General features: G+C 30.6%; 6 protein-coding genes across 8 annotated transcripts; 3 read left to right on the top strand and 3 right to left on the bottom strand.

The window, feature by feature from the left end:
- The first annotated feature begins 290 nt into the window (after positions 1 to 290).
- Positions 291 to 2,089, top strand: LOC116770327 (SUMO-conjugating enzyme UBC9-A). The gene is made up of 5 exons (XM_032661749.2): positions 291 to 372; positions 444 to 512; positions 582 to 665; positions 966 to 1,228; positions 1,307 to 2,089. Exons 2-5 carry the CDS (start codon positions 447 to 449, stop codon positions 1,371 to 1,373), a joined length of 480 nt encoding a protein of 159 aa, XP_032517640.1. The 5' UTR covers positions 291 to 372; positions 444 to 446; the 3' UTR covers positions 1,374 to 2,089.
- Positions 2,090 to 2,690: 601 nt separating this feature from the next.
- On the top strand, positions 2,691 to 6,700 carry LOC116770376 (general transcription factor IIH subunit 2). Its single transcript, XM_032661827.2, has 9 exons — positions 2,691 to 2,754; positions 2,831 to 3,032; positions 3,146 to 3,285; positions 3,545 to 3,707; positions 3,829 to 3,927; positions 4,591 to 4,757; positions 5,333 to 5,464; positions 5,853 to 5,961; positions 6,348 to 6,700. Exons 1-9 carry the CDS (start codon positions 2,693 to 2,695, stop codon positions 6,486 to 6,488), a joined length of 1,215 nt encoding a protein of 404 aa, XP_032517718.2. The 5' UTR covers positions 2,691 to 2,692; the 3' UTR covers positions 6,489 to 6,700.
- Positions 6,701 to 8,544: 1,844 nt separating this feature from the next.
- LOC116770070 (facilitated trehalose transporter Tret1-like) lies at positions 8,545 to 28,060 on the bottom strand. Of its 2 annotated transcripts, none has more exons than XM_061527656.1 (7): positions 27,784 to 28,060; positions 18,465 to 18,648; positions 15,787 to 15,922; positions 13,306 to 13,514; positions 12,591 to 12,857; positions 11,060 to 11,281; positions 8,545 to 9,971 (listed from the first exon to the last, which is right to left on the bottom strand). In XM_061527656.1, the coding sequence occupies exons 1-7, from the start codon at positions 27,801 to 27,803 to the stop codon at positions 9,438 to 9,440; spliced, it is 1,572 nt and encodes a 523-aa protein (XP_061383640.1). In that variant the 5' UTR covers positions 27,804 to 28,060; the 3' UTR covers positions 8,545 to 9,437. The 2 variants fall into 2 exon arrangements, with proteins under 2 accessions (XP_061383640.1, XP_061383639.1); XM_061527655.1 differs by lacking the exon at positions 27,784 to 28,060 and adding an exon at positions 20,377 to 20,459.
- Positions 28,061 to 33,020: 4,960 nt separating this feature from the next.
- Positions 33,021 to 34,404, top strand: LOC116770441 (uncharacterized). The gene is made up of 2 exons (XM_032661917.2): positions 33,021 to 33,428; positions 33,705 to 34,404. The coding sequence occupies exons 1-2, from the start codon at positions 33,416 to 33,418 to the stop codon at positions 34,301 to 34,303; spliced, it is 612 nt and encodes a 203-aa protein (XP_032517808.2). The 5' UTR covers positions 33,021 to 33,415; the 3' UTR covers positions 34,304 to 34,404.
- LOC116770041 (mediator of RNA polymerase II transcription subunit 1) lies at positions 34,395 to 43,211 on the bottom strand. The gene is made up of 13 exons (XM_061527660.1): positions 42,820 to 43,211; positions 42,085 to 42,218; positions 41,708 to 41,831; positions 41,470 to 41,586; positions 40,988 to 41,126; positions 40,617 to 40,863; positions 40,420 to 40,549; positions 40,221 to 40,343; positions 39,799 to 39,979; positions 39,157 to 39,391; positions 38,605 to 38,792; positions 37,863 to 38,265; positions 34,395 to 37,791 (listed from the first exon to the last, which is right to left on the bottom strand). The coding sequence occupies exons 1-13, from the start codon at positions 42,976 to 42,978 to the stop codon at positions 35,220 to 35,222; spliced, it is 4,752 nt and encodes a 1,583-aa protein (XP_061383644.1). The 5' UTR covers positions 42,979 to 43,211; the 3' UTR covers positions 34,395 to 35,219.
- An 8,314-nt stretch (positions 43,212 to 51,525) lies between these two features.
- LOC116770396 (orcokinin peptides-like) lies at positions 51,526 to 59,117 on the bottom strand. 2 transcript variants are annotated; one of them, XM_061527879.1, is made up of 7 exons: positions 58,845 to 59,117; positions 56,492 to 56,571; positions 56,078 to 56,129; positions 54,644 to 54,752; positions 53,633 to 53,731; positions 52,158 to 52,277; positions 51,526 to 52,001 (listed from the first exon to the last, which is right to left on the bottom strand). In XM_061527879.1, exons 2-7 carry the CDS (start codon positions 56,564 to 56,566, stop codon positions 51,884 to 51,886), a joined length of 573 nt encoding a protein of 190 aa, XP_061383863.1. In that variant the 5' UTR covers positions 56,567 to 56,571; positions 58,845 to 59,117; the 3' UTR covers positions 51,526 to 51,883. The 2 variants fall into 2 exon arrangements, with proteins under 2 accessions (XP_061383863.1, XP_061383862.1); XM_061527878.1 differs by lacking the exons at positions 51,526 to 52,001; positions 52,158 to 52,277; positions 53,633 to 53,731; positions 54,644 to 54,752 and adding an exon at positions 54,978 to 55,645 and having other exon boundaries at positions 58,845 to 58,952.
- Positions 59,118 to 59,545: the final 428 nt, after the last annotated feature.

The raw sequence follows: 59,545 nt of genomic DNA, 5'->3' as shown, positions 1-59,545 counted from the left end.
ATATTACTGTATAACTTTTCCACATAATTATAAATATTTTGTATCTCTGAGTTCATTTACAAATTGAAATTTCTCGCATCTCAAGATTTTTGTTTAATTCTCTCCAAATGACCATTAAAATAAAAAAAGTCCTTCTACTTTGTGGAAAATATTAAAGAGATAGGTACTATTGAATAGAGATAGGTTCTAAACTGTAATAAATAAAAGCGATTTCTGTTATAACATAAATAAACAGATAATAAAATGGTTACTAAAATTCTTATTTTTTATCTATATTCTGTATCACTTGCAGTTCGACTTGACGCATCGTGGGACGCTTTGCTTGGCGCTGTTAAATTTATTTTTCGATTTGTTTCCTTATAATACATTCAAGTAAGATTGTGCATTATTTGTGAAGGTTTTGTAAATATAATTTTGCTTTAGTTGCACTTTTATTCTTTCAGACGATGTCGGGTATTGCTAGCGCACGTCTAGCCGAAGAGAGAAAAGCTTGGCGCAAGGACCATCCATTTGTAAGTCGTTTGTCTGGCGCAATTTGTGCAATTATGAATTTTCACTTCTAATGAAAATATATGTTTTAGGGTTTTGTGGCCAGACCAATGAAGAATCCTGATGGTTCATTAAATCTAATGACATGGGAGTGTGCGATACCCGGAAAAAAGGGGGTTAGTATTGATATTAACTTAATTTCTAGAATGCTTTTCCATCCAGACATAACATCATAAACTATACCATAGAAATTATAAACCACAAAAAAAATTTCAAGATCATCAATTGTTTCTTTTATTGATAATATGAATCAGAAGGACATAAAAAATATATACAAATGAAAACAATAACTGCAAGTGGCAAATATGAAATAATTAATAAAATTCGTCAACATTGTTGTTGATTAACATCGAGTTGTAGGAGATTTGCATCAAAACAAATATTAACTTGGGTACCAATTTTTTATGTAATTTTAGACACCCTGGGAAGGAGGGCTGTACAAGTTACGTATGATTTTTAAAGATGATTACCCATCAAGTCCACCTAAATGCAAATTTGAGCCTCCATTGTTCCACCCCAATGTATATCCATCTGGTACTGTATGTTTATCATTGCTGGATGAAGAAAAAGACTGGCGTCCAGCAATCACAATCAAACAAATCCTCCTTGGAATTCAAGATCTACTTAATGAACCAAATGTTAAAGATCCTGCACAGGCTGAAGCATACACAATCTATTGGTATAAATCAATTTTCATTTCATATTTTTGCTTCTTAACATATTAAGATAAAAAATCTGATGTTTTTATATTTTTCAGCCAAAATCGACTAGAATATGACAAGAGAGTCAGAGCACAGGCCCGTGCTATGGCTGCTACAGAGTAATGGCATTCATACATTCCTTGATTTATTAGGAATGAAGGGAGACCATTGTTGTGTCGGTGGGACGGTGAAATATATCATTTGTCTTTATAAACTTGCAAGCTGGTATCAAATGAATTTTTCCCGTTCAACTGCTACAGCTTTGGATCGGAGGAGATTAATTTTAAGTAGTGTTAAATTATTTACTTAAATATGCTGTTTGGTAAATATTTTAACAAATTAATATTATGAAACAAAACATTCATAAAAAATAAATACTTGAATACCATTTGTAAGTACTCTAATGTTAAAAATGTAGCCATTATGGTTAATTTTTAAGACATAATTTATTTGAGACATTATGCATTTCACTTTTAAAGAGGAGTTCATTTCTCTTTCATATCTTATTAAGGGAATGTAGATTTTTTTTTCTCGGTCCAGTATTTTCTGATCCTGTTAGCTCTTAAACATGTTTCAATAAGATAATTGTAAAGTCTTGCATAAAATAATCATTATTATTAGCTGTCGGCTTATAGAATATGTAATAAAGCTTATACAGTCTGACAACTGGGTGAAGATACTACAAAAGAATTGATTTGTCTCCGACACTGCTCTTAGTATTGACAAAATAAATATTAATTTCAGTATAAATCATCTCTTAAAGGAATCTACAATATTGTTTGAAACTATTTTTGTATTTTTATGTTAGTTAACAAAACAATAAACAAAATTTAATAATTGATGCGAGTTTTTTTTTAATAGAACAAAATTTAATTCTTTGTTCCTATTCAAAATCATCAAAAATTTTATATACAATATGCATATTATTTATACTGTTTTTATTAGATTATTACTATTTATATTAGTTTGTGTACTATGATTAAGTTCATTATTGATGCCAAATATAAAATTTGTTATTTTTATTGATAGTATCGACTTAAAATGACCAAGCCAAGACATGGTTTATACAGACAATACAAAGCTAAAGATACAAAAGACTGGATGTTTCTTATATCAAAAAATAAATAATTATGAAATGGTGTGTTTTCTTGTTTCTATTTTATATATCTATCATTAGTGTGATTAAAATTGATATATTGCTTTAAATTATAAAAATGTGTAATAAAGTTCTCGATATTATGCAGTATACAGTTATCGCTTATCTATTTATTGGAGTGCGAAGTGTCAAAAACCAAACGTCAATTAAATGTTGTCAACACAACACATTTGACATTTGCTAATACAAATTACAATTATTTGAAACTAATAAGTTTTATAACAAGAAAAGTATTTTTTTAGTATAGATATTTATTGTAACAACATAAGCAACAATTGTAAGCAACATGGCAGATGATGAGCAGGATCCTAAAGAATATAGATGGGAGACGGGTTATGAGAAAACTTGGTAACTTTTCTATCTCGTGTTTTATCATAATAGTAAAAGTATCTTGTTTATAAATAGTTTTAAATGCTGTTTACAGGGAAGCTATCAAGGAAGATGAAGATGGTTTGGTGGAAGGCCTTGTCGCCGAATTCGCACAAAAAGCAGCTCGAAAAGCTATTGCTCCCAAACGTGGGCCGGTTCGTCTTGGTATGATGAGACATTTGCTGGTGGCAATAGACTGTTCCGAAGCCATGACATCTCAGGACTTAAAGCCTACGAGATTTCTTTGCACTTTAAAGGTCAATACAATATTATTATATTTATAATTTAACTTTATTTAGAAATTTAATATATGGGACTTTTCTAATTCCTTACGAGATATGGAGGATTATTTAAAATATATTATTCACAGCTTCTCGAAAAATTTGTGGAAGAATTTTTTGATCAAAATCCTTTGAGTCAACTTGGTATAGTTACAATGAAAAATAAAAGGGCTGAAAAAATTACAGAATTATCAGGAAATGTGAGAAAGCATATCAAAGCTGTTCAGAGGTAAGTTTAGTAATTTAAATTTTAAAATTAATGTGATGCATATATTACAGTTTATAAATATTTGAAAGTAATTAAAATGTAACATTGGATAATAAAAACTTTAAATGTTGCCACATACAAACATAAACATATACATAAATGTAAACACATCTTTATTTAAACCATTGACAATGAAATGGATGTTATAAATTTTCATTTAAATTATATTTTGTTACAAAATCAATATTATAAACTAAATATTTTATTATATCTGTTTTAGTCTGTCAAATCTTGCATTAACGGGAGAGCCCTCTCTGCAGAACACTCTGGAGTTAGCGGGAAGAACATTGAGGCCGCTACCGGGACATGCATCAAGGGAGCTCCTGGTTTTATTTGGTTCACTTACAACATGTGACCCAGGAGACATAACTACCACCATACAGGTATGTTATTATATAAGAAAAAATTATAATTGTTTTTACTATTTAGTCTTTCCAAAACCGATAGATTCATGTTACCAATACTTTGACCTGTAATAAATATTAAAATTCTATACAATTTCAGACTTTAAAAACGGATGGCATTAGATGTTCTATAATTGGTCTTGCAGCGGAAGTCAGGATATGTAAGAAATTGTGCCAAGATACTGGTGGTGAATACGGGGTATATGACAACATTATTAATTATCATGTTAATCAAATTATAAATAACTTATTACTGTTAGCTTTAACATCACTTTCAAGGAATAGTAATAATGTTCCTGTTTACTTTAATATGAATATTTATCAATCTTGCAACCAAGGAGTTTGATAATGTAAACTTCTTATTAATTTTGTCACTTTAAGTAATACATCTATCTATCTATGATAAAAGGTTTAAACAAGACCCTATTACTAAGGCTTTACTCAATGTCCGTTAGCATGCCCTATCTCTTTAACTGAGATGGTTAAGCTATCTAAGGTTTTAAACATTAATGCATTTCTGTTGCTGCTACAATTATATATATATGTTTACTAAAAAAATTTTTTAAAGATGCTCTTCTACATAAAAATAGGCTAGTTTTTATAGTTAAAGCACAAAACTCATCTAACTATAACTCACACTTGGTTGGTTTTGTCTAGTAATGTTTTTATTTATGTTGCTAATTTCTTCACATAAGTTCTAAAAATTTAAATTATTCAGCCGATATCAGCCTGAATTGCGACAATTTTTTTTAAAGTTTCGACTTGATTGTAGCTAAAAGCCCCAATGGCTTTGACAGCGTCACCGGGAGGGTGTTATGACAGTGTGTTTCCAGCTTTATATTAAGTATATCTTGTATTGCAGGTGGTATTAGATGATGTGCATTATCGCTCGTTGCTGTTAGAACAGACCTCCCCTCCAGCCAGAGCGCGCGCTCTTGACGCAGGTCTTGTTAAAATGGGCTTTCCTCATACACCTCAACCCTCATCTGACCAGCCCGAGTCAGATCCACCGATAACATTATGCATGTGGTGAGATAATACATAAGAATTTAAAACCTATACAACCTATTTGCTTATTCATTTCAGATATCGTCGTTCTGGTATATACAATAAAATTTGGTTTAGTACTCAGAATTTATGGTCGTATATTTATAATGTATTAAATCAAAGTATTGTTTTAATCAATTCATTCGAATTTAATTCAATTCCAAACATCCAGCTAATTTTTTTAGAAGATGTTAACTTTCCTTCACCAACATTTATCCAATGAATAGATAATAAAATAAAATTTATTCTAAGGCTAATACAATTTTTAAGAAGGTCATATTTATCTACAATTTGGTAGTTCTTTTCAATCTGTTCAGACTTCTAAACAAAGATATTATCATATTTTATTCTTGGATTTACTTTTAGCTATGTTGCTCAAATTATTTATAATTTACATATTATATTAAAATAATTTAAAAAATAAATAAATCCCCTGATTGAACATTGTTATAATAAAATAAAATATTTCATAGAGAAATTTAATAGCTTCTTAAAGGATGCTCATTAAATTTATATGCAAATTATAATTACATATATATTTTATTGTTTTATATTAGTCACCTTGAGGAGGGCGAGGGTGTGGTTGGCGAGGGTCATCTTTGTCCTCAATGTCGCAGCAAGTACTGTTCACTGCCAGCACAGTGTCGAACATGTGGACTGACGCTCGCGTCAGCACCACATCTAGCCAGGTAATAATTAATTAATATATAACCTCTTTAGATTAGTATATAACCTCTTTCAATTAGTATATGACCATGTATTATATAAATTTGAAATTAGAACGCAATATGGTAGAATGTGAAAATTAACTTTTTAAGGTTTTAATTTTATTATTTTTTTTAAATAGCATATAAGTTTTATGTGATAGTTAGGTTCTTGTTATTATAAAATACTCACATTAGAAATACATGGGAGCCAAATATCATACAATTTTAAAGTAATTACATACATACTTTTTAATAATATAAATTTATTCATAAAAATATATCATTTTTCATAACAAAAAAAAATTATCTTAATTTCTCTGTTGCTATAACATACATAGAATTGATTATTTTTTTGTATGTCCCAAATCAGGTCATACCACCATCTATTCCCTGTGGAGCCTTTCGAGGAGTTGCCAAATGAGGGTCAAGCTCAATTCTGTTTTGGCTGCCTGAGATCATTCACTGATAATGATAAACAGGTTATATATTGTTACATCAGAACATTGGTAACTATGTAGGATAAGTATAGCAATGACCCTCAGAAGCATAAGTAAATTCAATACTGTTAATAGCCAATATTAAGACCATTTAAATAATAATAAATTTTATGTTTTTAAAAATTCGATAAAGATATTACTAAAAAAAATAAATATCAAATTCAAAACAATATCTGTCACTGAAAATAATGATTTATAAATAGTTTTTCTCTTAAACTGGTATTTTAAGAAATAAAACTCGCTTCAAATTGTAAATTTTCAATATGTACGTAATAAATAACTATATTTAGGTAGATGTAAAGGTTAAAATCAGTACCTGCTCCTTTGATGTCGGTTAAGTACATAATACTTTCTTATCTTTAATACAGATATATCGTTGTCGTCGTTGTACCGAATTCTATTGCTGGGAGTGTGAAGGTGTGGTGTCAAGTACACTTCACGTTTGTGGTTCCTGTGCCTCCAGACCGCAGCTCTACCAGAGACTACCAACGGCTGAAGGGAGAGACTGACATTTTATCACATATACATATATCATGTATTGTGGAAGCCTTTTCACTAATTATACATATACATTAAGTGAAAAATATGTTCTTCATATAAGTGCTATAATAATTGAAGGTAGTAGAAAATAAATATTAACCAGGGAAAGAGAGTATGAATATAGCTACGTTTTTTTTTTATTAACAATGTTTCTGTTCTGTAAATAAATTATTATAAACAATCTGTGTTAATTATTACATCGCCTTATTATTTTTGGTCCATCTATGACATGTTGCATTACAGCCAGCCGAGGAGTAGGTGTAAAGGCGGTGAGGGGTAACTTTGTTCTGCGCTATTTCTGTTTTGGTCTTGTGATCTCAATCCTACAATCATCTAAATATTTGTATTATTTGTGTATCTATTCCTTATTCTAATACGGAGATTTAAATTGTAGCAGATATAGCGGACCCCCCTTAATATGATATGGTCTTTAATTTTTTATTGAATACATATTTTGTTAAACTTCTCTAATGTATGGTTGAACAAGAGTTATAACTTGTACGCACCACCATTATAGAGCTCGACGCTTAAGCCATTGTCTTGGCTCTGATTGCCCAATTTGAAGTCAAACTACATGTAATTAAGGTAGCGTATTTCTCCTTCAGAATACATATACATAACATCATAATATATCTGCATTGTTACAGAATATTATCATTTATCTGTACTTTTTCGAAAATCGAGGGGCATTTTGTAAAAAATCCTGACTTAGTAGTCTATAATTCGACAGATTCGATAGTCCAAAAGCGCCCTGCAAAATGTTTGTCGGGTTCCCGGAGTCCACTGTAGTTTTATTATTTTGTCTGTTGTTAATTTGTCATTTTTAAGAGACTTCCAAAAACGAGGGTATATAATAAAAAGGTTTATATTAAATGCAATAATTTTCCTAAAATTTTCAGTTGATCCTATAATTCCAAAACGAGTTTTACTTTCGCAGCGGTTTCTTGGAACCAAGCTATTGTTATTACTCCTTTAGTGTGAGTAAACACTATTTCACACTTCAAACTGAATAGTTTGATGTAGCTAAATAAAAAGATTTTGTACGCATTTTACTATTTTTCTTGTAGGTACAATTGTTTAAAATTTCGCGTATTAAAGTTTTTTTAAGTAAAAAAAGAATTTAATCACGAGTATCTGCTTGGTTAGGTTTTTAAAATAATGTAATTCCACACGATGCAGTGGCTTTGTTAAGCACGTTTGGTCAATCCGTTATGATTAGTAAATTGATCTAGGCGTTTTTAATTGTTTGTTTTAGTTTAATAACTTCTAATGACCAAAATTTATTAACTTGATACACTCGATTCAATGTTTTCTACGTTATGTTCTTCTGAAGATAAATTAATAGAGATTTCCCTTTGTTTCTTTTATATTATAAATAATATCAGTTTGTTATGAATTATAATTCGTTCACTGGAACTATTGGACTATTACAGTTAAAAGATTTTTTCCTGGCCTTGTATCATACTTAGTATTGAGTTGACTATTATGTTATTACGTTATTATATTGAGATTTAAGAAAACAGCTATTTGAGGTAATTACGTACACTGTTCAAAAGTAAAACAGACAATAATCATATATAAATATTTCGTAGTTTGACCGGGTTCCGAATATTATATGTATATACATATATATATATATCTTATTTGTACATTAAATATATCCATTAATATACATTAAATATATCCATTAATTTACTTATTTTTTTGAATGTGTAGCATGAATCTATTTTTAGATTATTTTTTTTGTAACATCAGTAACAGTCGGATGAATAACCAACTAATTCTATAATTTATTAGATACATCCAAAGAATATACCTATCTAAAGTAAAGCTTTGTTTTTGCTTGAGTATTTGTGTATAAGAACCTTTTTTTTTCTTATAACATATAATTCAAAAATAATTATATCACCACATCAGTAGGTGTTATTTGTTTGTAGTAGCAAAAACGCATGACGTCATTTGGCAACACTTCATAGGAAACGTCACGTAATTGACATTAAGTAATGTTGAAAAAAAAAACGACAAAACAGTTTAGCTTTTATTTATATCACATTGTATATTTGTATGTTTGAAGACATCCTATTGTATAGGAAATTAACGGTCCTATAAATATATTTTGTGTATTCACCTAAATTGTAATATGGTCTTTGTAAAAATCACAGATAAAAATCTCATATCACAAATATGGTGTTGGTACCTACTTGTTTTTTAATGTCTTTATGTGTATGAGCGTTATTATTTCAGTTCACATACTATGTTTATGTAAATGTCTATAAATTTGGCTACGGCACAATCAGCAGATTTTTTGGCATATTTATATTGAAAAAATTATGTGTATTATCTTATCAATTGCAACGCTCATATACATAAAATATCTCTCTGACATCAAATCATTTATCTCTTTACTAAACGCGACACCTTTACCAACTTCTATCGGATTTATAGATACTTATAGACACAGTTTAAATGCTTTTATCAAAAAGTTTTACTATGCGGAGGGAACATTGAACGTAGGTTAGGTTATGTTAAGTATAATGTTTGTAAACCTAACTACATATAAATTGTTATATGTTTACACAATAAACGGACAACATTCAATATAATATAGACATCAATATGTTCCTAGCTTAAATTTATGACAAACATGCAATAAGGCAAAACTTTACGTATTTTATAAGCATATATAATATCTCGACGATATAAAATAGAAGGCCACATTAAATTTAACACATAAAATTTCATAAAGGGCCTAAGTTAAGCTTAACACTATTAAATAGGTGCTCGTGATATTTGAGTACCAAGCTGTTTAGACGATACGTCAGATTCCGTGTGCCTAAGACCTTGAATTGTGACATGACGCCTACATTTAAGTTCAATCTACGTAACATAAGGAATAATTAATACTTTATATATTTTCCTCAAACATTTTGAGAGTCAGCTGCCTTTTTCCGCGTCATCCATAATATGTTCGGCTTTTGATAATACTGTTCTATTTGAATGAGAGATTTTCCCTTCGTCTCGGGAAGTAGGAGGAATAGAACCGCAGTAGCCAGAGAGGCCGAAGCTCCAAAGAGTCCGAATACGCCGGACATACCGATGTTATTCTTCATGACGGGATATAATTTTGTGAAACCAAACAGGACGCTATTAAAGAGGCAGAATATATAACCTCCGCAGAGTCCTCGAACTCTGGTAGGTAAAAGTTCCCCTATCATGAGCCCTGGGAGTAAAAAGAAGCCGAGGGTGTTGAAGGCAACGTATCCTAGTATGAGGATTGGTGGAAGGACTCCGGTCCCTGGTCCATAGTAAAGCAAGCCCGAGAGCGCGAGTGTGAACAACGCGGTTCCTATACCAGAGACGAGTACTAGCGCGCGACGTGTTACCCTCAGCAGTGCAACACAAGCCACTACTGTTACCAACAAACGGACCAAAGCACTGGCGTTTGCTGCCATCTGCAACAAATAATATACAATTAGAATGAAATTTAAATTCAATGACAGGATTCATAATGAAGTCTACGTGTATAGCGTAAAACATTGTCTCAATAAACTAATTTAGTAGCGATTACCGGTAAATTAAAGGATATGTTAAAGTGTGAAGATGATAAAGTTGTATAGCAGTTTCCTTGTTTAATGACTGACATTGAACATAGGATTAATCAGAGGCGTTTGTAATAATTATATAGATATACCATAGATACACAGTACGACCTTGAATACTTTGATTTTAATCCACACTATTTTCAAGGCAGAATATTGATTGAACTAATAAAACTTCCTTAACATTTTCCAATGATTCCGAACAGCGTGAATATAGTTTTATCTATTTATTTAGGTACATGAGATAGAGTTCGGTCAGGAAACTGATTGTGATTGATAGGTTTTATCTAAAAATTGAACAATTTAATCTTCAGATGCCTTACACTGTTATGTCAATACTATTCAGGATATATGAACAAGGTTAAAGATAATAATGTGTTAATATAAATATCAGTAATGAATTACTTATTCTAAGCTCACATTTTTTTTCATTGACTATGTAAGAAACTATAGTTTAAATCCGGTTTTGGATGAGGAAAATTTAATACGGCTATGATTTTTTAAACCCTGGCAGGTTTGTACACCCGGCAACTCATTGTGAAGATGTTAAGTATTTACTCATATGTTTTTTGCTAACAACAAACAACTAGTTAAACGAATGAGGATAATATGCTCAACAAGGTTATAAAATTAAAATGTATATAGGTTGAATGACTTTGTTCAAATAAATGAAGGTTAGATATACAAAGAAAGTCTATTCAAGAGTACTAAATATTTATTAGTATAGTGTACCTATCACTGGAACCTACTGATCATTTAAACGATGAGGTTTCTAAGGTGCTCTAACATAAGATTTAAGAGAGACCATCTAATATGAAACAAACGTGTAAGGTCGGAAAAATAATACATTAAATGTTTAGTGAGACTATTCAACATATATTACTGCTGAATGTCCTTGAACTTCGATTTTAAAAACATGTTTAACAAAACAAATTACTCACAGTGGGGCTTAAGGATCCTCCCGCGTCTTTGACAATGTCGACGGCGTAAAAGATAACTACGTAGCTGCCGGAGAGTATTTGCAGCATGTTGAAGGCATTGATGAGGATCAACGGTTTCAGTACAGGAGCCCGCAACACTGTTGCCAAGAAGCGAATGGTTTCTTCACCGCGTGCCTTTTCTTTCTCCCGTGCTGATATTAGTTCGTGGAGCTCACGTTGCGCCTGGTTCGATCGAATTTATTAACGAAAAATACTTGGATCATTGATTGAAAATCTATTCAAAAGGAACGTAATATATCTGCATGAATACTTTCATTTATGATACAATCGTTTTTAATTGAACACTATACTTGAGAGTAGGTGATATAGAACGTAAGTATCAGCATTAGGTAATACCGATAGCGTACATTAATATAAATTCATTCAATCAAAATCGATGTATGCATATCAATCAATTATTAACGACACGTTCCAACAGGTCTATATTTAGATAATACGATAAAACATGACCGCTGTTTCTATTATGATTTATATAAATATCTAATTAAGGGCTTATCGCAAAATTCATTTCAACTACATTTCAAAGTGGCCTCTGATGTGTCAGCTTTAAAATGTCCATAGTGACAATAAATATAATAATCATAAGTCAAAACTATTTCAGTTTTTGAGCATATGCCGATTCTTTTTACGGCGTTATATTTTTAGTTAGATACATCTGGTCGCTTCAATGTCACTGTACGTTCTGAAAAAGTATCGATCAAACAGAATACCGTCATCATATACAAAAGTGGTACCTATATATTATGGTATTAGAAGATATATTACTGGCAACAAAAAATTCAAAGCATATGGTCTGTGCTGTTCGATTAACCAACACAATGGCACAGGTCGCTGAACGCGTGTCAAGTTTTTGTACGGATAATATATTCAAACATACACAATGATCGAAAATCGTTGCAAATATAACGTACAATACATTCAAATAAAGTTTTAACGTAGTATTCAATATTAAGTCCAGTCTAGTGCCTAAGCTTCGTTGGTTAGTGTCATGTATTGTATACCGCAGTAATTTTTAATTTAATCGCCGATCGCATTATATCATCTTAGTCGGAATGTCAGGAAAAGGTATAGGAGTTCTCAGTTCTATGAATCGTTTAAAAATATGTCGCTTCAATTTCCGCGTTTAAACTATTCGCTCGGGTAATTACACTAATTATAACAATAACTCTAATAAATGAAATCGCGTCAACTGTGCGGAAATTAATTTTAAGAATAAAGGGAGCGGGTTTACAGCCCATTGAATCGTCAGTGTTGTGAACATTCGAGCAACATGACATCAATTGTCAAGTGCGTTCTTGTTGAGCTCATTAACAGCGATTGGTGGAATAAATACGAATGTTCAAGTGGTGATTGCGATGAAAACAAAATACTTTGCTGGACATCGATTGTGTAATTGAAACGCATGACAAATTGAATGCAAGAAAGTATTTCAATTTCTATTTGATGGTACATTAAGATTATTTTAACTTACCGTATCAGGATCTCCTCGGAGTCTGGCCATGGCGGCCATAGCGTCGTGGAATCTTCCTCGTCGTGCTAGCCAGGTGGGGCTCTCGGGTGAGAAGCATAAGGCTATGAATGCTAGTGTGGGTAGTACGATAGAGAGTAGGGCTACAGCCCGCCATGACAGCGCTCCACCCAATGCGTACACATATAGCACTCCTAAGGAATAAGCCACGAACGGGGTGCCTATCAACAACCCTCGCAGTCGGGGTTCTGATATCTCTCCTAAGTACACCTGAGAAGTTATTGAATAAATCCCATTGAATCTCTATTTGATTTGTAGGTATTACTTTTTTTTTGTTTACAATAGAATGGAAGAAACACATTCAGACAAATCCGATTTTTGGAGTATACAGATACTTATTAGATATTAATAATATAATTATGAGTTTAGTGACAGATAAATTTGAAATATCAAAGATTAGAGCTATCTAATGAGGACGTTTTCATATCCTATGTTATCCGATCACATAAGAGGTTACACAATATCTACGATTGCAATATAGATAAATTATATTTTTATAACCAGTTCAGAAAAACAAATCGTAAACTTATGTGCAATGTGTTCAGTAATATTGTTTAATGTTGTCACGTTGTTTAAGCAACACTTTGTAAATCACGTTTAACGTTTTAAAATATTACAATTATATACATTGTTTAGTTGTCATAAAAATTATGCGTACTTGTGAAGGCGCTGCTAGAATACCGACGGCGAAGCCGCAAACAATCCTTCCTAGTAAAAGCAATGCATGGTGTGTTGATGTTCCAATGAGGATCCAACCTATAACTAGTGGGAGAGTCGATGCTTGAAGGGTTCTTTTCCGACCTATCGCCTCCATAATGGGCCCCGACAACATGGAGCCAAGCGGAGTCGCCGCCGAGTGAATACTCGCTATGGAAAAGTTTGTTAATAAAATACTGTTAATTTATTGACACAGATTTAAAAAAAATAAAATAAGCTGTAGTGTCAAGTCGTTTCTTGACCGGTCTAATGATTATTTTAGACCTCCTAAACGACTCAAGCGTGGAGTGCAACTTTTAGGTACATATTATTTATATTTAAAAAAAGTCTTAATTATATAAATATATACGCGATTTATTTCATTACTGCGGGACATCAAATTAAACAAAACGTGTAAAACTATTCTATTTATCCACTTCATATAGTATCTTAACCTATTTGCAACTCACTTTGGTTCACATAATCTATGATTTTCGCACGCACACATGCATACGAAACTAAGTATTTCGGATACTACGCTATTGTATATTTTATATCTACACGCTTCCAACGTTTCGGTTCCTTTACACGTTAGAGTAACTGTGATGACGGGCAGACGAAACCGTATCTGAGTAATTAAAACGAAACATCATTTTAATAACTTAGATACGGCTGTATAGAAAAAGTAAATTATTCTTTATTATAGAAACAAAATTATAGTTAAACGTATTTAGTACACAAAACAAACAATTAGTATTAATGAACCCGTACGTGTTTTGTCACTCAGTTTTTTTTTCTAGTGAATTAGTTCCTGTTTGTTTCTCATTAATCTTTATAACAACGAAGTTTATTATTCTTTTAATTAAACGCTTTATATTAATAAGGCTTCTTGGTTGATCAAATTGTATCCATACGTATCTATTTCACAGTATATTGCATACATAACAATAAAAAAAACCACTAGCTTTAAGTCAAGTACAATATAATGGACCGTACTATCAATCGAGTATATAATGGTTTGTCTGCTCGAATAATGTTATATACAGTAAACATTGAATTTTGGTTAAAATTAAGGAAAACATTACAAAAGGATAGTCGCTCTTTGTCATTGTAACAAATACATTCTTACTTGAGACCTGAACGGCAATAGAAGCAATATTTACCTTGGATTACAAATTCAACTTGCTCTATTTAAATGTATAACAAGACGAACTGAGACAAAGGTTATTTATAGATTTTCTTATATTTTGCTGATATCGATTACATATCGATATTAAATCTATTTCGGATCTATTTCGGATTTGTACTATTGCTAAAGGTTTGCATAGTCACACTACATAGAGCGAACCCAGTTTTCAATTTTAAACCTACGGTAATAGTGTTATATGCAAAGATAATGCCTCCTATATGATAATAATTATATTTCAACAATTCCTTTACTCGGATTATTAATTTTTTAGTATAGATTTATTTACATTTCCACTTTTGGACGTTTTGTTCTAACTTATTGTATGAGATTTTAAATAGTTAGTTATGTCAGTAATAGTAAGTTATGGGATTGGGGATTTAGGATTCCTTATTGTCATAACGGAACCTTAAATTTTTTTGGGTAAACATGTTGGAGTGTATTTTGCTCAAAAAAATTTACTACAACCTGTCAAATTTCTACTAAAATCACACAAAAGAAAATAAAACCAAAAGAGAGAACGGCAAATATCTTAAAACTTATGATACGGAAATAAATGACGGTATAATTAATTCGTAGACACAAACAAAACACATAAAACATAATTTATTTATTTACAATCGTCCAGTCATATTAAAAACTATGTTTTTTTTTTAAACTATCGCGAGATGAAGTGAAAGAAGGTGGATGTGAAACTCGAATAATAATAAGTTGATGCTGCGGTCGGTGACACGTCACAAACTGGTGTGGTAAAAGGGATTTTTTTTTTGTTTTTTATGTTAAATTCCTCTTGTTTATGAAACGAAAGCGTCTAGAGTTCAAAATCCTTTATAATCGCTCAACTAATGTAAATTAAGAGTGCATTAAACTAACGTTTCTTTGTTATAAACTAGACATCTGTACGCTGTCAATTTTCTCTATACATTTTTAAAGAGTTTACTTGATGGTTTTAAAATACGTATAGTCTGTACCATAACGTTTACCAATTAATTATAAGTAATAAAAAATGTGATCCTTCATTCTTGTTACTCTTATCGCCGTAACATGGGTAAAAAATTACGCAATGTCATCATGGCTAATGAGATTAAAACCTATAAAACACCTTAGGTACAATACTTTAAAAATCGCGGAATTATATTGTACTTGTCTTAAACAAGAAATTGATAGAAATGTTTTATTATTATAAAAACCCTGTAAACATAATGTTCCATAAATAAATATTTTAGAGTAAAATTTTTAATATCCATTTTTAATTACCTATCCAAGAGCCCATGTCATCGTTGATTCTCATAGTCGAGTTCTCCGTCCTTAGTTGTGGGAGCGCAACCGCCGAGAAGCCTATAGGGTGACCGGCACCAGCAGCTAGTATTAACACCGCGCATGTTATTAAACACTGAAACAAAACATTATTAAATTCAATGAATACGATTATTTCAATAACCAATTAATTTTTATATTGAAGTTATTTTAGTATATCAGCCATTAGGCTGTAGTATTAAGTATTAACTTTCCTTCGTCTGTCGTATGTCGCATTACAGTCGGCTACGAAACGGGGATAGTGTTTTGGATATCCGCGGTGTTGGCATGTTGTGATTATTGAATAAATAAAAAATTATCATGCGTTCATCATATGAAGTTTTATATTTATTATTAAATAAATACAAAGTCTAAAATGCGCTATTCATATCCTAATTCCGATAATTGTTTAAATTGAAATGTTTCACTTACATCGTAGTTTTATAAAACAACACCAGATATTATTGTGCAACTATGCAGCTTACTCAAACCAGTGTTTGTTGTTTGTTCCTATTTGTTTGGATTAAAGTAGCGTAAACATAAATAACAAATAATAACATTAAATGCACGTTAGGTTTGCTTACCTTCAAAGAAATAACAAACTCATAAATTTGTCTTCAATTGCAATCATTACAACATGCACAGATTGATACATTTATTCATTAAAGCAATTCTGGATGGAACGTTAAACAACATGATCTCTGTGTTGAAGTAATGGCTGAGTTCGCTTTCATATATTGGAGATTATCATTCTATTAAATTTATCTTTCCACATATCTAGTAATTTGGGTTAACGATAAAGTTAATAGGGTTCAATTAATGTTTGCACTTTTAGTTTAATCGATTATCGATAGTAATTTATTAGAAAGTCTCCGGAAAAGTTTTGCTAGTTTTCCTTCTAGTGGAGCTTTACGTCATGTCGATAGCTATATGTTTGATGTCGAGCCAGTTAGTGCTTTTATTAATAAAGTGTCAACTTGACACCTGTCATCTTCTTTTTTTTTTAACGTGGGTGGATTCTTTCACACTTTATGTACATGTTATGGCGTATATGTAGATATAGGGTAAGGTTTTTTCATTTAAGGAAAGGATTTTATTGCACTTTTAAATGTATTGTGACATGGGTCAAGGGTTCAGATTTTATTACATTTACGGATTACCTTATAAATATATATATATATATTTATAATTTCAAAACAAAAACGGTGTCAAAGTCATGCCGAGGTAAAATATGTATAATCTGTCATAAATGTAACTCTTTCATGTTTGTTTAAATTCCGTTTTTATTGTTAAATAATTTTATAAAAAAAATAACCTTAAACTATGTGTGCAAAAGTTTATAATAAATAAATATTTAATTAATTCCTATAGACCGGAATACATTTATCCTTTACCACTGTTATTTAAATATTACTGAAAACAACAGAAATCAAGTAATTTATGCAGTGAAACAGTTATAATAATATATTATACGAAAATGACCTTTTCATTCGTGACTTTGATTCCTTATAAAAATAATTTTGGTTGAGAATGAGTCAATTTAAAACCGGTAAAAATCAAGTTTCACCGGAGTCTTTATATTCCTGTAAGTCTGTCACTATTTACGGGATATTATTTTTTCTTTCCTTCAACCAACCTTGAAGAAAACTAGAATAACTACGTTGTCTTTCTGGAATTTCATAAATATATTTGAGGATTATATTTAAATATTTACTGGTTTTGTAATAAATAATAATTATTAAAATAGCGCTTATACTACTTATACGTTTTTTTATTACTTTTTCTGCAATTTCATCCGAGTTTAGGATAATAACGATTTAAAAAATATTACAAATGAAAGAATCGTTGGAAAAGTTCGTGTATGATTTAAATACCACAACTAGATGCTTAGAAGAAGACGGCATTGTGATATAATGTATGAAGAATTTCCAATATCTCATTCAATAACATACGTTAATATTTTACAAAGTTGTGGCGCGTATGTTGTGGCGCGATGTAATCTTGGGGTGTTTACGTATGATTATGCGGTTGTGGCGTGTTCTCAGGAGAATTATGGAAACTTCTGGATAAATTATAGTCTATACGTTATCCATCTGTCAAAATATGTCAAAAATACATAGTGTTTTTTTGACATATTTAGATAGATATATTTCTAAATTGTACATTTCTCACCTCATTAGTTTGAACTTTGAACGTACTGGTTTCTAGAATTGAAATTATAAGCGAGCATATTTTTGAAGCGGTTTGTCCCAAAATAAATTGATTACTTCGTTGTATTTACCTACTTGGTTTTCGCAAAACATGATCACATGTAGGTAGTTCAAAAAATATTATTTACCATTTCAGAGTTATAGAATTCTTTTCTAATTATGTGCAAAATATATGTACAGTCGAGTACAACTTAGTTGTATTTGTATTTACTAGGATATTGAAATCTTCGAAATAATCGATCCTTAACGTGAGAGTACCCGAGATATTGTATTTAAAACGACATTTATTTCTAAGTTTTAAATCAAACATTGACGCATGCTGGTTATTAGTTTTTAACATATATCTTGCCATTCCAATAAATGTTTATTGGGATGGAAATAATTGTTTATTGGATTGGAAAGATATATGTTTTTTCTACTTTTTCATACCTGATTGAATACGCCACGGACAGACGAGTAAGTCTCTCCTTTAACATACGGAGGCAGTGTTGCTGTTGAACTGATGCTGCGCAGGAAACTTTGGAGTGCTTCGTATTCTTCTTGACTTTGCACCTTCTTGCTGGTGACCTGGGGTTTTTTGGCCTTTCCCAACATGCTTTCGTGAGCGCCATCGCTGTAAAAATAAAAATAGTATAAGCCAAATTATTTTAAAAATTAAAATGTGATAAAAATGGTATATTCATATATTATTAAATATATATTTTATATTTTTCCATTTTTCATACGAAAAAACTAATAACATATTCCATCGTAAAGCCCAGAAATATAATATGAAATAGATTCATATATTAATTGATGTTTGATTTTGATCGGTAGTAAAGTATTACGAACAAAAAAAAGAACTGGATATTTTTACACTTAATTTATAAATAGTATAAAATCTTACAACATATTCCTATAAGTATGACTAAAACATCCAAATATAACGTGACCAGTTAGAATCATCTATGTAAATTAAATTTATAATATTCAGATTACTAGTTTATATTTTTTTTTCTGTACCGAAAAAAGACTGGAGATAATATAATTTATATAGATAAGAAATTAAACCTTGACTCACAAAATTTGTGTTACATTAATAGTTAATCATTGAACGTAAAGAATTCATTAATTTGTATGACATATTTAAACATATCTTGTTTAAAGACCCAATTCCGTAATACGTTCGCATGTACGTAGGTACATACATATATATGAAAAATTTCTTTATCACAAATAAAACTAACAATTTCATGAATGAAAAAAAGAATTATTAGGCTTTGCCACATAGGTACTGATAATTTTTAACACTCCTTGAATAGTGGATTTCAAAAAGAAAGAGGTCTTTTAATTAAATATAGATTATAATATTCAGATACCATAAAAACAAACTCCACAGATTAGTAATATTTCTATCGGTTTAAATTATTCTGTATACAAATAATATACAAAGGTTGTCTCGGTAATAGATAATTTTTATTAGTGTGTTTACAGTTCTCTAACACTGGCTCTTCATTTATTTTTTACTTTCAATATAAACAGTGTGTCAATGGTTTTTTTCAGAAGAACTCCTTTCTGTGTTGTTCTGGCGTTTGTCTCTATCACGAATAGAAAAGTTTTTACGTGCGTTAATTCATTTTTACCGAATCAATTTGAATGAAGTTTTAAATGTAAAGGTCAGTTGTTTTTTTTTTCAGTAAGTATAAATATTATATGGTGCTATACTCTTAAAAACATTTAACAAAATTTTTGAGTAAATTATGTAGTATATTGATATATGTTGGCAATGCGATATTCATGCGTAGTTGCGTATTTCGACTGCCGCGTCCATCACCTTCAATTTTTTAAAGAGCATATAAGAATAAAAAAAATATATCATATAAGTTTACAATAAGGGACTATATTTAAGTACTCACATATACAACATCAAATATATGATTCACGTATATGTGCCTGTGTGTGTTAGTATAAATAGACTTGGGTAATTATAGCATTGAAGATAAAACCGGCGAATGTCAAGATCGAAAGGAAATTGGACGTGGAAAAGAACTCTTTTCCTATCATTTTATGTTTATGTTTCACAGTTTGCTTCTTTGTATCATTTAAATATCTATAAGTATGTTTACATTAACAGAGCTATTTATATGAAAGGCTCCATATGAATCGATCCTCATTCATAAGTAGATTATAGTATTAATATATAATGAAAAGGGTCTTTGTTCTACAGCGATTTCTTTGATACGTTTTCTAGAAGTCTGTTAAACGTTAAATAAATTAACTAGTACGCAACAATTATTAATTTTTATCTATCTGGTTCAATATCATGCATCACTAATAGAACTCCTTAGAATATATTATGTACCTTTGCACTTTTACTATACGAATTCTTCTACCATAATAAATTTGATATCCGAATACACTGACAACCATTTTGGTTTTAATATAGGATAATTAACTTTGACGTCCTTATGGTCAAGACGTTACATTGAACTGAATTAAAATCGTTCTTATCGAAGTAACCCGTACCCTAGAGTTGACAGCTATTATAATATTAATTAAATAACCTTCATGTGTTCAATGCATTTAATGCAACGATTCGTTCATTATTGTAAAACTTATTTAATTAATAAAAAAATATTTCTGGATAAATATATATTAATTTGTTATATCTCAGTGTCCTGAACCTAAGTTTGTACCGTCATACTACACACAGAGCGTTACCTGTTTTTCATTGATTAATTAAATTTTATTATAGTATTAATTTAAATTATCGAATGCGAAACGGGTAAGGTTTAGTCACTATACAAACTTGTGTTAAGGGTTAAGTTTATTCTTAGACAGGACCTTAAGTGCGGTCTTGAGCTGGGATTTGTTTATAAATAGTGCCAAAAAAATTTATATAGAAATTTATTATAAGTGACATTACCTACCCCTTATATATTTAATTATTAAACTCATACCAATCAAGGTTAGATTTTATTCTATGCCATTAATTTAATTAATATACTTAATTAACGTGTTACATGTCATTATAATAATCAATATAATTTTATCTATCAGCATTATAAGACATATGAATAAAGTTATATTTTACTATATAAAATATAAAAAATTATAAAAACAACTTACAACTGGGACGCAATGTTCCGAAAGTTGCATTGTAAATCCGTATTTTCTATTTAAATTTTAATTCAAGTGTTAGCTCAACATTATTTATATATATATCATTATATTTCTTTTTATTTTTTTAAAATTCGTAACTGAAAAGCCGTCAGACTGTGATGTTTGCAAAACGGAGCGGTCAACGACCCAGTTACACGTCCCAACCTAGTCAACAGCTGTTATTATTTTGCAAAATTTTTATCATCACACTTATAACCTTGTATTATAAAAGTAAGCTAATAAATTATTAAATATATTTTTAACTCTTTATCAAGTAATTTTAAATCAGCATTTAATTTGTTAGGTGTTTATATTAATAATGGTTTGTGGATTATAACGTCGTGATTAATTCGTATATAGCTGTATAATTTGTTATTTATTCGTCCGACAAACCTTGGGCTCACGTTGTCAGAATTTTGATTTACATATATTTCGCTAGACAAGGTCCAACCATAACTGGTTCTTGATTCTTGGGTAACAATGAATTCTATTCATTATTTTATTCATAAACTTCGTATTTACTGTTTTAGGAAAACATGTTAGATAAATATTTTTTATCAAACGCAATATGTTTCCAAAATAAAGTAGAAAATAAGATTAAACGAGGATGTCTTAAAATAGCTTTTTTATTGACATTGATTAACTCGGTTAAATAAATTTAGATTTAGAGTACTTGAATTCGTTGAAAGTAAATTGTGTGAAATAAACAATAACGAATAGCAAAACATTTTGGTCGTACTTATTTTTTTGTATTCAAAGTTCGCCCTGAATTTAATTATAGGAATATGGGAAATCAATAATTGACAAAATGTCTAACAATTAATCTACGTTTTAGAATACGGAAAATTTAGATTCAAAGGACAGAAAAACTAAGTACCGTATTTGTTTAAATGTCTGACGCATATACAAAACAAATATTGTGCTTTCAACGTGAGAATATAAATGATATACAATTTGATGATGCAACTCTTTGCTGTCCAGTATTTTCTTACCTGATTTGATGAGCGCTTCTCGCTTACTTTTATTTCGTACCTATTTGTAATGCGACATGCGATAAATGGATGAAAATTTTTGCTTGTAAGATGTAAAATCCATGACTCCATAAACTTGAAATAAAATAAACTCTTTTTTGCAGTTCTTGCATTATTTGAAATATTAATACGAATTTCTGCTGTTAAGAATAAAGTTTTTATTGAAAGAAATAAGTGTGTTTATACATATTTGTAAGCGTGACTAAAACTTTTCTTTATTCTTTTGTTTTCTGGTTCTTTGTTGATTAATTTTGGAAGATAATATAACATATGCTTTTGTTAAGTATACCATATGTTAAAGTAGCTCTTTAATTTCTTGGTCATCAGTTGATGCCAGGCATTGTTTTATTTCGCGGCTATAGGAAACCTTCGTGTTATTATAATTTTACTTTACGGTATTGTTTCTCAATTAGCTTGACAGGTATATAAAAAGTATTGTAAGCCAATTGTTGTGACCGCCAACAGTCAAAAAAAAATTCATGAAATATTTGTCATGTTTCTTAACATGATGGCATAAGATGTGTACACAATACTCTATTTCTATTATATTTTAAAGATATTTACTTATATATCTTTATGTTTCAAAAAAATTGTTGCATAAAAAATATTTATTTTAATAATAAAAACAAAGACACGTAAACTATAAAACATGTATATCGAAATGAATGAAGAAAATGAAATTCAGGTTTAACCTTAATAGTTATTCTAGTTTATTAAGTCTTGAATAGAGAGTCATCATAATTAATACGTTTGATCTCAATGTATAATTATAACACGAAATTTTCAGTGCCCCGGTATGTGTCGAGAACAATAAGTCGATTACCATACGGTGTCAATTGTGTCGTTGGTGTGTTTCAAGCAACACAAACACAAATTTATTACACGACACTAATGATTCATAATTGTATTTGCGATGAAATTCAATAATGGAGATTAGTGCTTTATAAATTTATGAATAAGATTTCAATAGATTTTCAAAATCTCAGTAGATTTTGTCTAACATTTAACAGGATTTTTTATTTCTATAAACACCCATGTTAATTCTTTATGTATGGATGCATGGAAATTGGTTGCTTTTTCATACAAAAAATACTTAATTAATTTTGATTAAACTTTACAGTAATGTAGTTGAGACATTGGAATCATTTATTTTCGGATATTAGTATAGTTCCCGCGGGTCACGGCTTGACTTTTGTATTGTGTATGAAGTCAAGTAACACCGATTACCTGATGTTGTTAGCACACTAATTTCTCTAAATACAATTCTGATGTTTATCCGAACAAAGTCGCCGGCGACCAGAGCAGATTATAAAATTAATTTTGAACACTATGTTATAAAATTCAAATATCTCTGTATGAAAAGTTTGATATACTGATAAGGTTTATGTCCGTTTTTGCATTAAAAATTTAATGATCTATGATAAAAGAATAATAGCCTTACCAATCCGACTAAGACATAAACGAAAAGACTTGAATAATACATGTGACGGTTAAATCATTGTTAAAGACTCATAAAGTGCTAAAAATATTGATTTTGTTATAAATTATATATGAATGATAACAAAATAAATTATAACAAATATATTAAAAATATATGACAACTATTATTTGAAATTTTCTTTTTTTTAATAACAAATAATAACCTCTATGTGTTATGCGGTTTTGTTTTGTTTTATTACATATAACTCATATGTTTCATTATTAAGGCGAGCAATATCATATATGTTTGATCATTTTCATAGGCACAACAATCGAAGGAAACAAATGTTACTGTTGTATAAAAAAGACTAGGTATGCTTATTAGTACTGTAGGAGTGAACTTTGATTTGGTAAGTAACTTTTTATTTGACTTAATTGTATCTGTATCTCAAATTATTCCATGAGTACTAATGAAGCATGTGTAAGTCGTAAACGTAATATGATGTACATATGTACAAATTACGTGACATATTGAGGAAACATCATTTGTCTTAATAATAAGGCAATTCGCTTTGGAATTTCAATATACATAATCGTTTCATTTTATAAATTGGATTTTGTGTTTGTCTCTTGTTTTGTGATGATTTGTACGGCTTAACTATTTTCTAGACCTTTAGAAGATATTCTCGTACTTTGTAGGAAAAAGTATATGTGATAATTTGTATCAGAAATATTTAAGAAACTTACGAAAATCACTTATAATAATTTAAAAATCCAGTTTTTTAGCATAATTATTAGCTATGTCCAACATTAATGTTTCAAAACATAGCATTAAAATTATCACTAATTTATACAGTGTACGATTCGAGAACTAGTAGTTATAAGAATGCAAAATGCATCTGTATGCATACAAGTTTTGCGTCGTCCCACTAAATACAGCGTGTACCGTTCCCCATTCAATAACCTCGGTATTGACTCTGTGTGAAAATGTATGTATGAAAAACTATTAAAACGTAGTATGTAGTGTGAGAACGCAGACTCGTAGTAAACGTACTGAACGTAACACTTACGCGAATACAGCCGATAGCAAAAGATATAATCAGAGTTACCGTAAAAATAAGTTAATCTGGACGAGAAGTTCAAGGTTTGACTTTGGTCAGCTTGCCTGTGCTGTTTGATAACGTTTTTCGATAAGTCGCTCAGGAAGTGTCAGACCAAAGATAACAATATGTTTAGTAGTGAACCTATATTTTTGTGTAAATTAGAACGCTGAAAAGATTAACTTTGGCATAAATAAACTTTGTATCGGTCAGTTATTTCAAGATTTAAAATTAAATAAAAATATTACCATCCGTTTGATTAAAATCACTGTACGTTTTTTCTTGGATTATTGGTAACTTTAATTTTATAAAATTGAAAAAAGTATACGCCTGTAATATTATAAATAATAACAATACCTGTTCTAACAAATTGTATCCACCTATTCTAAAAATTAATAAAAACGATAAAATTATTTATATCGATATCGATAAAAGCAAAAGCAATACAATAAATGCAAAACTTTTTTTTTTATCTACACGAATTTTACAGTCCTCTTGAGATCTTAATATATCATTCGTTTATCAAAGAAATCTTGCACAACGATTTTGGTACATCAGCAATCAATAATTCAAGTTTCCAAGATTCAGTGTATGTGATGCATACATCAGAATCTTGGAAAACCAGCCTTAACATATAATATGAAGTTAAGGAAGGAAGGAATACGGATTTATCTGACATTTTAAACGACATATATATATATATATATTCCATTTCGCTTTTCGCAATAACCGAAGTTTGATCAACAACGAAAAGCTTTAAACACCAGATATTAGTATGATTCATACTAATATTAGATTAGATAAAACTATTATCTAACTTCATAAAGTACTAGTTAGCCAAATTTTTAATATTTACCACTGAAGAATCGCTATATACACTAATGTGACGTATATTACGTTTTAAGATTGGAACTAGGTACTATAAGATTTTGCACAGGTAAGCGTGAGCGAGTAAGGGATAAGTTATTCTTATTTCATAGTTTCTTCTATTAATTTAAGTTTCTTCTTAATAATAAAAATAACGTTGTTATATACAATTTCACAGAGAACTGGAAGCTCATATCTCAAAGTACCAAAGTGGTGAAACCTTTTTAATATTTCCTCTTTAATGAATAAACCAAGATTTATGAGCGAGCGAGACTGATATATATTTTATAACTAAATATCTGAAATAAAATAATATTGAGTATATGAACCTGACATTTGAGATTTATCAAAAGCATTTGATTTCATTTCCATTGCAGATAAGATGAGTTTTTATGCACGGGGTCTTTATCAAGGTTCTGTTGATAAAGAACCCTTCTACAGATAATTTATTATATTTAATTAAAAATCAGGTCTTAAAGGATAATTATTAGGAAATAAAAGATGCTTAAATCTCCAATAAATTATACGGTACAATTAAATATTTTTACATATAAAATTTTATTTTACGTGTGTATGTCGCCGAACTCCTTTTATAAGGCTGGTCCGATTGGAATGTTTTTTTTGTTACGCATTTGGGTGGCGCCTCAAATGTTTTAGATTTTAAAAATCAGCCCGCCAGATGCCGCTGCATTCGTTATCTGGGTTATTTAAAAAAATGGCTGCAATGTAGGCTACTATATGTATTATTTTAATACATTTTACACATTTTTATCTGAGCGCAACTAATACTAATTTAATGCATAAAATTTATTGGACACAACAAAATACTGCTTTGTTTAATATTTTGTTTAGTCTTATATTAATAGTTTTTTCAAGGTCGCTTCAAAAATGAAGTCCAAAATGGAGAGACCGACTAGACTTTGGTTCGGTTTTCGTTGTTTTAAAACAGAAACGCAAAAATAAAACGACGCAAGTCAAGGAAAATAAAAAGAAGCAAATCGATGTTTGCTTCCACGAAAAGGAATTATGTAGTAATCATTCCGTTATTACGAGGGTAATGAGAGTAACGAATAGTCCTTTAAGAAATATTTAGCTTGTAATACATTTGCCGTAAAAAAAATATTATATCCATATACCGAAAAATGACGTTAATATTTTTATCAAGAACAAATATGTATAAATTTATAAAAAGTTTATCAATTATTTTGTGATGTAAAAACCTACGCTTTTCCAATATTTTCCTCTATTTTTCACACAGAAATATTTCTTCATAAATTTTATGATTCTAGGTCAAGGGGCGATTTCCCACAAGTTTTGATTTTGTAACGGGCAACAGAATAAATTATCATATTTTATATAAATATTACATATTTGTTTTACAATTTATTTTATATAAACAGTCTCGAAAAAAAGATGAACGGATGAATCGACTCATAACAACAAAGTCACCTTATAAGGCTTTTGAATTTGTAGGTCCATTTTTTGCAGACTCAGGTACGGAACCTTATACTCTAAACTTGTATGCATCGTTATAAGTTTAAAGAAGAATGTATTTGTTACAAAAAAGCGGCCTTTATACCGTGGATGAACAAAGGAAAACGGTAAAAAAATATCATGTGATTATATATAAGGATCTTGTAAAGATTTTGTTATGCCTGTTGACTGTATAAGTAAGTCATTGTCTTGTCTTCAAACAATAATTCTAGGTAAAAATCTATAACATATAATTTTTACTTTAATAGACTTAGGGCCAAAACGTTTCGGCCTTGTTTAAATTATTCGTTTGGTATAGGGAATTAGATTTTCAAGTTATTTATTTTTTAAATCATGAAAATAAATGTACCTAAGTAATTTTGGTTAAAAAACCCGATGTTTTTTTTACATAAATTCCATAATTAAAAAAGGTATTTTAATACGTTTTTATAAAAAGCGTTCCAATATTTTTTATTAATTTTGAATATATTTTTTATTTCTTGGAAAATAAGAAGACAAATATTGTTAAATTAACATTTGAACTTTAATAACCTTTATATAAAAGGCAATTGTTGTGTCACTTCGAATGTCAAACGGCTATTAAAAGTGTTATGATAAATTCTTAAAAATAATTAAACAGATTAAAAAAAAAAACTTTATTATTATGAGAAAAAAATATGAGTTTTAAAATTAGAAAGTTTTAAAGAATCAACTCACCGCGTACTGTTGTCTCTCATTTCGATTTAATATAGATCTAATAAGAATAACGCTAACAGTGTAAATTGAACTAAAACGAAGTAACTTTCACTATGAGCCGGGTACAGTACTGGAGTTGTACTTTTATTTATGTTTCACACTGGAACGTCAAAACATTGTGAATGGATGCGATCAATAGTGTAGTTCAGCGAAGAGCGGCGACTGTCGGCGGTTGAATCGCCAAGAGACTGCGAAGTACAAACGTCTATGGCGGCCCGCTCCACCAGCTGACTGTTGAATGTTACGACGAAACGAACTAAGCACGCATTACGTCACCATTACTAGCGTGCTTGAATTTTTGAATGACAGAACAACTGCCCATGGCCGTTTGATAACAGGTTTGTAATGATATATCAAAAAATCTGTTACAAATGCTATAAATAACGTAGAACTAGAATTGATATAGCTTTTTCGTGATTTGTCTCAATATTTAATTGTAAACCTAAAGTGGTTAACTATTATAGTGCCCAAAAAAATAAAGTTGAAATAAAGGTTAGAAAATAAATAACTAAACCTCGTCATAGATTTTTCTAGCTTGAAAAAAATAAACTAAATTCCGAATGATTCCCATTTATCATCATTGGCCAAATAGGTAATCAGTCGAAGACACATATTGTGTCCGTGGCTGAAAACATCATTACTGTGGTCTAGACGTATATCTGGATAAAAAAAAATATTAATATGTATGTAATATTAAATCATGTTCAATTAATTACTCTATATGATATAAATGTGATACATACATAGATATAGGATAATATTTACTTCAGATATGCGATTATTAGATATAGGTTAATTTTCAAGAGTCATTGTTTGGTATATATAAATTATTTAAAATATTGGATAAATGTATGACAGGATACTTAAATCATGATTAGTAGTTTTGAAACGACGCTATAATATGTTGAGGTGAAAACGTATTATTTTCGTCTGTAACAAGTATTTATTTAACTTGAAATGTATGAATATATGTTTATCTGGTTGGAATCTTGTAGCTTAATTTTCAACCCAATTATTTTTAACATATGTAGCTGAAATTTTGTATACACGCTTATTTTCGATGACATTGCATGTTTAGCTATCTGATGTCATTCTAAGTCCAATATGGCGGATTATACAATATGGCAGACTCGTTATGTATTCTACACTAACAAAATATGGATATCAAATTAAAGGGTTTGGCTAAGTAGAACGAAAAAATAGTACGACCTCACATTGAATTTAATAAAGCGGGATATGCAAACTAGTTGTTTCTTGGGCTCTACCACAATATGCATAAAAAATGAAAGATCTTGGCGACAAGAACACGAGAAATACAACCACGCCACTTCAAATTCAACGTGGTGAACAACTTAAGATGATAGGCATTATTTTGTGCATAACTACGATATACCAAACGAAAGGGCTTGTGTTGCACAGGAGAATACGAAGAACATTGAGAAGAATAGAGGAAATAAGAAGACTAACTGGAAAACGACCATGTTGCAATGATGCATCAAATTAAATGAAGAATAACTAAAAAATAAATTAACTGTAAAAAAAAACTTTTTAAAACAAGCCTTTATTTAATTGATCTGAAATATAAAAATAACCTTTTAATTAAAACAAACTTATCAATTAAGTACTATGTACCTATTGCACAATTCAAATTTTATGAAAGCTTGTCGCAGTATTTGCCTGTATCTAACTAGTTATGACACAATATTAAGTGACTTGACGTAATAAGAAATAAAATGTCTCTTAGAAAATATGCAAATAAATATAAATTTTAATTAATATACATATTCAATAACTTGCTTGTTACAAACATATCGTTTTAATATTTTATCCATTATCATATTAGCATAATATTGCGTGATGTTTTGCTAGGATTGAAACAAAAGACGTATATTTTTTTAATTTGGACCATTTGAATGTAGGTTCAGTAAGTTTACCATGAGTTTTGCACACAATATATGCGGATTTTTTTTACTTTCACTTTCATAAATCTGCTCCCTTTATAGTATTGAATATTGATGTAGATAATGGAATGAGAAAAGGCAAATCCTCCGTATGTAGTGTGCTCATATAAAGAGTACCTAACAGAGTGACAAATATTCATTTAAATTAAAAACTTTCTTATTTTTGAAGTCTGTCAAAAATTAACTTGAAATTTTCCTTGTGAGTTATGATATTACCTAAATATTACTGACATTTCCTTCAAAATCGATCAAGTCGTTGTAGAGATGAGCCGGAACAAACAGGCAGACAGAAATTTAAAAAATTGCATTTTCGTTGTTTGTATCATATATACTTTATTACTTTTAATGTAAACTTTTACAACGAAATTACACTTCTTCCCTACAAATAAATTTATGTTGTATGATTTTTTTCATTAGCTATCTTACAAGTCATTGACAGTATTGAGCGAAATGACCACATTTATTTTCGGAAGAATTCAGTGTTATATTCTATGATATAACGACACTATCTCCAACATTTTAAGTTGTCCAAGGGTCAGACATTGAGAGAAATGACTGGTTCAAGTGTATTTAAGACTTTGATTAATAAAACCATAGCCTTGTGATAACAAGATTAAGGCGATAACATGAAAAGGTCTCGTTAAAATGTTTTATATATAAGGGCCGTTTAAATGTACCGTTCGAGATACTATTTGACAGTTTTCTTAATCAGATATAAAGGCAGATAAATAAATTCAATAGAGTGACCTTATATGAGCTATTGATAATGGCATTAAAAATAATTAATTCTAAGGCTTTAAAACTGAAATAATACCATTGAATCTTTTCAATTTTATTTAACTATATCTTGTAATAAATGCACTAATAATAAGTCCCTATATGAATATTCCATTGTGAAAATTTTGATTTAAAAAAAGATTAAAATTCCCAGCCATTATACATGATAACATGAAATCATTGGCGCATTTAAAATAAGAACAATATTACATCAGTTTTGAAACACTTGAAACGATATTTAAGGGCAAATTTGTAACGTTATATTTTTAAAAGGAAAACGTATATTTCTTACCAAAATTCTATTTATTGAGTCGCGATGATTTTTGATTTTAAATTTAATTAACGTACACATTTTACTACTTTGACGTATTAAATTTTATTCAGTAGAATATGTTGCGTAATATTTTGCGGAGATGCCAATTCGTTTATTTATAAAACGTGAAACACATTTGGATAGAAAAATAAAGAATTGTGTCTAATCTACACAAGGAGGAAAATTATTTTGTATTTTTTGAAAGAAAAACCGTTTTCTCGTTAAGAATATTAAGATAAAAGTTACATTATTGAAACTATATACATACTTACTATCAAACAAAGTATTATTTTTTCTAGATTTTTTTTTAAATAAGAGTAGGTAAGGTTATATATTATCTTTACATATAATATGTTTAAGTCAGTTAAAATCACTATTGTTTAAGTCAGTTAAATCGAATTTCAAATTAGAAATTTTAGGTCAAAAAATAAATAATTCACGATGGTTTTTTTTTTAGTAATTTAAATTGTTTGAAATCGTTTGAAACTAAATAATTTGATAAACAAAAATTATCATTACATATTTGGACTTGGTCATGGAATTTAGTGTGTATTGACTAGATTTATGAAACATGGACCCCTATTTGGCAATAAATAATGATGTTTAGTAAGAGAAAATTATTTGCAGTTGTTGAATTGAAATTGTCATATGAAGATTTAAGGGCAAGTTTTCATAAGACTTTAAAAAGTTTGGCTTTGATTTTTTTTACATTTTCGTTGGATGAATGTTTGTTAATAATTGGTTACTTTATATTGTAACCACCGTAATAATACAATTAACTTTACCAATTACTCTAAGTGTATTTTTCGGTACGAGAACCGCTGATTGTTCTCTTAACCATACTTCTATTGTTCCGGTTTTTTAATTTTAACTCTTTTTTTATACTATGGCTTCATTCGCACTGGAATTCTGGAACGTTTTAACTTTATTGTATCTTAAAAATGTTATAATACTTGCTAGTTGACGTATTGTAAGTCGTCACACAGACTTTTGTAAGGTGAAACTATTCTACGTCTAATAGTGTATAGGTTTAGCATTTCTTTGCTTTCTACAGAATTTAATCTATTAAGTTCTTACTGACGTCACGAGCAAAGGTTATCAATTAATTAAATGTTTTACCGAAGAAGTTTCCATTAGACCGATATTTATTTTCCGCCTAGTCAAAACTTATTCCGATTTATTAATCTGAAAAATAAAAAATATATATTTTTTTATTTTTTTTACTTTTCTCAATAAATGTTATATGTTAAATTCGAGCATAGGTATATTATTTAAATTTTGTTCTGATTAAAGTGTACCTATTAAACATGTGCCTTAATAAGACGTAGTTTGTTGTTAAAAAAAGGCATTTTTATTTTTAATATCATTTACTGACCAGATGACGTTTATTCTTTTATTCTTAAAATAGACTTTATATAATTAAGTGATATATTTTACCAAACGCTTTACTTATGTCGTTATAAAACCCGTTTGTAAATCAGAGTTGATTTAGTCTCGTTTTATTTATTATACATAATGATTGATTGTAAACTACTTATCATTTAAGGATCCTCGATACACTTGATTTGAAGCGATGTTATCAGAATATTATCCAGTCATTCTATATTCTTCGATTTTTCAAGTCATTCTTGATTTTTAAATTCACGGTGGATTATGTCATAAAACCGAATGACCATAGCGTTTATTTTCGTTAACATTTCAAAGAAAACTCGATTTAATGTTTTAATTCAGAGAAACTGTTTATTTGGCTTAATAAAGGATACATGGCTAATGGCATGCTTATCAACGTTTATTTATGACTCAATATGCTGTTACAGTTAGTTACTGTAACACCCAATATAATTTCAATTCATAGTTAAGTTTTAAATTGATCTGTAAGTTTGTTCACACACAAAATATGTCATAAGTATTGTCTATTTGTACTTAATTTTCGAAGTACCGAAACATTTATTTTATATAACAAACGAAAAAAGTACTTAAAAGACTCAAATATTAATGTTATACCTTCGAAAAATATGAATTTATCTACTGTGAATCATTTTACCGTTTCTAAATTTCAGGATCGCACTATAAATACGAACCGGGACGCGATAATTGGAAGTCTTCATGATCCGTTACGTTTCCTAAAACACATTCATATTGTAAACAAATACATGTGTGTCACCAGTGTCATGATTTATCCTATAAAACGCGACACCGAGACCTCTCAGTTTAAACACGGATTAAACTTCGCAGTTTCCGTACTCGTATCACTGGATTAGAATATCCTTACATATTGTACAATGGCTTTAAGTCGTAAACTATTTAGCGTATTCATATTGATCTCTCTTATGTTTTTCGTTAACGTTCGATCGAGGCCCGCGGAGAATGATTCGCTGTCAAAAATATCAGAGGGGGAGATGATGGAGACGGCCGAATCTCAGAACCCATTTTTGCCGCGTTTCGCTATGAAGAAGTTAAGAGAAAGGAATGACAGATTTAGAGCACAGAGACGAGGCAATCCAGCGCAAAGAGGATATCAACCGAATAGAAGATATGTGAAATGCAATCATTAAGTAAGTATTTTTATGTCTGATTTGAAATAAGGAAAATTTTACTTAATTTATTTATGTATATTTATATCACAATATATAACAATTTGGCTCAAATAAAATTGACACCACAAGGTCAAACAGTAGACCAAACCGAACACCACCTCTAATTAGGAATTTAAATATTTATCTTTTAAATAACGCTATACTTTCTTTGGCCTACTTGAATGTAATATAAAGGTCTATCCTCTCCAAATTCTACATTACAGTTCTAACTTCAATCAATACGTTTCCTTGCAGAAGAAATGAAAAATCATATAATTTTATTGCTTGCATTGGGTCTCGGTAGCGTTGCAGCGGAATCTGTCTTGATACAAGATGGCGATAAGAAATTACTATTGTCAGAAAGTAATGACTCAGGAACCAATCACAAAGAAGGACCTGCAAACAATAATGAAACAGAAAAGAATGTGAATAATATAAGCGTTGAATCATTACAGAAACAGCAACAAAATAACGACGATTTCGTGAATATTGTTATTGAAGAAAGTGTTGAGACAACAAACACTGAGGCACCTTGTGATCTACAGGAATCATTGTTGTTTGATATTCAGGGAAATAATGTCATGAATTTTGATGACCAATACGTCCCTATGCAGGAAGAAGACTATTTCTTCAGTGATATTGTAAACAAAGATCCAAACGAATTAATGGACACAGCCTCCGGATTCGTGCCCATTCCGATTTTTAGGCGTCATAAGAACAATCGCAAAAAATATCCCAACATGCAAGCAAAAAGACGGTATTATAGAAGACCGTATACCTACAATCCTTATAGACGATTTTACTTTTATCCCTACTACCAATATTATCGTCCAAGCTCTCTACGATTTTACTAACTTAAATCACTAAGAATTATAACATATTAATATTGTATAGGATAACAGGAAAAAATAAATTTTAATAAAACACAAACACATTTTCACGTTTTTTTAATACATTTATTGATATTTTTAATCTATTCGCATATGAATGCCTCATCGACCGATTCCTTAAAAATAATTTTAAGTATACAATTTATTTACATAGAAAGTAATAACTTATTTGTGTATAATTATTCGCTTACCAATTAATAATAAAATATAGAACACAATACGTAGGTACTTTTTAATAACAATTTCAATGGCATTTAGAAAAACATTATACTTTTTTTTTTACAATTAAGTATCACACCTAGCGCATAATGTGACAATTTTAAATACAATAGAGAAAACTTAATTTTAATAATAATTATCGTAACAATAAATTCATAATATCTTATACAAAGAGATTTGAGAACTACGTCGGTTTTAAAATTAATAAGTATTCCAAATTCAAATTGAATGTATTTTGGCTGGTCCTTACAGATAACGTTTGAAGAACATGAAATTTGTGGCAACTTTTTACACAATTTGAATGCAATATCCGTTTTTCAAGATATTTAGTGCAGTATGAGTTCAAATAGTAAAAGATTATGGCGTTTATGTAAAATGCCTCGGGTGATCAACACTAGAGACATCTTGGTTAGCTAAGGCACCGATAGGTGAAGACGTGAAGAGGAAAAGAATATTTTTTGTTGCGTTTAGATTTAATTGAACGTACCTAAACATTATTTATGGTAATATTTAATATTAAGTCAATAATTTCTTACAATTGAAATATCAACATACAAATACATATATGTATATAAAAATACAATATTTAAGAGACTCATGGATATATAGCGTACGTTATGAATATTTAAGTAACAATTATAAATTAAGGTATACGCGATGTTTACTTCCCGGGGCCCACCAGGGCTTCGTCCATGAGTTCGTCGTCGGTGATGCAAGGAGAGTTGGAATGGGGGGAAGGAGCTACGAGGGGTGACGAGGCGGGACTCTTCGCTAATTGCAATAAGGCTGGCGAGGCCGGGTACACTGGACGGACTGAGACCACACCCGATACTTTACTACCAGATGATGATGAGAAGTCTAGTAACATTTCTGCAGCTTCCTGCGGTGTCGTAGCGCCACTACGAGCCACCGTCCCACTCGCTGGTGGTTTCATACAAGAATCCGCCCCCTTCCTATCCTCCGAACTTCCCTTCGGCGCCGGAAACCCCTTGGCCATGTCCGTTTTGAAATCTAAAGGCATCAATGGGTATGCACCCGAATAACCCTCTTTCACTTCATCTTTAATGCGTTGTGGGCTTTCTCCTTTCGCTATGCTATCTGACATCGCTTTGGAATACTCTGATTGGTCACTTTTACCGGCCACTATAGTTTTCGGGCTTATACCACCCATGTTTAATAAAGGTTTCGGCACATTGAGGGGATATACTGATTTTTGCATGGTATCTATATTCCTGTTCGAGTTATCGTAGTGGGGAAATGGATATTTACTTTGATCTACGGATCGGGAAAAATCATTAACCATGGAACGGCTGTCATACTGCGACACGGGACTGTTTTTATCGGGAGTATTTTGATTTTTCAATTTGGGTATTTGAAATTTACTAGTATCAAGTGGCTTCATTAAACCTTCGACTAGGAAATTGGCGTCTTTAGAATTTTTAAATCTGTCACCGTCTACATCATCTCTAGAACTACTTGGACTCGAGTGACGCTCAGATTTTGAAGTAAATATAGATTTTTCGGAATTACTAAGAAATTTTGTTCTAGCTTTTTCTCGTTCTTTCATAATTTTAGCAAGATCTGAACTTGTGCTTTTTGGTGAACCGGAACTTTTTGATACTGATTTCGAAGACAAGTTGATGCCAGTGGAACTGCTACTTGATTTGGTATAAGGCACTTTTTGAGTATTGTTGCTATTAGAGCCGGACTGCTCGGATGGACTCAAATTGGCTTTGGTAGGTGTGGAGCCTGATGCTATGTTAGCAGATTTGGATGACTGCATAACTTGAGTTTTTTTTGAAGCGGGTCCACTTATGACACCGGGTTTCAGACCGGTGTGAGTTTTAGGCGAACCTTGGCTGGGCGGAGTGAGTTGGGGTGATGACTGTTTGCTAGAACTTGAGCTCGAATAATTTAACTTCGAACTACTGCTCGACGATTCTTTCGATCTAGTTTTGTTAATTGTTATCTTCATGCCATCAAGACTCGGTTTCACCATATATTCTTGATTTTTACTTTCATTTATTTTAACGTTACTAGAACTGCTTTTTGGGTCAGAAAATTTACTACTACTACTTGAACTTGATTTTATAGTAATTTCTGATTCAGCACCACAGTGTTGAGCAGATTTTAACTTGTCTATTACCGCACTGAGAGAACCTTTCCTGTTTCGGGCTTGGCTTGGAGCGTTAGATTTGTTTACTTCTATGTTAGATGGGGATATCAGAGGCTCGGTTACGGGACTATCACAAGAGACTGGGGTTATTTCTAACTGTTTCAATTTCATTGGGTTTTTTAATTTGGGACTGCTTCTATCGGAACTGGAAAAAGATAAACTGGAATGTTTCTTTTCTTTGTCGCGAGAGGTAGCTGAACTGGAACCGTAACTTTCTTTAGATAACTTTTTTGACAGATCGTAACCCGTCGCACTGGATTTCCCGGAAGGGGAGCCACTAGTTGCAGATTTTAAAGTTGACATACTAGGTTTGCCCGAGCCGGACGAACTATGTTTCGGCGACGAAATACTGTGGTTTTTTGGACTCGAATACCCTGTTAAATGTTTTGGACTGTTTTGAACGGGTGAGTGTCTAGGACTACTGTGGTGGCTGGACGTACCTGATGGTTTTCCCATGCCCTTAACACTGCTGGGACTTGGTGATTTGGAGATAGATACAGACCTGCCTTGTGTGGGACTCGGACTAAATTTTCTCAAGATGGAGTTTGGGGAAGTCGGACGCATTGGAGAACCGTCAGTGGGTTTAATACTTACGGATACAGGTTTGGTTAAAGGATCTTGTTTGGGTGGGATCTTTTCCGGCGGGCCCATAGAATCGTCTCGACGCCTCTTCTTTTTCTTTTCTTTACTGCGTTCCTCGCCTGATCTGCTTGATTTTTTGTCGGATCTCATTCTATCATCAAGTGACTTTATCTGCGAAGATGTTATTGGCGTGATAGTTATAGAGCTGGGCAGAGCAGCCGGTGGAGCTGCTGTTATGGGTATAATTTCTATACCGGGTCTTCTATCCAGACATAACATTGATGATATATTGGACCCAGATCCCGAACTGGGGGGGTTCGATGAAGTTGATCCTATAGGAGTTATGCTTACAGAGGAAGGCATGTAAGACTTTCCTTCAGTCAGGTCCAACAGTAACGACGATGTACTTCTTCTCGACTCCGAATCTTTGCTTTTAAGTTTTTGCCTTTTGTGCTCAGACTTGTGAAAAGAATTCCTGTAAGGTAATTTTTTATTAAGTTTAGACACTTTCAGACGATCATATGTATCAGATTATATGTACAATACCTGATTATATCTTCGACATCACCGTCGTTGGAGTTGTCCATATCAGACGATGTTCTGTTTTCTTGTCCGCCGAGTGCGTCTGGAGTGTCCATACCGTACAACTCTAAGTCTGAAGCGAATTCATTCTGGGACACAGACGATGGACCCTCTATGTCATCATTTGTTGAATTGCTGTTCATAGTGTCATCTTCATTGCCGTAACCATCTGAATTGTCGCTCTCGCTATCGGAGTCCATCATATCATTCATACCAGGTTTACCCTTTTTTTGGCCAGAAGGCCATAAACCTGGCTCCACTTTACGCTTTTTTGATTTTCGCTCTTCTGAACTAGCGGGTTTTAGATCGCTGGGATTGTCTTGACACATCATAGACAAGTGGTGTTGCTGTTCCGAAAGATATGTACCTATAAACAGGACATTTATTTATTTGTTCGTTAGTACCTTGCAATTAAAACAATTAATAGTCGTGAAATATACCAAAAAGTATACAAACACTGAAAAAATTACATAACCCCTCATTTGTAGCCCAAGAAATATAAAGCATTAAAGGCAGACAGAAACAACTAACCTATATTTGATTATTTAGAAACATAATTTGTCTAACCCGACATGCCCTAAGACAAGTTTGCTTAGAACTTTTTGGATGAAGCACCTTCAGAAGTGGTGGGCAATAAACTCATGTGGTGATATTGAACATTATCATGATCGAAGACAGGTTCATGCTAGATGTCATAGCTACTAACCTCCCTGATGTGGGTGGCTAACATTGGCAGGGTACATAGCCCGGCCATGCATACTACCGGGCTCGTGTTTAACGTCACCCCCGGGGTCGATGCCCCCCAGGCCACAGCTAAAATTTGACTCCAAAGCGGAGTAGCTACCATTTATCTGCTTCGTAGCTCGTTCACGCTCCCATATTTTTATAAGTGACCTGAAAAAGTTTATATTTATATAAAAACTCCATGGCCATCCAACTACGAACGAATGGCTTTTCAACTTTTTTTTGATTTAACCGGAAAAACAATGTATTTTAAATCAAATATATATTTACGTTATTGAGTATAGTCGCCAAAATGGAATTATAACAAAAAGTTCCAATTATCACCTTAAACACAAAAAGGTACTTTTAATATCGATAGTTGAATATGATAACAATTACTATATCTATAATTATGTTAATTTTAGAGCAACATTAAAAGATAAATTTATATGGAGTGACAAGTTCAAATTAAGATCAGATTTCGAACCTGTGACTACTGGGATATCTCATGGACTGTATTGAAGTTGAAACATACCTCAGTGTCACTGGTATGGAGTGGCTCTTCTGTAGTACTTTCGTTATATAGTCATCTATATGATCTCTGGGGGGTGAGTTGAGGGTGTAAAGCGAGGCGCGGGGAGCCGCTGGATCGGCTAGGTCGAGTTCCACTGTAGCCATACTCTCATCTACAGGGTGTTCTAGAGATATTGAGATATGCTGCCAAGAGAGGGCGCTCACTTCGAACATCAGGACGCTTTCCAACTCCATCACTGTAGAGAGAGAAGGAAAACTAATGTTATGACTCATTGATGCTCTATGAGAAGGGTTTGTAGTTGTACAGTATTAGTGGAAAATATATCCATGTTACCGTATATGCTATCAATTTAACATTTATATTAACAAAATCAAATAGAAAATATCTGTTGGATCAAAATAGTTAACTGAGTACTAGATTAAGGATGATACAAGACTGAGAGAATCGTCTAAGAATTTAATCATATTGTATAAAGGGTGGAACAGCAGATGATAATAGTTGTTCATCTGAACACAGTTGCTCTTATGTATATTTGAAATATTTTAATAATTGGTAGCAGTCATACGTCGAATCGTAATTATTTTCAGATATTTTCAGATACGGACTGAAAGTTGGTACATCACTAGCTTGTAGTTATAAGACCTTGTTTAGTCTGCAGCCTGACGCAGCTGGCGAGTAACGCGTTAAACAGCGCTTGTTGCCTCAGCACAGACAGTAGGGGTGGCACGTGACTCGGATGGGTGAAGGGAACGCTGGTCACCATACAGCCGTCCAAGCCTCGCGTTTCACATAGGAAGTAACACTGCCACTGCTCCGGCAGACTCTGTGGGGATGAGAAACTGATGATAGAATTGTTATAATTTGTCAAAACCCGAATTAACAGCCTCGAGACAGTTAAGGACGCTGCAAGTTGTAAGGTGATCCTGTTCTGCAATAAATATATATTTATTTTCTATATTGGCTTTATTTTAATTAGTTATTGTGGCAATAATTACTAATTTTTGTTATGATGATGATGATGATACATTAATTCTTTAAAAATTATTAATTAAATATTAACTTACAACAAAGAGTCCTTTGCTGAGATTTAGTTCAACTGTTTTACCGGGAGCAAGTTTATTATAAGCTTGTTGGGCCACTAGACCCAACATAGGCTTAGCGTTAGCCCAATCACCAGCGACTTCAACCTAAAAACAGGACATCATTATATGAAAAGGAACATTAACAAATCTTTAATACAAAAATCATATATATAACCCTCACATCTGTAGTTGCGTGTATCAATTTGGCAAGACCAGCACACATGGGAGTGGGTTGAGATAATTTAAGAGTGAAACATGCTGGTAACATAGCACTATTCTGTGGAACAAGCTGTGCATACACTGGACCATTCCTAAAACAGAAATTTTTTTAAAGTTCTATATTAAATATCAAAAATATATCCTATTGGTTCAACTTACCCTTTCCCTGGTCGCTGTCCACCAGCAATGATCGGTGATAGTTGGAGCTTATTGGCTGCAGAACCTTCTAAGAGTACCGTGGCTGAATGTCCTATAGGTGTATGAGATGGTGACACAAGTGAAGCCAATCCGCTTGATGAAGATGGTTTACCAGAAGTTAGTAAATCAACTGTCAAGGGCTGCAAACCTTTCTCTTTATCCAGAAGCTCATACGGCGACACAAAATAGGTGAGACGCAATGCATGACCTGCATCATACAAACTTCGTATTAAAACCAATATAAAATAGAAAAATGTTACAACAACTTCATAAATTAATACATATTAATTGTATAATATTAAGAAACAGTTGCATTTAATTAGAATTATTACCTCCTCGCCGTCTCTGCAAAAACCCTATAGGGCTTTTATGGACCTGTGCCCATGGATCCTTAATGAAACTTTGCAACTGTCTCAACGTACATAAATCTTCTTCTAAACTTTGTAGAGCACTGAACGCTTTACATTTAACCTATAAACAAAATCAAGACAAATTAAAACGAAACAAATACAAATAATTAATGAGATCTAAGATTTTCGCGAGTATTCATTTAAATGAAAATAGTGTTATTCGGATTTACTACGCGGATTTTATTATTTGTTTGTGTCTCACCTCGTCTGTCCGTGGTCACGGTTGCTGCAAAGTAACCGAAACGTCGGGATTATGTAGTTTTTAAATAATAAAATCCGCGTAGTAAATCCGAATAACACTAGTTTCATTTAAATACAAATAATTACTTTTAAATGTTAAAATTTTACACTGAATCAAAGTGTTTGAAACCAAAACTTTCTAAAGTAGTTTATTGAAGACTTACTTTCTTTTCAGCATTCAATTGATAAACTGCCGTCAGTCCTTCCAGTTGTGCTGTGAAGTCGGCGAAGTCTCCACGTGATATACACTGCACCAGCTCTTCGCAACTTTGCTGCTCAATCTAATATATAACGAAAAATTACAGACTAAGCCCAAATGTAATTCTTTACAATAAATAAAATTTGCTAATAAATGCCTCTCTTTACATACTATCAATTTGATGTATAATTATCTGTACTAACCTTGCCCTCATGGTGTATCTTCACATCTTTCACAGATCCCGATGATTCAACTAATATTTCCAAATAAAACATATCTGAAGATATAAATAAGTTAACACCTGATGTTCCCACAACAAATTTCAGTCTGAAAAATAGCAATACATTTCTATGGGTTAATTAAAAGCTTTACAACATCACAGCTGTATTAGAAAAATTAAGGAAAAATCATTGACATGAGAAGAATTCCAGCCAGAGACTTCTAGAACATTGTTTTCCAGTTTTCTAAATGTCACCTGGCACCTTATTATCCAGTTTTAATTTTATACATTCCATTCAAACTTTAATTTAATAATGTAAATGTGATAGCATTTAAGACATAATTATAGACTATTTTTTACCCGAGCTGTCTTGACAGACACTCCAGTCTTTCAATAAGGCTTTGCAGGGAACTGACTTTAATACAATGTTGTAAGCTATCCAAGCACTTCTGTAGAATCATACGATCCGCATTATCCACTGCCCATCTCTTATCCTGAAAGTATTGATTATAACATTCTATATTAAAAATTGATCTTAAAAATGGCATGGTGCTGAGCAAATCTATGGTTATATTTAGGGTTAACGAACTATAGAAAGAAAATGCTTCCAGAAATATAATATTTATTTTAAGAATCTAGTTATATATAGTTATAATTTTTATGGTTTGATTTAGTTTTAATCTTATAATTAATTCATCACCTTTCTCTTCATTCTCATTTTATTTGTTTGTTGTTTATCTTATAGTGATTGATGAAGAATAAATATAATAATGAGTCTTAAAGTGTTAATGCTTGCAATGTGTGTGTTGTGTCCATATAATGACTATTCCATATGGTAATGAGTGTTCAATAGAAATCATATCACATTCAATTCAATTTCATTGAAAGTAAATCTTTGAAATGAATTCTGCTAACAACATTGAAACAAATAATTAATCCTTATTGAGAGAAAAACTACTACACAATTCAAAATTTTACTAAAAATTGTGAGAATACATACTTGAGTATACATGATAATTTTATTTAATAGTGCTAAGATTAATCAGGATCTTTCTTTTATTTTATCAACAATACAAGCAAAACAAGCCAACTTACCAACAAAGCCATACGAACAGCTTTGGAAGTTTCACTTAAATTTTTATACTGTGACGTTTTCGATCGAAGTTTTTCCATAAGTATCTCTTTTTGGAGTTCTTTAGATTTATCTAATTGTCCTTTTACAGTCGCCATCACTAAAGCCTTATTTTCTGTCATCTTCAGAACAACTTTATCCACTTTAACAACAAACAAAATTGATAACACGAACCAATGTCTACTATATACAAGATTAAGTCGCTACAATTTAAATAAGTATATAAATTAAGAATTAATAAGTAAATTAAGATTAAAACTATATACTTGTTTGAACTAATTACAAATTTACACTAAATTTCATACACAGAAATAGAATCTCATAATCCCCTGCAATTATATTACTTGCTAGTTGCTAGTGAAATCAAACTGTCAAATTGTCAATTTCATTCATACGATGCCATTTGTGATTCGACATTACTCTACAAAATTGCGAAGTAAGGTGACTGAGTAGTATAACATGTAAAAACGCGTTCAATGTTTTTATTCGGGTTCAATTACACAATTGCTCCCACTTTTTGAGTCAATATAATGCGTTCGGAAATAAAACCCAAATGATGTTAATTTATTTAAACAAAGCTTACAATAATATTTTTAATATCAAAATCCTAAGAATATTAATGAACATTATGTATTTTTTATGTAATATCATTTAATATTTTATCCTTAAATAAATAAGTAATGATAAGGGACAAGTATAATTTAAACATATAAATTGATTCTTGAATGTGATAGAAATAAGTATTTTTTGAGAATGTAGATAAGTATATAAAGACAGACTATACTTTATTTTTTTGGATAATCTGCATTATTTAACTTTTAACAACGATTTTATTTAAATCAATTTATATAATGTTAAGATTTTGATTTTGTAATAATAAAAATATTAATTCACTCTTTCTATGCCTCATCTATGCGTACACAGTTATTACAGTAGCTGTCTGTTAGTAAGGTGTATTTTTTTTATTTTATTGATTTGGATTTCTAAATGTCACATCAACGTGAAACAATAAATTTATAACGTAAAATGTAATTGATAACAAAATTAATAATCTTAATATACCAATTTAGTTTCAACTGAAATAAAAAACAGTTATTGATTCGTTTCATTTTTATATACATAAATAGGAATGTTTTTTTTTCTTTTTTAAACATGTAATCAAAAAATAGAAGTAAGTATTGTTTCAATGAGTCACTCCAGAACATGTTATTTAGTTACATGAAGGCTAGAAGTACTATCTATAAAAAAGACTATATATTTGGCCGAATCCACTGGAATCCACTGCACTTTGATTGTTGAATTTGAAGATAGGCGAATTTTTGAATGTTTATAAGAGCCCTAATATCCGCAAGAATACCAATTTTCATTGTGGAAAACTACGAGTAAAATGCTTATAACAGTAATTTAATAAGTTTTTTATAATAACGAATTCAGAATGTAATATTGTGTGTAATACCACACATAATAAAACTTTTATATTTTTTTATCGTCTTGTCCATTTTCAAGAGGTTTGTTAATTACATAACTTAAATTTTATTAATGTAACACTTAATAATAAAAACATAAGCTTTAAAGCATTTAGTGACTGATTTCATGACTATTAATCCTTAGAAAAAGAATGACAAAAATATCTTGTACTTAATTAATTAATTTTTTCACTAAAGTATACTTTATTAAAAGTAAAAAAAATATATACGGAAAATAAAATTTTAAGAAAAAACCGTTAAATTTGTTGACGTGCACCGAACTGCCCCCAATGAAAAGTTTGGTTCGCTAAACGAAAATGTATATTTTTTTACGCGGAACTTTAAAAACAAACAAAAACTAAATGAAATACATATTTTTTCCATTTTAAAATATCAACATAAATACTTCCAAATTACTGCATATTTATTTGCGGAAATAAATATATCTAGATATAAATAAATAGTACTAGTAATAAAAAATCTTTACTAATAAATAAAATTGAAGGATCTGTTTTTAATTAACGACTTTATATACAACAATATTTGCATCAAAAATGCATTTTGTACATTTTGTTGATTTCGTCTAATCTATATATAAGTTGCAGCAAGTTTAATGAGAAATTCACTTGCAGGTAGGTGATGTCAAAAGGAGTGAATTTTCGCTTTTATATATCAAAGGTGGCAAACGAGGAGACGGCTTACTTGATGGAAGGTAGCCACCGTTGTACATGGACATCTGCAACATGAGGGATGTTGCGGATGCATTGCCAACTTTGATTGTGGAAGAGGGAGAAGAAAGGGTGGGAAAGGGAAAGGGTGGGAAAGGGAAAGTGCAATCAGCTCTCTCATTCATCGAACGAAATCCGATCTCCGATCTTCTGTGACAGGGTGGTACTTCCCCGGTCGAGCCAATCTATGTTTGAGATGTAGTAACTTGACCACAACTAGGCCCTACCACCTTAATTTTTTTTAACCGATTTCAAGGAGAAGGAAGTTCCAATTTGACCATATGTTTGTCGCGTTATTCCTCTTCCAAATATAGGCCTTTTTTATTGCCACTGCGTTGTCGTCAAGTAGTTCTTTTGCCACCAATTCAGGATCTTATGAAAGCGTCTGTGAGAAATCGAACGAAACCTCATAAAGTAACAACGTCTCTCTTAAGACGTTTAATATGCACTCACCCGCAGATAACAGCTTGTATAGCAAAAAAATAATAAGATAATTGTGTAATAATAATAATAATATAAAATAAATATGTAAAATAAAAATAATTTATCTATTACTACAGCTAGCTAGTGATTAAATATTTTCAAATAATATTTAAAATAAAAACGCTAATTAGGCGAACCGGTTTTAGAATTTAGTCATTTTATTTCAGAAAAATCACGTAATGGAAAAAAAATATCATTTTAATGGACATTTGTTACGTGAACCTAAAGTTGGGGGGTGAATAGTGATAATTATTTCTAACTTCTAGTTTGACTTATTTCTGACCCTATAAATGATGATGATATTTTACGTCAAGAATATCAAATAAAGCGTAACATACGGAACGATTATAGAAATAAGTAGAAAGATATTATTTGTTTACTTAAAAAATTATTTTCCATTTATATTTGTGTATTTTTCAAATGGTTAAACTATATATAAAATATTCAATTAAGTCTTTTGAAATCGCTCGTAGGTATTTTAATTCTGCACTCGTTGTTCTGGGAACAACCATTTCAAATCTTTAAGGAATCACGTTTAAAAAATAAAAGTACTATGTATACATACTGTTCTTTATTAATTCTAATTTCAAATATTGTTTAATGTAATAAACTCCTCTAGGTACTTCAAACTAAACAGTTTCATACACAGTTTCCAAATTTGACTATGCTGACTTGTGCAGTACCTTGAAATTAATCTTACTTGGTTTAAACTATCGACTGAGAATACGTTAATTATTTTCTTTAACAAAAAGTATTAAGATTTATAAATAAGTAATGTAAAGTTTAAACTGTCATTAGTGACGGGACGGGAAAGGCTAACATTAAACATACGTTAGTAGTCATAAAATTTTCATGGTAGCGTTGCAAGTCTCGAATACTGAATGTTATAACAATGTATTTATTACATGTTAACTACGCAATACGTTTGCTTCTTAAATGCTAAATGCGTTTTGATGTTGTTTTTATGTTTTAATAGAACGTTTATTTGAGTTTTTATTGTAAGTACTATTCTATAACGGTATAAAATTCTTTCTTTTTATTTCTTATTAACTGATTTACATAAATCTATATAATTTTTTCTCGCGTATAATTATCTTGTATGGTTGTGTTTGTTGGATGGATTAGTATGAAATAATTTGCATTTTTGGAAAGAAGTTCTAAGTAACTCCGCCTAGTTATTGGACTAGAGTTTGGTTCTAAAAAACACTTTATTTGAATCCAACCCTAGATTATATTATATTACTTTTTTAAGCTCATAAAAGCGAAAGGCGTTGGATAATATGATAGGCAATAGGTTTTATTAAGGATGCCATTAGTAATCTTTACTTACTTGCAAAATCCCTATATGTAGAAATTGTTCCATAATTTCTAATATAAAAATATATTTCTCGCTTAGTACGTATAGCGCCTTAAAACATACGCGCATCGCAAAAATTATACCCGCCAATAATATTCACTCACAGAATTTTGCATGTAGTGAATTTTTGATACCCACATCATTCCTAACATTATTGTTGGCAAGAATGGAAATATACGGAATATTATTATTGACTTATACGTACTATATTTTTTTCAGTAAATATTTCAATATTTTACTAAAAAAACGATAACTATTATTCATTTTAAAATATAATATTATTATGTTGCACTCAACTGTTAATGGCAACTATTCTTTTAGCACGATTCATTTAAATTTAAGTTTTCCGATCACGTGTACTTACTGTTGTAAAAGCATCAAGAGGATAAGTGAAAAAAGGATAACAAATCTAATTAGGGTTGCTTTCTGCTCTTTTAGTCTCTTTGAAATAAATGCGGGTGCGAATTCTACCCTTTTTGGGATCATATATTTGTCTATGGTTTTTTAAAACAGTGAATTCTTTAATATTCTGGCAGAGTTATTGCTTTTTTATAGATTAAAGGATTTAACATAACTTTTAAATTAAGAATTATATTCATATAAAAAATAATGAAAAAAGATTGTGAGGCCTTAGTTAAAATAACCTTTATAACTTCATCAGCATTATCTAATCTGAATGTAATCGAATCAACGATTTAATAAAATAAAATATTGAAGAAAAAAAAAGTAAGACTCTGCAATCGACATTTATAAAACTGCATTTTTATGACAGGTTTATTTACGGATTCTAAGTTTAAAATCTTTTTCTTTCCGTCAAATATAAAATACACGTTCAAGACTATAATGAGAATGAAGCCATAAACTTAATATATAAAGTTTCTTTTATTTCTATTTCATATAACAACTATTTTTCTTACTTTGGTGGTAACTATCATTTTCATAATATTAAAATTTTTGTTTAAACTGTATTCAACAAATTGATTGAAAGAAAATTTGCCTTCCTTAGTATATTTACTTAGTATTTATGTAGTAGTAGATATATTAACATTTTCATTGGATTAATATAGACCTGGAAATATAATATATATCTTAGTTGTTTCTTTGAAAAAAATTAAATCATCAGAATATAAATTCATCCCGGGCGGAGTAATTTAATCAATACATTTCGTTACGTCCGTTGGAACATTTCGCCGACTCTTTTGTAGCATCGGAACACGTAATGCAATAGAACTCTGTATTAAAAGCCTCTTTAGGCTACAATACGAATTTTATTCGTAAAATTGCTGTTTTTTTTTTTTTTTTTGTAAGAATTTTAATTTAGATGGATACACATTCTATGCATTATAAACTTGTATGACCAGTATATGTGTCGGCATGTGAATACAATGGAGATGTTGGAGAAATTGCGACAATTGTGCTACGTTTACAATGAAAAAGGCTATCCATCATTGTATCTTTTTACTCTGTTCAGAACGACCTCTTTTCGAGGACAGTCGAAATTTTAACATCAATATACTGAAGCGATTTTATAGAAGTATGGCTTGTTCATTTTTTCTATTACTAGTCATCGCTGCCTTATTTTTACGCGTTTTTTTATATTCCACTAAAATATTATGTAATAGATCCATTTCATAGAAATGTGAGTGATATGGAAGTTGGTATTTAGGGATTACATGGTCTCCTATACCTCTAGCTTTAATTTCCAATGATAAGTTTTATTGAGTTCAATGTAGGGGACGCTACCCTAATAACCTGATATCATGAAACAAGGGTTCAACTATCACTGCAATAAAATATTCCGTAGCAGTTTTACTTGTAAAATCCCTTTATTCAAATATAATTAAATACATGTTTGTTGTAAAAATATAAAATCGTTTATATACGTTGACCTCATCTGATGTCCATGTTATGGGAGTTTTGCCATTTTTTAATCATAGGATAATATCTAAGATTCTCGCGTCTACACATTTAAAATTTAACTATAATATTACTCGGATATAATACGCAGTACGCGCATGTATTGTTTTATTTTGTTTAATGATTTTAAGCGGAATCGTAAATGAATAAGATTAATAATTCCATTAATTTCGTAGATGTCAATTTCAATGTCAATGCTACATGTAAAAAAAAAATTTTTTTTTTTTTAATAATTAGTATGCGTTCCCGCAGTTTTTAAAACACGATTATTAATAGTAAAGATTTTTCTTCTTATTTTTTATAATATACAACGATACTTACCATTAAAATAAGTTATTTACTGATTAACAATTTAATATATAAGTGATTCGCTTTAAACATGTAGAAAAAAATTAATGACTCCACGCAATGACTTTAATACTTTCCGTTATCCAAGCGGAAGAGAATAATAAATATTTATATCAATAGAATATTGTATATTCTAAAGTTAATCTTATAAGAAAGGGATCATAACACTATTTTTTAAGTTTTTATTCACCTCCACACTTGGTATAAAAATATATATGGTTTCAACAAAAAGTTTTTAGTATACATATATAAAAATCTTCGGTTCCACTAAATAATGTGGGTTCAGTGTAGATACTATTTTAAGCTTTGTCACATACCAAATTTAAAATAGTACCAATTGCTCAAAATTAATAAGGATTATTTATTGACGTAATTATTATATTCTGTATTATAATATTTGTATAATTGGAATGTTTGTTCAGAAAATGACATAAATCTTTGTTTTCAAAAGACTATGAACTAAACCAAAACATATATCATATAGCTGGAATTATATTCTGTACTAAAGTTAATTCAAATTAGGCTTATAAAAACAAAACTTTTTAAAAATAAGTCTCTATCAATATACATTTAAAATAATAATATTATTGGCGAGTGGAGGCAACCCTGAGTGAAACGAGTAAATTGCAATCTATTGCACATTGTTCGTAATTAGATAATTAGGTACTTATATACAATTTTCATTTTTAAATCTACTATTTTTATTTTCTAACATACATAAACCTTTGCATGTAAAGCAACAAAAGTTCCTTATTTCCCAAATTACATTCAGGTTATTAGATGAAGTATCTATTGATTTTATTGAAGTTGGAAATAGATAAAATAGACAGAGACTTTACAATATTAAATTAACTCTCGAGTACAAGTTTAACTCATTTTGAACTAACTTTAATCTCGTGAGCTAACTTTAATTACTCAAAAGCGAGACTCATCGCGTTCCTTGCACCTCTAGTTCTATTTACACCGACGCATTAAATTCGTATAGTTTTATAACTGGACATGTTCCTGAATGTTCGAAAGTTTCTCAATACGCAAACTAATTAAAAAGCAAATCGGCCTCACTTTTGTTTGCTGACTTTAAAACTAACATCATTTTGCATTTCCGCCTCGTTTTCAACTCTGTGAAAGCGTTCGCAGTGTTTATTCATCACATAACTGATTGCTTATGGTAAGCTGTTTGTACTACAGATTGGTTCGGCCAACTTGCCTTGGGCAACTGAATTTTCTGACACTGTTTTCATATTACGCGAAAACACTATAACAGAAAAATAATAACTTTGTGAGGCTTTCGTGATATTGTCTTCTCTTTACTTCAGGACCAACTGCTTACAATATTATCGTCAAATTACCTTTGAAGTCTCTTAAATGCCAACTCAATTTTCGCCATCTTAATGTAGTTAATTACTATTCGAATTTTTCATTAATTTTTTAAAAGCAATACTTTTTGTTTAAATCTCTTGCTAAATCACAGGAGTGCACATAAAATATTTAGTCCTGTAAAAATGACTACCGTTCATTTTTGGTTTTAATGTAGGCCTATTGAATGTAGGACAACATCAAACGATTGTCACCCTAAATATATTTAAAAAAACGACTAGTTTATGTTTTGTATTTTATTGGAAGGAATAAAAATGTAAATATAAGCATCGCGTATTTGGTAAACGCTTAGTACAAAATATCTTGCAGACATTTCTGAATTTACCTAGTCACGAAATTATTTCCCAACCTTGACTACAAAACATTACATTGGTTATAATTGGCTTAGAAAGAACAGAGGAAGAGCAAAATTCTAAGACATCGCTATTGTATTTATATTATTTATTACATATAAAGAGCTATCTAATACATTCTTCGAGAATGGCAATATCTGTCAATAAAATATCTCGTATTCAATTTACGTGCCTGACAAACAAAAGCCCTTACATAGGAATAGATATTTATAAAGGGAAAAGGCGGTAGTGTACGCTGCTTCAACTATTCTGTTTATTTTTTTTATCCGGAACCTACTAACCTCATTACTAAGTTGTATCTGTTTTGATACTTCTTAACATTAAAACTAGAAGATGCTCCTTCCCTTTTACATTCTTATCAAATCCCATTCTGTGGTTTGTGAAGAAAAATATTTTATATTCATATAAATGACCTAAATGTTTGCTATTTAAAATGTTATTTACTAAAATTAGATACATACACATAAGGTGATTATTTATTCCTAAGTCACAGTCAGAAAAAAAGCAAGCTCATAAACAACCTACAATAATTTTCACATCAACAACCACGTACGAATGAAAAAGCCTTTATTTGGTTTCGGGAATAAGGAAAAACGACATTTTTTAGACATATTTTATTAAAATTATAGGTATGTATTTCCGAATCATATAATCGTTTTACAATATATCATACAAATTATAAAACATCTCGAGAAAAATAATTTACGTATCTACTCATAAATAACTCTGACATAGAACTGCGAAACATTTCAAAATATAAGCATCTCTTAGCTAATAATATCTATTAAAAATAATAATACTGATATTTTATATAATACTTTTAGTATTAAAGTTTTTTTTTTTATAATTGAAGCCCAAATTATTAGATCGAATATTCTAAATAGGGTCATGGATTGATCTTAAACTGATTTTTACTACGAGGATGGGCGGTATTATGACTAAGGGACATGGCCTTTGAAAAATTAATAATTGCTCGCTTAAGTTTGATGTCTGAGGGATTATCGCATGGGGTGAATCGCGGAGATTTCGGAACGCTTCGAGCCGATGGGAAATTGGGAGAGGTCGATCTCATCCATGGGGTAGTCGGGTCTGTACCTCTTCTTATCAAAGTTGGACCTGTAATGAAAAGGTTTTTATATCTCTTTGTTTTACTAGGGTCTAGTTACTCCCGTACTAACGTTTAATGATCCGTTATTTATTAGCAACTAATGAAGTGTTTTAATACATGTACATGTTTTTGATTTCGATTTAATAAAAAAAATCATTACTTACAAAGCAGTATCCAAATAGTTAGAACCGTAGACATGATAGAAACGCTTGAAGGGGAAGGGCATCGATGTCTGGTCGATTTCGTCGAAATTGCGTTTCTTCACAAAGCTGTCCAAGTTGGATCTGCATAAAATAAATAAATTAGAAACTTCAGTGAATTCATAAAGTACATATTGTTTATAAAATAACTCAAGTTTAAACAACAGACTGAGTTAGTTAATAACACTGTAATTAAATAAATAAACATGATCTACACTCGCAACACAAACAACGCAAACACTCTAACGAGACTATGATGCTCTCATTAAACTTTATTTCACCAAACACCCTTTGGCGAAATGAGTAAGTTTCATATTTACAGAAGGTACACTAATGTTCATTTGAATCAGAGCGTAGTAAAGTATGAACTTGTACGTTTATGGTAAAAATATGTAATAAAAAAAAAAACGAGTACTTTATATTAAATGGAGAGCTCAATAGTTTGTATTGTCAATCAAAACGTTGAAACTCGCTTAAATCAATTCAAAGGCCCTCTGAAATTTATACCTAAAAGATATAACAATGAAATTGAATAATAAAATCGAATAAGAAATTTTATTCTTCATTCACAATATAGAATATTAAGCTAAAAACTGGGTCCTCGAAGAAATGTATCCATTTCTTGAGAAAGTCCTTTATTTTATTATGTGATGAAATTACGGAGAACCAAATTCCGATTTGGAAAAATTTTGGGTATTTTAAAAAATTGAAGCGGCTTGATCAAAAGGATACTTATCGAATTGCGTATACTTTAAAGTAAACTACATGTTTAAATTAATTTCAAGCTAACCCGGCTACGAAACTCACTACTGACTTGTTGTTCCAAAGTTTTTTAAACTTCTGCTATTAAAATTTTAATGCTTACAAAGAAACTGAATATGTACAAACGGAGCTTATATGCGTTCATACAAAAGTTCATACATTATAAAAATCCCAATAAAGACAACAAAAATGAAGTATAGTGAAATTAATATTGTAAAAGTCGTCCTTATTTACGAAGGAATACACTATAACTAAAGTTTTATGTAGCTTTAAACTCGCATTAATTTCCCTTGTTGACCGTCGAGTTAAGATAAACAAGTATTAAACATTTATAGGCCAATGCCTCAAGCCTTAAGAGAAGGGTTAAAGGGAAAATCTTTATACTGCAAGTATTATGCAATTTATCGAGTAAATATACAACGTCCATTATACGCTTACCAGCTTCAAGAAAATATATTAATTTTAAAGTTAAATTGTCTGAGATTAAACTCAATAAATGGAACGAGTGACTATTCTATCCAAGTAGCTTGGATAGATCATTATTTTTATGGACAGTTTAAACCATTTTTGAAAACTAACAAATATAGTTCAAAGATTTACGCCAGCCATTAAATGCTCATTCTCGACAATTTATGTTTCATAGTTGGATAGATGCAGTTCAATGTAGTTTCACTTACCGGTCGATCTCATCGAAATTACGCTTTGGTACATCTCCGTAATATCCGTACTCCATCGGAGAAGTAAACAACCACGGATCACGCTTGCCGCCAATGGACCTACAGTCAGGATTAGTGTACACATGCCTTATAAAATATTTTTTTATATTTATAATCTGTGACAACGACATTGTGTATGGATATTAATATGTAATTAAAGTAGACAATTTGACATAATAAATATAATTGAAAGCGAAATTGATACAAAATAATATAGTAAGCCATCTTAAGCAACTCATATAAAAGATTTAATGGATTCATAAGTAAAACACTTAAAGCTTTGTATTTAATTATGAAAAGTTTGTAATACTACTCTAAAGTATAAAAAAAAAATAAAAGGACCAAAACTCTAGTCCGACCATCCATTATCTTCATAATTGAAGTAACAACCTTCTAAATTAGTTCTTTAAAATAACACATTTACATATATTACTAAATATATAAAATGGGTTGATATAAAAAATAGTAAAGTATGGAGAAGAGAATAAAAAGAATGTAGTAAATAAATCTTTAATGTTATGTGTTGTCACCTGTCACTGTCACCTCGTTCCTATTTTGTCTAAGTGTTTTTCGATTTCAAAGCTAAATCATAGTGTTAATTAATCAAGGTTTCGCTATTTAAAAAAGTATTTATGATGCCAATAGACAATGTTTAAGCACATAAAACTCATTTTATACTCGTATGTTGCTGGTGCGGTTAAAGAACATGTTTCAACAGCCCGAGGCCTTTTGTTGTTGTGTATAATAACTTTGAATCAGATTCATCTCTGATTATTAAGTTGATGAAAATTAAATAATGTTACAATATTGGAATCATATTTAACATCAGACATTAAAAATATTATATACGTACTTAAACGTTTAGAAAAATAGTTCCTTAAATTAAATCAAGAAAGTTTTAGAATCGCAAATGTAATCTGTAAAGGTGTTTGTTGAAGAAAAGATCGTTTTATTAAAGGAAATACAACATACCTGCCGTATTCGTATTTCCTTGCCAGGTAATATGGGAAGCGATGAGATTCGCGGAGCTCGCGGACTAAATGGCCACCTCCCAGAGGATCCAAATTTCGTATCTTATGACCTATATCAGGATAACAGTAATAAAATAACCTGCTGAACGCACACAAAAACATCAAAAACACTTTTAGTATCTTACCTCTTTTATACAGGACATTAAATCTTTGAGTAACGTCCATAGCACAGATGGCAATTGTTTTGTTACAAATAGTATATTGAATTATTTTACACAACATTCGTTATAATTCATAAAACAGGGTTTAAGGTGAAGAATTAAAAGTTCACAATAATTTCTTATTTGCTTTATATTTATTAGTGTTTCATTGAATCTGTAAATAACTAAAAATTCTAATAAAATGTATAAATAAAATCATTTGCCACGTAACGCATATTATTTAATTTAAATAAATTATAATAGGAGTTTTAATGATGAATTTTTAAGAGTTTAAACGAAGTTTCCACCGCCGAGAGGGTCAACATGTCGGACGAAGTTTCCACCTCCAATTGAATCTAGATTACGAACCAAATTACCACCACCCAATGAATCGAGATTTCGTTTCACTAGATTCGGCCCACCAATCTGATCGAGGTTTTTCTTAACGAAATTGTTTCCACCGATGGAATCGAGGTTGCGAACGAAATTTCCACCTCCAATGGAATCGAGATTCCGTACAAAATTACCGCCACCTAATGGATCCAGAAATCTCTTTGCGACTAAGCTTCTACCCAACATGCTTGATCCCCCAATTCTGGACATTCCATTGTAACCATATCGGAGATCTCTTCCAAGCATGGATGAACCGCCAATCCCTAATCTCGAGTCATTTGGATAATCGACAGATTTGCCCAGCATAGATGAACCTCCGATCCCGATTCTAGCGTTATTATTGTCGTCCGAGTTTTCGTATTGCATCAGGAATCTCATAAAGTTTTCTATTTGTTCCTTTTGTCTTATATCTGTAACAAGTCAGAACTGTTACCAAGCACCCAGCTGTAATATAACAATATTATATCAGGTACTTACCCGGAGTACGGGTTACAGTGCACTGTATGCATTGTAAGGTGCATTTATTATGTGCGAAGATATAAATCTGTGAGTGCGACATCCCATCACCGTGAATATATTGTGTTGATGAAATAAAAATCAGTACATTGTTTGTAAGTGCGATTATAATAAGGTTTAAAGTTCATATAGTGCGATTGTGGTGCTGGGGTTATATGGAATTTTAGAAAACATATCACGAATAATGTGAACAGGGTAACGCGGACGTGGGGTTTGATAAAAAAACGTGTATATTGTGCTCTAGGGTAATAAGGGTAAACATTCCCAAGTGCAGCGTAATACCGGAGATCCGTGCATTTGAATACGTTAGGCGTTTTGATTCTTACCATTCAAACCGTAGCGGTCTCCAGATTGCTCGCCCACTCTAACGTCTTGTTCCTAAATTATATTACATTTTAAAATCATTTTTATAATACACTACGAAATCAGTCAATAATAAATCAAGTTTAGGTTTATTGAATTTGTTTACATTATTTTGTATTTTGACTTTACGCGAAATGCTTAAGTACACTTAAGAAGTTAAAATGTAGAGAAATTCCGTAGCAGTATTTATTGCTAACAGTTATTTTGTTAAGCAAATCTATGTAATCCAGGGCTCCGTTAAATTTTCTCATCGTCATTTCGACATTTACACAAGAATTTCCTTTCGACGAGGACAATTATTGGAAGATTAAATAGTTAAGGCATTTTGTAAATAGAGATGAAGGAATTTTTATAATTAAGATATTACAAATTAATACCTGACGAGGGTCGGCGTTGCAGAGGACCAGAAGGGTGGCCACGGCTAATGCCAGTGGACCTCTGAATGCCATCATTGCACCTTGTAAATAATTTAAACAAGTTATTTATATTCATTTTAAAACTTGTATAATGTATATTTGCACATTTTAAAAATCGAAGTGTAAAATTGAATTTTATGGAAAATTTATTTAGTACATATATATTCTTACTTTTCACTATATATAAACTCATATGTGATTTTGTACACTAAAACAAAATTTGTAGTACCTATATGTTTCATATAAACATTTTCTAAGATTGCTAAGGTCAGAAGTCAATTTCTATTTGTCGTATAAAAACCTTATCTAATAATTCAAACTATATTCGCTGCACGCGAAATATTTTCAATAATTACTAGATTTTATACAATTTTCACTTTATTATTTAATGTAATATTTTATTCCGTTTGTATAAAACTCTTAGATTCTTCATTTAGAGATAAATGTCAATGAATACGAGGATATAAGGAAGATGGATAGTTTATACAAAAGTAATTATTTTTAAAATTGACATCCCTGCATACAATTCTTGCATTGACGTATAAAGGAATATTGAATTCAGCATCAATGATCCAAAATGGACGAACAAATATCACTGATATCAAGCAACTCGTTAAATTAAATAAAATATGACATTTAGAAATCTTTCAAGATTTCTATATTCTCTAATAAATAAGAAATATTTCTAATACGATTTCCGTAAGTATTCTAAACGTATGAAATTCAAACAACAATTAATATGTTAAACCATTTAAAGTATGAAGTTTTATTAAACGAACAACACCTTGAAAATTTATTCATTTTTATATCGTTACAGGAAACTAGGCCACTGTAGAAAATGACATTTATATTGGCATGTTTCATCAAATTACAATAAGGTGTACCGCATCGTAGAGATGCAATTACGGTTTGATTAAAATTCTATACTTCTTATATGTTAACAATTTAATCGATTCGAATTGACTACATATGAATTACGATCGTTATATTATAAGGATGCCTAGATTGGCAGACTAATGAAGTTGGAGATAAATTTAAAATAATCTATGTGTATATTTTTAAAGCATTTCATTGAGATTAATTATCAATAACGAATAGATTCATTCTATCCATTTATACAAGCAGTGATAACATTATTCCACAAATAACCTTCATTAGAAGGCTTTGCAAACGTCGTGGGGTCTCTTATTGAAATTGTCGTTGCAACGAGAAGCCTTAGAAACGTTACGGACCTATTGCAAGTATGAATTCCTTTTATGAGTATTGTTAACGTGGAAACAGAAAGTCATTGTTAACTTTTATATGCGATATAATAATTTTAACTATTTTTCGATAAAATCAACATAGACATTGTTTTTTCTTTTACCATTTGCAATACACTCTTTAGCATTTTTTGTTTTCATTCTACCTGGATAATGAATTCTACCGACACCATTATATGCGAGCATATTCATTAAATTTTAAATAAGTATAAAATACCGTCGTATATAATATCGTAGTATAAAAAAAGTTCAGAATCAAGACTGTTTTACGACACTTAAAATTTATGCTTTCTTTTATTTGAAAGACATCAAAATGAACTACTTACATAACGAAACTAAACTATCAAAATAAAGTATTTAATTAACTTAACTATAAAGACGTTAATGCGCACTTTTTTTCTACTTAAAAAAATAATAATTGAGATTAATCAATGAACAGAACCTCATTTGGATCAGAATCTGTTTTCGGTGTGTCGTCGATGTTACTGAAGTTCATAAAAGTCAACACGTGCAAGTAATCATATTTGATTACTCCTAATTTTTAATCTATATTTAGAATGTATATCTCAGTTCATAAACATACAGAAGTCGAATATCATTTTTGAAAACATTACATAAAGATTAAAAGTTACAGATATGTATTTTTTACTTTAGGTGTAATATATTTTGTAATTATTAAAAACATTCATTAAGTTATTTTAAGACACATGACATCGGCATAAATATATAAATATAGACACAAAATTTAAAAGTTAACAAAATAATTATTTAAAAAAGTGGTTTGACGAATTTACTTTTTTTTTATTGAGCGAAGGTTGCACTAAGAGAACAAATTCAAAATTTTAATTCCATGATATTATATTAAATAACATATTTTTGCAAAAAGAATACAAACATATTTTTTTTAATATTAGTTTACCGAAAAAATAAATTATATGAACATATACAACATGGTCATGTGTTATTTTCAAGTAATATAATAGTTTCAAATAATTTAAATATTTTTATATGATTAATATACATGTATACATATATAAATATATTCAACTAACCTGTTGTACGTTGGGCGGTAGTGCTGGGGCGGTTGACGGAGGCTGTATAGCGTTATGCCGTGGAAGACAGCGCGCGGGCTTTTATACACAGTCAGGCTTGATCCCACCCTCTTGTTGAACTTACACAGTTTATGATAAACGTATAAACGCTCTTCAGATATAATAGATTATATTTACCAGGAATTATGGCTTATGTTCTAATAATATAATTTTGTTTTGAGTCCAGTTTCGGAAAACTGATTTTTGTCTAACCTCTTTTGTTAAAACATGGATTTTTTTTAAATATACAAACTACTAATGATTATTTCATTAATTAACTTAAAAAATTATAATTTCAGTGAATATTGTCAAAAAGAATTGACACAAATATTTTTGAAATTGTTTATTATACAATTTAATACGTACGTCAAAAAAAGGTTTTAAAATTGACCTTGGCGTTTGTGAAGTTATGGATTATTTTTATTTTATGAATAATTATGCTTTTAGGCCTAACGAGAATTCATCGCCGAATTAAGTATCGAATAAAAATATAAAAATATTGAATATGTAGTACATATCGTTTGACTAGTTTAACAACCACCGGCTTTATTAACAAACAAATTTTAAACACCGACTTCGCCATTATCTCATTCTTAAAAGAAAATGCAGTCTCTGTGTTATTTCAACCTTCAAGCGCTGCAACTACAAAATATATTTCCGAT

This window comes from Danaus plexippus, assembly GCF_018135715.1.
Source record: "Danaus plexippus chromosome 13 unlocalized genomic scaffold, MEX_DaPlex mxdp_15, whole genome shotgun sequence".
Taxonomy (NCBI): Eukaryota; Metazoa; Arthropoda; class Insecta; order Lepidoptera; family Nymphalidae; genus Danaus; species Danaus plexippus.
The sequence above is the reverse complement of the archived record's forward strand: the minus strand, read 5'-3'. Positions and strand labels throughout refer to the sequence as shown.

Coding starts and splice junctions, on each gene's coding strand:
- LOC116770327 (XM_032661749.2), top strand. CDS start 447: ATGTCGGGTATTGCTAGCGCACGTCTAGCCGAAGAGAGAAAAGCTTGG. Junction 666..965: donor CGATACCCGGAAAAAAGGGG/GTTAGTATTGAT, acceptor ATGTAATTTTAG/ACACCCTGGGAAGGAGGGCT. Junction 1,229..1,306: donor GAAGCATACACAATCTATTG/GTATAAATCAAT, acceptor TATATTTTTCAG/CCAAAATCGACTAGAATATG.
- LOC116770376 (XM_032661827.2), top strand. CDS start 2,693: ATGGCAGATGATGAGCAGGATCCTAAAGAATATAGATGGGAGACGGGT. Junction 4,758..5,332: donor CCGATAACATTATGCATGTG/GTGAGATAATAC, acceptor GTTTTATATTAG/TCACCTTGAGGAGGGCGAGG. Junction 5,465..5,852: donor TCAGCACCACATCTAGCCAG/GTAATAATTAAT, acceptor GTCCCAAATCAG/GTCATACCACCATCTATTCC.
- LOC116770070 (XM_061527655.1), bottom strand. CDS start 20,444: ATGGTTGTCAGTGTATTCGGATATCAAATTTATTATGGTAGAAGAATT. Junction 15,923..18,464: donor TCCGTGGCGTATTCAATCAG/GTATGAAAAAGT, acceptor GTTTTGTTTCAG/TGTTTAATAACATGCGCGGT. Junction 12,858..13,305: donor TTCTAGCAGCGCCTTCACAA/GTACGCATAATT, acceptor ATAACTTCTCAG/GTGTACTTAGGAGAGATATC.
- LOC116770041 (XM_061527660.1), bottom strand. CDS start 42,978: ATGACAGAAAATAAGGCTTTAGTGATGGCGACTGTAAAAGGACAATTA. Junction 41,832..42,084: donor TGTCTGTCAAGACAGCTCGG/GTAAAAAATAGT, acceptor GCTATTTTTCAG/ACTGAAATTTGTTGTGGGAA. Junction 41,587..41,707: donor AGATACACCATGAGGGCAAG/GTTAGTACAGAT, acceptor GTTATATATTAG/ATTGAGCAGCAAAGTTGCGA.
- LOC116770396 (XM_061527878.1), bottom strand. CDS start 56,566: ATGATGGCATTCAGAGGTCCACTGGCATTAGCCGTGGCCACCCTTCTG. Junction 56,130..56,491: donor GCAACGCCGACCCTCGTCAG/GTATTAATTTGT, acceptor AATATAATTTAG/GAACAAGACGTTAGAGTGGG. Junction 55,646..56,077: donor AGACCGCTACGGTTTGAATG/GTAAGAATCAAA, acceptor GACTTGTTACAG/ATATAAGACAAAAGGAACAA.